At 40.6% G+C, this 72,089-nt stretch overlaps 1 protein-coding gene across 1 annotated transcript; it reads right to left on the reverse strand.

Annotated features, from left to right (window-relative positions):
* Positions 1 to 502: 502 nt before the first annotated feature.
* Positions 503 to 54,125, reverse strand: LOC139720095 (ubiquitin carboxyl-terminal hydrolase 24-like). Its single transcript, XM_071631464.1, has 51 exons — positions 53,730 to 54,125; positions 50,288 to 50,477; positions 48,950 to 49,161; positions 47,844 to 48,005; positions 46,989 to 47,060; positions 45,943 to 46,083; positions 45,322 to 45,480; positions 44,587 to 44,701; positions 44,042 to 44,145; positions 43,159 to 43,266; positions 42,636 to 42,731; positions 41,862 to 42,023; positions 40,323 to 40,406; positions 39,082 to 39,231; positions 38,283 to 38,414; positions 36,107 to 36,295; positions 35,439 to 35,579; positions 34,940 to 35,106; positions 34,066 to 34,246; positions 32,950 to 33,048; positions 32,163 to 32,285; positions 31,132 to 31,256; positions 30,252 to 30,336; positions 29,231 to 29,377; positions 28,446 to 28,642; positions 27,603 to 27,828; positions 26,794 to 26,962; positions 25,998 to 26,150; positions 24,939 to 25,173; positions 24,230 to 24,291; positions 23,350 to 23,541; positions 22,526 to 22,640; positions 19,734 to 19,878; positions 18,962 to 19,078; positions 17,342 to 17,652; positions 15,554 to 15,692; positions 14,779 to 14,898; positions 13,603 to 13,811; positions 11,521 to 11,663; positions 10,925 to 11,057; positions 10,272 to 10,500; positions 9,064 to 9,167; positions 8,263 to 8,376; positions 7,154 to 7,373; positions 6,155 to 6,247; positions 5,322 to 5,433; positions 4,638 to 4,762; positions 3,764 to 3,877; positions 3,012 to 3,150; positions 1,801 to 1,955; positions 503 to 862 (listed from the first exon to the last, which is right to left on the reverse strand). The coding sequence occupies exons 1-51, from the start codon at positions 54,000 to 54,002 to the stop codon at positions 503 to 505; spliced, it is 7,848 nt and encodes a 2,615-aa protein (XP_071487565.1). The 5' UTR covers positions 54,003 to 54,125.
* Between the last annotated feature and the right edge of the window lie 17,964 nt (positions 54,126 to 72,089).

Raw genomic sequence — 72,089 nt, forward strand, 5'->3', positions numbered from 1 at the left:
GTCTCTATCAACCTGCTGATCAGGCCAGGATGACAAGATAACTGGTTTCAGTTTCAAACAAGAAGAGACCAGTCTAGTCCGTTCCGTCTCTTTCTCTTTCAAATTCACCAGCAGCCCCGTACACGGCATTCTACATCCACATGTTTGAAAGCTTTCTCCTAACCGCCTCTCTGGTTTTTTTTCTTTAAGTATTTAAATCATTAATCTGTAGATGCAGAGGAGAACTTCCTCTACTGACTCTGAACAGATTCCAAACTTTCCCAACATTCTCAGCAAAAGATTGGCAAAGAGTCTGCTCACAGTCCCACCTTGAATCACACATTACAATAGTCAGTACCTGTTCATGACAAGATATGACAATACATCCACATCAGTGCCTTACTCTAATCATCATCATCATCATCATCATCTTTCATCGACTTCACAATTCAGACTGGGGATGGGGGTTGGGGTTGGACTTAGGTGGGAAAGGGGGGGGGGGAGGGAATGACATTGCACATTTTTATCCATCAACATCATCAACCCCAGTGATGGACTCTATCAACTTGTTCTTCTCGCCACCGTCCCCTCGCTTTTGACCATTGCCGTTGACCTCTGACCCCTCTGATGACCCGTTGACCTCCACCTGGGGGGTGATGGTGCCCTCGGTGTTCTCACCCTCCCCAGTATCCTCCCTGCCCTCCTCCTCCTCCTCTTCCTCCTCCTCCTCCCGCACGGCCTCCACGTCCTGGGTGGTGAGCTCGGTCAGCAGGGCAGTGGCCTCGGCCAACGTGTCCTGGGCGCTCATGGTGCGCTGGAAGCCCTTGCTGGTGGACGACTCGTTGGACATGGAGCTCTGCGGGTTCCAGTACGGCTCCGTCATCTGCAGAAGGACACATGAACCGTGTGCATCTCTTTCAGCACTCTCATTCAAATAAGGGAACATCTTGAAGCATCTCTCTTAAAATCTCCTTCTTTATCATACACATAAGTATGATACAGCATAATAGGGCAGCATTTCATTACAGTGTGCTGGACAGCTGAAAGGTAATGATTCATCTGGACCTCTGAAAAGTAAAAACACTATAAAACATGGATCCCACTAATGCATTTCTGCCTTAATCACTTATGCATTATCAAGTATTTGAAAAGAATGCAGAAAGAATAAGAAATGACTGATGCGATTCAAGTCAGATAAACATCATTACCAGTGTTGCCAGCAAAAAAACAAAACAAAACAAATACTAGAAATGTCACTATGGCGACTGGTTTGCCTCCGCCATAATGCATGGTTCTCGCAATAGGTCTATAGTACGTCTTGACAATGTGTGATGACAGTTTGACATAAATGGCAAAATATTAAAATGACATGTTTGTCACAAATGTGTTGAGTGTTCACTTTCCTTGAACTACAGAGTGTAGGTTTGCTTGGATGAATGGCTATATTGTCTAAGAGAGCAGGTATTTGGAAATTTGAGGATTTTCCCTTGATCTTTGACCCTTCCATGTTTCTGTACCGAATGATTACCAAGGTACGGAGAAAAAGCCGAATTTCAGCATTAAATAGTAAAATTTAAGCATTTTAACCTGATCATTGACCCCATGACCATTACATTCCCAAGAGAATCACTGTCAGGCAGTACATGCATGAATATGTACTGAACAATAAGTTTCATGATGATACCTTGAGCCACTTCCGAGATAATGGAGGAAGAAGTGAAAGGACGGAAGGACAGATGGACGGACAACCCCAAAACATTATGCCTCCGGCTACACTTCGTGGCAGAGGCATAAAAAAGAGAGATCTGGTTTGACCATTACCTTCTTCTTGAGCCAGTTGACCGCCCAGTGCCACTTCTGATAGACAGAGGTCAGGTACTCCTTGGCCACTTGGCACTTGTTGGACAAGTGGACCAGGAACTTGATGCATTGGTAGGACCGCCTGCTGTCAGTCGTCGTGCAGTTCCTGATGATGTCTGTCATTTTGTAAAGTTATGTAGGATTTCACATTATAGCAAAACATGGATGACAACCTTGTAAATGGTGTTGTAGTATTCTGAGGGCTGAAGAGACTTATTATTTGGTGGGAAAAAGTATTTTAATTCTTCCTGTGATAGACATGTGTAGTGATACAATTTGGGAGAGCAGAGTTTTCGATGAAACCTGCAGTGTTTTTGGCAATAAACAGCACAAAATACTGCAGAAAAGTAACAGCTGGCTTCTACGGCATAGTATTGCATATACAGATTGAATACTGTGCATTAGTTCAGCATTCAAAGAGAGAGGGAACATTGACTTGTCAAGGTCGAAATAGGATCAATTTTATATTTGTTATGATTATGCTACATATGTTTGTCAGCTGTAACCCTCATTTGCATTCTATTCTGGTGCAAAATGTCATCAACTGACGACAAAATTTCCGAGAGATTTAGCATTCCACTACAGAAATTTTGTGTCAAATGTCGTCAACGGATAACAAAATATCTGACAGATTCAGTAGTCCACTACAAAGTTATGATAGTGAACAACCAACTCCAGATAATAAGAAAAGACATCAGGTGATCATCGCATCATAAAGAAGTAATATACATCCCAAAGACAATACAGTATTAAAGCAGGTTCAAGACAAAGGAAGCCTTGTCCTGCGGAATAGGGGACTTCAAAAGTGTTGTATGAAAAGGAACCCATTGACAAATACTATGGTTCTTCAACAGATCTTCATTTGCTGTCTACCACAGTACATTTGCAAAATATGACTTGCACAGGCCTGCTAAATAGAACTGAACATCAGTGAATATGTGCATCGAAGCATATCAAGGTTCAAATCCAAAGCAAGGACTAGGAGGCTGGCTGAAAGAAGTCCATCCCCGCTCGAAGTCTTTTCTGTTTGCAAGAGAATGTTGGGTAAGCGTTTTCTGAAGTGTTACTGAGTCCCCCCGAATCCATTCCCATTGCCAACCTTCACATTATACAGTGTCCCAATGATACAGTCCCTTTAAGTTTAAGAATGTCAAGATAGGACCAAGACTCACTAAACAGGCCGTTGTTGTTCCTCCCTTCCATGGCCAGCTTGAGTCTGGCTAGTTGCAGCGGGTCGTCCAGAAGAAGCAGCTCCAGCAAGAGCACAAAGATATGCTTCAGTTCATTGGCTGGTGCTGATGAGATCTGGCCCTGTTCGTAGGCAAAAGAGAACCAATCACAGAGCTTGTTACATTTGTACCAGTACCAGCACTCATACGATCAAGAAAAATAAAGTATCACAAGTGATTGATTGATCAATTGATGTCATTTCTGCCTTTCTTTTTGAACATCAATGTCAAACAAAGTCAACTGAACAAAATTATTGAGTACAATATTGCTCGAATCTAACAGTTAGAATGATAATTGATTCACTAAAAAGTACAGTATTCCATGATGATACAAAATGAAGACTAGCAGGTGCCAATATCATGCATATGCAAACTTAAGAACTGCATGTAAATGTTGTTCAAAAGACAAATAAAGCAACTTTTAATATAACGGAAACACAGACCATCATCATAAGCATACGTTTGACAAGGCCAAGGGCCTCAAAAGTAGTTGTCGCACAGCACGAAAAATTAAAGGGATAATCGAATCACCACTCACTGAGTGTAGAAAAAAAAAATTCACTTCACAAATCAAACAATTTGAATGCTTTTGAATGTCACTTTTATGTAAGAGGTTTGGCAAATCCAGACGTTTACATCAGCACTTACTGTACATTTAACACGTACATCTACACAAAAACTGAGCTCAGACTTACATGAATGATCATCATGACGTTTAGTGTGAAGCGCTCATTGCAGAAGCTGCAGTGAAGCAGCATGTCAAGGATCGGCGTGGTGCTGGAATGCACCTCACGGAATGCAAGGACAGACTGGAGGGAGACAGAAAAAAGAAAAAGACAGGTGATCATCATGATAACAAATCATTATTCACGATCAATCTACCAAACTGCAAAGTCAGTCGTTACTTCGAATCCTACAATCCATCTGTTCTGCTAGTTCCATGATGCAGGGTACTCCATCGATCCTCTTCAGTGACATAGTTTTACCCATGTGGGAGCAACCACAGAGGCTTGGTGCTGTTCATCCATTTGTCAGAATGTCAAGTGGGCCAGTCCACTGACTCCCCTATGGTTTCATGTCACTTTACATCACCCTGAAATCTTGCGGGATTTACATCAATTCGATAAATGGCATCAACTTTAAGTGGTGCCTTCTTTCAGGTAATCACTAATTTAAAGAATCAAAGATTTCTTACAGTGTTCCGAATTTCTATGGCTGCAGCAGACTTTGATGGAATTGATATTCAAAGCCTCAAATATTCCATGAGAATGTGGTATCCAATGGAGGCCGAGTATTATCATATCTGTATATGACAATCTGTTTTTCTGTAACACAACTAAGTCAGACTGATGAAAATAATCTCTTGTAACAGATGCCATAGGCTAAACAAAAACAACAACAAAACACACACACAAAGGTTGACCCTTCAACTGAAACTAATTTCCAGTCAATTTCCCTCTCTGATGCCACTGAAGAATTGTAGGCAACTCCAGTAGGGCAGTGCCTCAACTCTAAACCACAATGGTGAGAATTGGCCACAGACATACTGTATCTGATAATCAGACCTACCTCCTTGATGTATTTGAGGCCAGCTTGGCCAAAGAGGGTTTGCTTCATGTCCTCAGGGACTGGCAAGTAGCGGTTCAGGTTCTCTAGGATGAGGATCGGCCGCCTCTTGGGCCTGTCTCCAAGATCTGTGTAGGAGAAGATGGGACATTATGTCATTCACTACATGCCAGAAATTTGCCTGCATCACAATCATCATCATCATCACCACTGTCACTCTCCTTAACTACCAATACCATCAGCATCATAAGCATCACCATCACCTATCGTCATCACCAATAAAACATCGTAACATTATCACCATTACCACTAACATCACTATCATCACCAACCCCATATGCAGCAACATCATTATCATCACCATCATCATCATCACTACCATCATCATTTTCATGACCATCATCATCACCACTATCATCACCACAATCATTTCCAACCATCATCGTCATTATCCATTACCATCATTACCATCATCATCATCACCATCACCATCATCTGACATCATCATCATCACTACATCATCATCACAGGCATCCTCATCACCATCATCATCATTATCAACATTATCAACATCATCATCACATCATCATCATCATCATCATCATCATCATCATCATCATCATCATCATCATCATCATCATCATCATCATCATCACCATCCACACCCATCATCATCATTATACCTACCCACTGTCCTGAAGGGTGAGACATCACAGTGGAGCACCATGGCAGCCAGCATGGTGTGCAGAAAGCCAAACTCTCTAGTCTGTAGCGATGTCCACCTCCTCGTCTGGATGTCCTGCAGGGGAAGACATCACCACAAATGGTTATCATGGGTATCATGGTCAATGACAGCAGATGCAGAATGTAACTGACCAAAGCCTGGTGTGACACCACAAGATGACCACTAAAGAGGCAATGGGTACTCATATGAACGGTTTGCTAAGGTCTTCTCTGCTTAGTTTACTCATGGAGTCCTTGGCAAGAAGCTTTTGTTGTAAGATATCATTCTAAACAGAATTCAAGGGGAATGGACAAATGGTGCTTTGAGATTACTTTGATTAGAATGACATGGAACAAGCTTGTCAATCCCAAAACAGCACTTTTCTTGATAGGACTTTCCAGACAGGCACAAGGAGACACTGACATCATCATTCCCACTTCCAGCAAACTTTACATTACAATGGCATTAGCATTACACAGCCACAGCTACATTACAATGTACAGGAGTATTCATCCCGTTTCTGTTCCTGATCTCACTGGCTTTCATAGCACTGCAACTTGGTGTTTAGCACTGCAGAATGCAGTGCTCTTGGCAGGGCTAGCCCACTTTCCAAAAAACCTAATGACAACAGAAGCAGTGCTCAGATTACCCCTGGAAAATCAGTGAGGCTAAAGAGGAGGCCTTAACCCCACTAACTGCTATGGCTAAGCAAAATCTTGGCCAGTGAAATAAAGGGCCTTATTAAGTTTTTATTCATTTATTTATTAATTTTTTTTGGGTAGTCTGTCCCTCTTACCATGTCGTTGAGCTCTGACGGTGGGCCAATTAGGAATGTGATGAGTCTCTGGAAGGCCTTTCTCTTGAACAGGTGCTCACAGGTATCAGAACCCTATGGAAACAAACATGAAGGAGAATCTATAGAAACACTGGACTCAACAATTAAAACAAAAGGGAATTAAAAACATATTTACATATACTTCCAGAGAACGAATAGACACACACAAAGATGGCAGTAGTATCTACAAGTTGTACCAAGTGTAGTTTTGCAAAAAGTGTCCCCCAGTCAGCCTCAGCTCATTAAAAGAACCTGACCAAATCTTGAATCAATACTCAACCTTTACAATGAATCCCACGAATTTGTGAATTGGGTAAAGCAGGTTCATTAAATCAAGTTTGCAAGTTTAAGTGAATAGGGAGAGCAGGATAAATGCAAAGGGGTAAACAGGTTTCAATGCAAAGAGGAGAGAAGGGTGAATGCACGGGAAGAACAGGTTTAAATGCATAGAGTGAGCAGGTTGGGGGCCAGGGGGAAATGGGTCTTAGTGCATAAGGAAAACAGGCCATCAAAAATGCATACACATATGGAGAACTAATTCAAATGTATAGGAGTAGGCTGACTGTAAATGGAGAACAGGTTTATTAAGTGCACAGGCACAGCAGGTTGAATGCAAAAGGGAGTCAGGTCTCAGAGCATTTGGAGAGCAGGTTGAATGCAAAGGGAAAGTGTTGAAGTGTATAGGGGGAGTAGGTTGAATGCAAAAAAAAAAAAAAAAAAAAAAAAAAAAACTGGATTTAGTACAAAGGAAGAGCACTTTTAATGCAAAGGGAAGATAGGCTCAAGTGCTTTCAGAGAGGAGGTCATATGCAAAGAGGAAAACACAGTAAAGAGCATTGGGAGAGCAGGTTGAATACAAAAGGAAAACGGGTTTTAATGCATAGGAAAAAGCAATGGCAAAGCAGATTCCAGTGCTCTGTGGGAAACAGGTAGCATGCAATGGCCAAGGCAGGTTCTCACCAGCTCCATGTACATGCTGAGCAGCCAGAAGTACTGCACGCAGCTCCGGCAGTGTTCCAGGACCTCCTTGTCCAGGAGGGACAACAGGTGCTCCAACAGGGCGTCCAGGTGGGCGTGGTTGGTGTTATGGGTGCGCTGCACGTGGCCATGCATGATGCTCTTCACCAGCATCGCCATGGAGACCCGCACTTCCTGGTTGGGGCACTCCAGAAGAAAGGCTCTGGGTGGGTGGGTGGATGGGGGAAGAGTAAATACTCATTCCTTGAACACAGACATGTCTATGTGAACATATGTTGTATGTAGCATGTTTTGTAGGCATTTTAGTGCTTATTGTGCCCTCTCTTGCCAATAGTCACACAGTTTTGATTTCAGGAGAAAATGAATGAACACACTAGGAATAGGAAACATGCACAAATGGCATGAGCTTACACAAGCAGAAAGCCCCTGCCATGTAGTCATACAAACACAACTACAGTGCGTTTTTACAACAGAGGAAATGCTTTTCTTCCCCACACTGTCTATCCATTAATCCATCCATGAATCTATGTATTCACTCATTTATTCATTCAATCATTCATTAATTTATTGAATGATTCATTCATCATTCTATGATTGATTCAGTCATTGATTAATTCATTGATATCATTCATCCATCCATCCATACATTCATTCATGCATTAATTAATTAATTAATTAATTAATTCAATAATTCATTTATTCGTTCGTTCGTCCGTCCGTCCGTCCGTCCGTCCATCCATCCATCCATCCATCCATTCATCCATCCATCCATCCATCCATCCATCCATCCATCCATTCATTCATTCATTCATTCATTCATTCATTCATTCATCCATCCCTCCATCCATCCATCCATCCATCCATCCATCCATTCATCCATCCATCCATCCATCATTCCATCTATCATTCCCTCCATCCATCCATCTATCCATCCATCCATCCATCCATCCATCCCTCCATCCATCCATCCATCCATCCATCCATCCCTCCATCCATCATTCCCTCCATCCATCCATCCATTCATTCATCCATCCATCCATCCATCCATCCATCCATCCACCCATCCATCCACATACCGATCCCACACTCACCTGAGGTAGTCCCTTCCCTGTGTTGTGGCCATGAACTCCAGGGCCCACTCACAGGCCTTTGCACTGTCCCTCACCAGCTGGTCTATCACGTCCCTCCAGTCCTCAAGATCGTACCTGTTGGCATGACAACAGTATGAGCATGGCTAACTGTCCTGGATGTGCCCTCTACTATACATATTAGTCCACTTCATTCTTATCGTTACAAAGGTTTTACATTATGTGACTTTCACAATGTAGCAAAGACACACCCAATCTCTCTTCCCTGAAAATTCAGGGATTGCCAGCTCCTTTGCAAAGCCAGATCAGAAAAATGTGTAACACAAAATGCATTAATGTGAAACAGCCAACAAAAACTTAAACAAGACATGAAATGATACTTAGGCCAAAAATATGGGACTTGTAGGCCAAGTTTGAATTCATTAACTCCATGAATTTTAAGCAAGTACACATAATATTTGATAGTAATGCCTCTGTTGAGCACATTGCAAACATCAGCTCACTGAACTATAATACACTTACTTAATGTCACTCTCAATGCCAAGCATAAACAATACCATAGATTGAACTGAATAACCAAACTGTCAGGGTTATTTTCTGAAAGGCAACAACAGTCACAAAATAAATGAAGGAATAATTCTATTTGCTCAACAGTAATAAGTCTGAAATCAGATGCATTAACAACCTGCTGCGAACTGTTATCATTAATTCTTACACAACAATTCTTACAGCTACTGCAAAGTCAAGAATGGGCACAGACAAGGGCATAAGACATGGTAGTTGTACGAGAGCCATGTGACATACCTGAGTTTCTTCTTGGTTCTGAAGAATGTGTTGAGAAGGAAGTGCATTGCCAGCTGAATGCTTTGAACAGACATATCTACATAGGCGTGGTGGTAAGTCATATGCTGAATAAGGAGATTCAAGAAAAAAGAAAATGATAGAAGTCAACAAGAGAGAATCACAGGTGGCTACTTGTAGGAAAGACTACCCATTCCCTAGTCTCATTTGACTGTGGTGCACATCCAAAACAGTATTGTCTATTCATGAATCATCAACTGCCCATAAAAATACAAAAAGGAAAATACAAACAAACAAACAAACAAACAAACAAACAAAGAAACAAACAAACAAACAAACAACAAAGAGATTAGAACTGTATGACAGATCTACTGCTGAATTTTCCCATCCTTCAGTTATGTTCTGTGACATTTTGCACATTAAGAAACATCCAACCACCACAAACTGATCAATATTCAGACATGTGTCTAATCTCCACAGTCTCCTAATCCTTTTGCTGTTGTTTTTGGTCGGGCAAAATGCATAACCAAGTTGTAGCTACACATGCAAGTCAGATGAGCAGTTTAACCGTGTAGTGCCAATTGGCACAAAGAACCAAACAGCATTATACACAGTGTCCAAAGTCCCTGGCACAGAAAGGGTTACAAATTTCTTGAAAGCTGTATAACTGGAGAAGCACCAATTCAATTTTCAATGCATGTCACTTAGGCCCGTATTCACGAAGGTGGTACAAATGAAACCATGGTTTAAACCATGGACAAAAACCATGGAGCGCCAAGTGTCGCATGGAATATATCTTTACGAAATCAGTCATTTCGTCGATGAAATGATTATTTTGTAACGAAATGACAACATCTTGTAACTAAATGAACATTTTGTCCACGAAATTATAATTTCGTGGACAAAATGTTCATTTAGTTACAAGATGTTGTCATTTCGTTACAAAATAATCATTTCATCGACGAAATGACTGATTTCGTAAAGATATATTCCATGCGACACTTGTCGACGAAATGACCAATTTCGTAACGAAATATTCCGTGCGACACTTGGCGCTCCATGGTTTTTGTCCATGGTTTCATTTGTACCACCTTCGTGAATTCGGGCCATAGAGTTTTGCTTTGGTGCTCTTTGTATTCCTCCTGTATTACCCAGGAAAAAGAAGTCTGTATATCTACACCACACATTCTGCTCGGTGTTCCAGAACTCACCAAATTGCACGAGGCAAGCTTTCTGACGAAGGTGAAGTACTCTTCGTTGTACACGGCCCGGTTGCGAAGGAACTGCAGGTTTTCGTCCTCGATGTGTCGCTGGATGGCAGCTGGCATGCTGTCCACGAAGAAGCCGCGCTTCTCCCCCTTGTGAACCAGGGCGGACAGCTCACTCATCCGGTCACCCGTCGTCGGCGACAGCTCTGGGGAGCTCAGCTGCTCCATGCTTCTGGAGTGCCAATTTGAGGAAGCAAATATTCACAACCTTCAGTTCCCTTCACTTCACATATGATTTTCTCAAAGGATATTTTACATAAAGGAAAGTGGACATTTTTTCTTTTCATTCTGAGTTTGCTCTGTTCCTGTGTGTATGTACCTCTTGCCATTATGAGCAAGCAAACAACTTTTGGGAATTCAATCCAGCTGGAATGAAATGTTGCTAATTCAACTGTTCTTTAAGCTCATCAAAATTTTCTTTTTAAAATCCAAAACAAGACAGAGATATGTCATGTAGTGCTGTGATAAAACCTTGAAGTTTAAACAGAACTTCACATCAGTCCAGATCTGTCATAAAGTCTGATTCGCTCATCAGTTTACGCCACTCTATAACTCATCCGCAACACACATTTTCCTCTCTCTGAGAAACCACTCACCCATGCATGTCGCCATGGAAACCCTTCTGGGATATCCTGATCATGGGGTTGGGCGTCCTCATCCCCTCCATCCTCTCATAGAACAGCATGTAGCCGCTCCACGTCCGTAACCGGCTCTCAGGCCCGTACGATCCTGATGCACACGAAACAACTTTATGATGACATGTGGCAGAGACTGCTGTTTTCTAACCTCACCACATGAAAATTCAAACCTCACAGACCCACGCACAGGCAAACTCTACCTGTCCATTATGATGCTGAGGTAATTCGTACTAAGCATTCAAAATAATTACTGTTTACAGCAGCAATTTCCATATTTAAGTACTATACCACACCATGTTGAAACTGTAATTTTGAGAGTCATTTCAAACAGCACATGCAATCCTTTAAACAATCCTTGAGTCCTAACCCTGTTCAGAATTTACATCTGCAATAAAATATTGTACTCAAACAAGAGCATGAAATACTCAATTCAGACTGGTTACGAGCCAAAGCCAATTTGATATTTACGCTGGATTTTAAGCACACTATACGCCACAGGGCCCTGAAAAGGATGAAGCAAAAAGAAAAGAGAGAGAGACTGAAAAGAGACTAACCTGAAGGCTCACATGACCTGACTCTAAAGGCTCCCCCAAAGCACTCTTCCTCCAACCTCGTGTCTGTCATGATGAACTCCTCTACCTGGGTGTCGTTGAAGCGGAACCACTTGCCCTTGCTGATGTTGGTGATGGATGTCCCACTGGAGGGATTGCAAGCAGTCAGACTAGACAGTAAGTTGTACCCATTAATTCCAATGCTAGCAACACAAACAAAGCTTATTCAAACGAGACACCGCTAGTACCAATTTCATTTAAATTTTCATTACATTAGAATTGATTAACAAAGAATATTTCCAAACTTCTGTTGTCAAGCTTTCTTTCCATGTAGTTGTGATCCTTGGAAAATCTGGGAACCATCGTAGGGGTTCTTCGTGACTCAATCTGGCTGCTGCATCAGCTGCATCAGCACAGCTTCTGGCTCAAAAAGGTCTCTTCTCTAATCTTGGTCTATTCTAAAACTACATATATTTGTTTGGCTGCATGGTCACAAATGGATTGTTTTCTCTTATGTCAAACCTTCTAACAAATTTCAATCTGACACACTGATCTACATGCTGTATTCTCTGCATTCTCAATTCTACAATACAGTTATCACCTGCCTTCTAAACCCCTCCCCCCCCCCCATCACCCTAACCGCTCCATGCACACCTGTAGTTTCATTGCCTGATTACTCCAAAAATTTACCTGACAGTTGCCTTAAAATGACGTATGACTACATGTCCTCGCTGTCATGATCTCATATTCTATCGATTCTGATATTTCTTTTCTTTTGGTTTCCAGGGTGCCATGTTCAGAATCCAATTCTGAAGCCTTGTTTTAACATAACTTTCTCCGACAACGTCCAGAGCACAAATTCCTGCCTCAGGCAAGAAAACTGCTGGAGAGAGCGAGGGGTACTGTTTCAGAACACACACACTAGGCCCATTTACACTTGCTTGGAAAAATCGCGACATTTGGGTGCAAGTTGCTAAGCAACTACACCCAAACGCCCTCGAAACATCGCCAGAAAAATCGCCAGCTGGAGTCGATTTTTTGAAACATCGCGAAGTTTGAGGCGAAGTTAGCGAGTGTAAACCCAAGCGGCAGAAATATCGCGATTTTTCATCACGTGACTTTCGGTATAGGATTGCACAGGGAGTTTACGCGCGCTCCCGATCCCTCTTTGGAACGTGTACGTGTAGAGAGTACTAGTACACGGTACAGTGTACTGAACGGCCGATCCTCGATCAGCTTGTGGTCTCTCACCTCCCTCTCCCTGATGAAACTAGTACGTGAAAACTACTACTAGTAGCAAACCTGAAGTTCTCCAACCACCTATCATCACCCCATGACGACTGAACAAAATAATGTTCTCCCAGAAATGCATCGATTGTGGGAGTGCCCATACTGCTCTCGATAAACGTTGTTTGTGGAATACAGGAGTACGTAACAAGTGTGAGTTCTCGCTGTCGCCTGATAAAATACCAGTCCTAACTTACAAGTCCTAACTTCTCACTTTCGTCATATCGGCGAAATTTCATGATCCTCCTGAATGCTGCTGTGGCATCAACTTTTCCATACTTAGATGAAGTTTTACACACCTACTACGTATGTGATCTAATATAGCAAGCTATATAGATTTACCGTAAGTAAACAGTCTCGAGAAACACAAATTTATGTATGCATTGTACTGATAAAAAGCCCTGGCTCAACGTTTCAACCAGCTAGCTGTGATCAAAATATACTGCACTGCAGTGAAAACGAACAGAATAGCGCGCGCTTCCACTCAGCTACCGTGTTGAAAAGAGGTAAATTACGCATGCGCACTACCGACCAAAAAATCGCGATGTTTCGTGAAGCTCAAACTTCGCATGCTTTTGCGCAAGTGTAAACGGTGGAACCAAAATATCGCGATTTTAAAAATTGCGATGTTAGTAGGTGTAAATGCCGCTACTGAAAACCTTTTGACAACATCTGGACAACATTTTGCAGGGACTGTTTTAACAGGCATGGTAAAAAAAAAAGATTGCCTGGACGTTGTCACAGTAACAATGGCCTGAAAAGCTCTTTTAAAACTGGGTTTATGTTGGTCCCCCTCACCTCCTGTCCTTGATGAAGGAGTAGTAATGGCCGGCGTTGGCCTGACCACTGTGGACCACCACACCCACCAGGTGGTAGAGATCGTCCGGCGAACTCTGGGAGGAGACGCTGCGCTGGTGGCCGTGGGGACCCCGGGGCTCCTCAGCCTCCTGCTCTAGCCTGGCCATGCTCTTGGCTGTGTAGGGCTCCATATCTAGAACCCAGGGGAACTAGGTGAAGGTACAAGGAAATAGTGGGCAAGGATTAGGGTAGGGTTCTAAACATACACGTTAAGGGCAACAATAACAGCATTTCAAGTACCTGGTACATGTATTCACCAGAAGACTCCTTTTCGGTATTTGTTCATAGCATTAGCAAGCATGGTACAGGGAGAAAATCTGATGAAAAGAGACAGGTAAAGCTGGGCTCTACACAAACATTTTTCTATGGTGGCCTGTGTGGGCCACTAAAATCTTTTAATATGAAGTTTTGGTAGCTCAAAAAAGAAATGTAGTGACCCAAAATTAAAGGCAACAGAACAATCCTGTTTTAGTTGCCTAATTGGGCTACAAAAAGATAACTTTTTCAGAAGAATGGTGGCCTAACATACCTTTTTAGTTACCCAGGGCTACTGGGCCACCTCTCTGACATGGAGCCATGGGTAAACTTTAATTACAGGACTTGTGAGACAATTTCACAAGCTGTTTACTGGATAGAACAGCAATATCTTAGCTTGGAGACAATAAAAATTGTTTGTTTGTTTGATTTATTTCTTATGGGACACTTTTCATTTCATGAATATCAGTTAAGTTGCACACTTTGCAAAAACATCACAAAATAGGAAGCATATTCAGTATTTAGATATACAAAAGCACAAGTGATGAAATATGATGCAAATAAGACAAATGAGATATACAAATGTACAGCTGTGCATGGGGGGGGAAAAAATGACACACACTGACAATGGAAATGTCCAAGAGAATAAAAAAATGCTTAAACAAAAATACATGAAGGACACAAACAATACAAATGTAGAGCATATAGAAAGAACAATACATTGGTGAGCCTCCTGTCTGTGCCAAAATTAGAAATGCTGTACAAAAGGAGATTACAGCGATTAAATACCAGGACTGGCAGGATGCAAGCCAGTCTCCCTGCACGAACTGTTAGTGACATAGACACAGAGCTCTCTCTCACCTTGAAATAGTCGTCAAACTTCAGGGCCCTGCCCGCCTCCCAGTCGTAGCCAAATCTCTTGAGTTGGATGACGAGGACCGGGGGCAGCGTCTTGATGCAGGTCCGCTTGATGGTGTTCCTCTGAAAATATATATCATAGGATGATACTCATAGTGAACAAGAAACTTACATTGTATCCTGTATCACTGTTTCATACATTCACAAGAATGCAATCAACCCTTAATACTCTCCCAATCACAGAAAAAATATGCCACGAGCAGACAACCCTTTCATCTCCCGTTAGGAGAGATGATGTGTGAGATGGAGTAATTAAATCACCAACGAGTGAAATACAAATTTCATCTCTTTTCAGCAAATGCAGAACACAAAGACACACAGGTCTTCGGACATTTGCAAATCATATCTCCAGTTATCTCCACTCATTACTGCTAATAGGAGTAATTAAAGAAAATGCACATTGGGTTTTGCTTCAATGCTAAAGCTACCACATATGGCACGCATATCAAACTCTCAAGTTCTGTTCATTACCAGTTTTCATATTGAGTTCAAAAATCATTTTGTCAATCAAAGTCAAGGTAATAAATTTTGGTGTCAAAATAGTCAGAAGAGAGTTGAAAGAGAAAAATACAGGTCCAAGACAATCATATCACAATATCTACATGAGATGACCACAAGAAAAGACCAGATCATCACACAAATTGCAAAGGTTCATGTTCTGTAGTGGTAACAACAATCTGGTGAAGCATCATTTGGATGGAATGGACAAGGTTCCTACCTTTTCATTGCACTCTTCACACAGGTAAGCATTCTCCCCTTCCAGCATCTCGCCCCTGACGAACTGCTCCAGGGAGTCGTTGAGGTTGTTGGACTTCACCGTCAGGTTGAGGGCAAAGAACTCCTCCTCCCTCTCTTTCCTATGGGAGGGTGAGATGGACAAAATGATGAGAATGCTGCGATACCTCGAAGGTTAAATTCATAATTTCATGTGCTAGGAAACAAATACTGTGGGGGCGGGATTAGGGCTTTGTTATAATCTTAAAGACAAAGATGGTCAACTCAACTGAAGGGTTCATCAATACCCCGCGTGATATACAGTTGAACCTCTCTTATCCGGCCTCTTTTTATCCGGATCTCTCTATTATACGGACGCAATCTCGCCGTGATCTTTTTTTTTTTATAATAATTACGGGAGGAAAGGGGGATTCCCAACTCCTTGAGAACTCCTACACAAACACACATGAATTACATATTACTTCCAACATGATTAACATACATTACATCAAATTTCCTTCCAAATTGCTTACCTTCAGACATTCTAACATCCCCAAACATCCCCAAATCATCGCAAGAACATGGACAGATTATGCGCTCGAGTCCTCTCATATCGCATTGCCACATATAGGTCCATACACAGTCGTCGATATGACTAGATAGACATGCATTGTTTCAAGTCATTGGCTGAGCAACGAATGATATTGAACACTCAAATATTGTTCACACACAGTACACACACAAAGAGAGAGAGGGAGACCATCTAACAATGGCGACCTACAGTCGACTTTGCCGAGCCGTGATGATCGAATTTTGAAGCGTAGTTTCGTCGACTCGTACTGTTTATTTTCAAGATCTACTTGATACATTTCTTTATAATTATTTAGGTAAATCATCCCAAGAATTTATAAAAGAAAATGATTTCATTCTTGCAGACACGAACCTCTATTTTGGGGTCTGTTACTGAGTGTAACAATGAAAAGGTTGCAGTATACACATTACTACATGTGGTACTATAATGGGCTACATCAGTACATGCATGTGTATGTATATGTACATGTATAAAGCATTGAGTCTCCCGTATCCGGCCAAATCCCTTATCCGGATGAGCCCCGGTCCCGACTTGTCCGGATACGAGAGGTTCAACTGTAGCACGTCTTATGGCTATCAAACAAATGACTAATGATAAAGCACACTTCTGAAGTTCAACTGTATTCATAAATGCATTCGTGTTTGGCAGAATATGAAGAGGAAAATCTACAGAGTGTGCTCCTCTTAAGAAATACAATCCTGATTTCTACAGTCAAGAAAAAAAAAATAATGAGACAAATTGTGAACCAACCCACTTCACATAACAATAAAAAGAGCAGTGTGATGGATAATTTCATGACAATCATGCCGATTCAAAATGCCATCCTATAGTCAAACATCACAACAGCTGAGTGGCATCGCTGAGATAATGTTTTGTCCATACCTTTCTCCAATTTCCTATCACTGCTGTCTACACAACGATTCATAGCGACTGTTGCTAGAAAGAAATAAACATCCACACACTTCTTTAAGAGCAAGATTTGCTACCAGCAGTACACCAGATCTGGGGCATAATTGTTCAGAGAGAGATTTGCTGTGACCGCAGCTCACAATAAAGCAGTCACCATAGCAACATCTAAAGCAGTGACAGTTGATTGATGCTGCCAGGCTGCTATTACTGTGAAAGCAAAGATGCACTTCTTTTTAAACTCTTTATTGAAACTAGGGGGTGGGGGTGGGAGGCCTGGTGAACTTCCATTACCTGTGTGGGCAATCCTGGCAGATCATCTGGTTGAGGTAGAGGCCCTGGAACTTGGGCTTCAGCACCTCCTTCTGACCGGTGGTCTTGAGGTGCTCGTCCAGCTGGTCGGTCAAGATGGTGAAGAAGTCGAAGGCGTCCTGCTGCTCGCGGACGTTGACCGGCTCGCCCCAGAACTTGAAGACCCGCCAGAAGCGCTCGGGCTCGTAGTACTGCAGCTTGCTCTCCAGCAGGTGGCCGAAGACGTTCTGCATCTGGAAGAAGACGTTGTCCTCCGCGTCCGCCTTCTCCGGCATGTGGCTGGCGAGGATGCCCTGCCGAACGGAGAGTTTTGGGATGCATTCATGGCGTCAATCTCAATGCTAACTTCCCTCAAGCCTGTCTTAGAGACCACTTGTCTATAGTGGTCACACACTCACTTCTCTTTTAGTGGATATCAGAGATGGATACTGTAAAACCAGAAACATTCACGGCATGAAACTTTCACTAATTGGAGCCGACGGCCATTTTTGCAGCATGAAATGTTCATGGACTGCCACAGGCATTCAATGCATTGTGTAGAAAAAAATAAACACTTTCATGCACATTTTAGGTCTACTCTTGCAAATCTTGGCGTCTCGACAAATAGGCAAAAGTTTCATGCACAAAACAACAAAAAAAAAATTCTGGTTTTACAGCATGTCTATGTTGCCATCAAATTCAGCAATCTTCTGCAGTTTCATACCTGGAAATTTGATTCTCTCTTTGTTTTTGTTTTGTATTATCATCAGAGGTGAAATGTTCTGTGCTTTCAACAAAACGCCTATCAAACCCCAATGGAAACATTCACATAATAATTTGCAATACTGGCCAGATTAGGTCAATCTCGATGGATGACTACACTTGAGTGCACAGCACTGATTTTTCCCTGAAAGTACATTCTCAACAAAGGATTTAGGGTTAATATTCCAAGACGAAAATGGCACATCAGATCACAAAACATGATATCTTTAGATTCAATACTATTAGTTATCCCCTGCTTGTTCACGAAATACGGGCAAATATCTATGGTCTGGTGCCATATTCCATGAAGCCGAAGGCCGAATGGAATATGGCACCAGACCGTAGATATTTCCCATATTTCGTAAGAACAAGCAGGGGTTAACGATTTTATCTTTTAGTGTAAGTGCTAACCTTCTTCTCGCTGATTTCCCCTCATGAATGATGTTGAAATCGCCGGCTGTCAGCCATGACCATGTTGACTTTGGCCTACGTCTCGCGAGCTGATTACTGCATGCGATGCGCGCATACAAATACGTACACGTACACGCCATAAGATACTGCAGTGAAGTAGCCAGATAGATATAAGTTGCTGTTGTTTATCAAGCGTCTAGTGGTCTCAGGTTATGTGCGCAATACCCTCGAGGACCGCGCGCTGTCCATTCGTTTTGTACAGGATTAGCACGCATTTTCCTATAAGCGTCTTTGGTACACGCGCAGCTGGCTGTGTAATACAGTATCATGACGTCATATCCACGTAATACGGGATATATTAAGTGGTTGATTGACCAATGAGATTACAGAATTCACGATCACTAAAAGATAAATAGTTATACTTCATTTCTCACATCCATGGATACATACCTCCCTGATGCCTGGAGTCATGTACAGCTGCTGAATGACAGAGTTCATGTAACAAGTAGCTCCTCCATTCTTTAGTCCCACATACTTGGTTGTACGTCCCTCAACCGGTGGTAAATGCTGTAAATGGCAAAAAAAATGTATTACATAAACAGCTTGTCAGAGGACTGAGTGTCTCTAACTCTAATCAAGCTGTGTTTTGTATCACTACATTACTAATCATAAAAAACAGAAAGTGAGTTACATTGTGTTCAAAGTGCATCTTGGGCATAAGCTTTACAGGTTTTCTTGAACATAAAAAAATACCCCTGCAAATTGCATCAATACACGTTGCTTGTGGTATAACAATATCCTTCTTTCTTGGTGGGCTCTTTGAGCTCAACTACCCTTCCATCCACCTAAGACCCCCAACATTCACTGACTAATACCGGCTGCTTGTTTTTCAATGCAGTGAATAGCCAAAAATGATATTCTAAACTAGATCCCATTAATTTCACTCATTCTGATACACATGTATGATCTGGATTATGGCTTACAGCAATCTTGAAATAATGTGTGCACCATTTGAGGGTATTCTGACAGAAAAATAAATAGTGAGGAAAACAATTGCATCAATTACAGTAATTCATGCTGTGACAGAGGAATCATATTTCGCATTTGACTCAATGAGCAAACAAATGCCACATTAGCCCAAACCCCGGCGATGCAATAGCCATTAGTCTACGCTATTCCTGCAAATCCGTCTTTTATGATCCTTCACAGAGGAGATGCTGACCTCCCACTCCTTGGCGATGGAAGGGTCTCCCTGATGGTGCATGCCGATCAGCTGGGTGGCGATTCTCTGCAGGTTGTAGGGGCAGCCCTCGGAGAGCACGACCAGCAGCTCAAAGGCAGCCATCCTAGATTCCTTGCCAGAGATCCTGCACTCGGAGAGAAGAGAAGACCTCTGTCAGTCACACTAAACTTTTTTTAAGCTGCCATTCAAGGAGGAAAAGGGGAGTGATGACTGCTTAAGGAGGTTTTTTTTTTTTTTTGGTCTTTTTGATTGATTTACTGAAAACATATAGACAAGCTAAAAGAGTTTGCACATAAGATCATCTTATAGCGAAGACATCCCACAGGGCAGCCAAAATTCACACATCAAAACCATGGACATTCCAAAGAGCAAATGCGGGATATACTTGTGTGTAACCGTGCATCTCAATATATAGTTCAAGATGATTCCCAATTCGAAGGGGCTTTTGTGTTCTATTGTCAAGATAAGAAGAGAATTTCAGTTTTCAGGAAGCCTCCTGCAGAATTAGGGGCACTTGGCGGCTCTGCATCACATAACACATGAGGAGAGGAAGGTTAATGACAAATCACTTGAGACTACAATATCAGTCAACCAATAATTCTGCAAATGCTTTTTTACAAAAAGGCAATGCCATCTATGCTTTGTGATACTAGCATGCTCACGTAAGTGTTTGCTGAAGAAATGTCAGTGGCCACATTTATAATGTTGAGAATACGGATTCCATTCGCAAGTCACCTCGGGTTCAGGTCATGTGAGTGCTCTAGATAGAGCAGTATTGTCCAAAAAGAAAAAAGTCTTGTCCAAAAAGAAAAAAGTCTTGTTGCAGAAACACTTCAAAATGCCCAAGGTTATGGTGAATACAATCTTTCAGTCTTTTCAGCATCATTTGGATGTAGATAATTTAACCAAGAACTTTTGAAAAGGTTATCACTGAGCATTAATGAGCGACAATATCAAATACAGGCAGGATTTGATGATGTACATGTACACACAGGGAATTGCACATTCAGGTGCACAAGAACAGAAATAGTATGCAATTCTTAGTGTTCACAAAATTATGTAATAGTAAAGGAATACCAGTGCAATATCATGTTTTGACATAAGTAATATATACAGGGACAGTGATTACAAGTTTATTTTTTAGTTACAGTATACAATACATTTAGTTACAGATAATAGTATAGTTATAGTTTGGTTGATTTCAGATATAGCATGGGAATGGAATTTACCACTGAATATATATTGCACATCACAAGAACACAATTGCTGACATGGTTTGTGAGGATATTGATTGGATACCATTCACTAAATAAAGAGGATAGATATCTTATCAATGTGAGACATGAAATCAGAAATATGCCAAGTACACCATTAAATGAAACAAAGAGGGAAATTATCATTGAGATGTCAGCTGATGCTCTTGTCAAAAGTCTAAGCAGGAGAAAATATCTGGAAATGCCACTTGTCTCCAGAAAGAGTCCATACAAAGGCAGATTTATAGCACCATGAGTCATTTTTGTTTTTCATTATGTATGTGTTATGCAGTCGATTGAAATGTGTGCTTCTGAATCTATCAAACTTCTGATGATTTTGCATTTCTCCTTATGGGGGAACATCAAAGGTTCAGCAAATTTGGGGTCACATAAACAATGTCCAAAACATGTCCATAATACACATTGACCATTTATCAAAAACACAACAAACATTCTTTTTTAAGGACTATCATAACAAAGACGGAAAAAAATAGTGCTCTCTCTAGGAAATGCATGCGCAATTCTCATCCTTGAATGAATCATTGGTGATTAATACGGAGACGACAAACTCAAAGTTTGCAATGAAAAATGTCAATCCGCACACACACTTTATGCAAATTGGACAAGTCAATCCGCACACACACACTATATGCAAATTGGACAATTCATCCTCTTCAAATCATTTTTGTTTTTGTCATTACTTTAAACCATTCTACCAGATCTTGCATACATAGGGCAGTGCATTTAGTTGTATCACACAGTGAGAAAAGAATCAGAGATTGAAAGAGAGAAAAAAAAGAAAGAAAAAAGTTAAGTCCCTGTACCTGAATGACCCAAATTTGCTTGATTATATGATACAATATGTTCAATATTGTAAGCATTTTTTTGGAGTACAATATGAGGTGAGCTGCTGAGTAAACATTAGAGGAAGATAATATATATCTCAAATATATTTCGCCGAATTTAACCTTTTTCTTTTCTTTAACTTCTGATTTGCAACATGTACTTACTTTTGATAATATGCCTTCTGCATACCACATTGACCAGGTACTGGGATACTGTGAAGATACATTAAAAACACAAAATGCTCTGCTACCTGTCTGAGCCAAACTTTAACCCATTGAGGACGAGTCCCGAGTATACTCGGGCAGGCGTCTATGGGAGATGCGTGTTGTAGCAAAATCAGTCCGTCCTCAACGGGTTAAGGGCACAATATGAATTTGAATTTACTGTCAAACACAGCAAGGTTGACCCAAAGTTCAAAGACTGAAAATGGATAATGAATACTGTAGCAGGATATGAAAAACAAAACAAAATGAACAAACATTATTTGCAAAGTATAAATGCTCATGCAGTCTAAAGAAAACTTTATATAAGTGGGACAGGTTTCATGGTGCATGTGTAATGATACATGATACAAACACAAAAATACACACAGACAAGCGCACACAGTAAGTGGAAAGATGCAGTGGAGTGATGGCTTACAGTACAAACTAACAAGATCCAAAGTGGACTCACTTTGAATTGTAGTCTCTCCTCAGGTCTGCCTTTTCATGGTTCTGTCCTTGGCTCATGACTAGTCGAGAGGCTGGGAAGAGGTACTCGTTCAAAAGACTGTTGAGGAGTCTATCACCTGTGGAAAATGTAGGAGGTGTATTATGAGCCTCGCATCACTATTCCAGACTCAACTTTAGTAGATCTATCAATTCATATATTGCTACAATGTATCTCAGATAATATTATGGTAATTCCCCAAAATATGCATTTCACTTTACCAAAATTAACCAGTGATTTGCCTCCATGGTATGTTACCTGCTCACACTGACATGAAAGTCAAAACCATATCAAAACAAATAAACAAATAAACAAACAAACAAAAAAGCCCAACATGCTCCTTACAAGACTAAAAAAAGCATAAGATCTATTCTACACCCTTTTCTCCCCTTTAGCCAACAAGATCCTTTGGATGATGTTCTGTACATCTAACACACAGCAAAGTGAAAGCTCCAATATTTCCACGTTTGATCACAGCAGTTATAAAGACAATAGACCATGTACGTTGCCCACTTCTGGTGTGAAAATGGTTTTAAAAAATTAAAAAATGATCAGAACAATTATGTCTCCATTGTTACAAAGGATGAGCAAACTTAATCTGCTTGCTCCACACTTTGTGACAGGACCACTTCAAATCTTCACACAAGAAAGGGACCTTCATTCAAAATGCAAAAACTTATTACATTGATTTGTGAAATTTGCAAAAAATTGTACCCTAACAAATATAACAGCTTTTACAGTATGTGTTATGAGCTATTATCGTTATCATCATCAGCACAAAAATTTACCAATTTTCCTCTTGTCCACGCCCTCACAGGTCAGTAGGGTGCGGATGAGGTGGAGGTGACCGGCAACCAGGTTGTTGTCGGTGGCACCCAGGTTGAGGTCCTCTGAGTCGCATGGCTCAAAGTTGTGCAGCCAGTCAATCTCGTCTCCCAGCATGGACATCGGGTTCACCTTCAGGGGCTTTTGCGAGCCCACTGGTGTGTGAAACACAGAAATCAGTCACATTTCATCAGTCCCTTATAACCTTTTAGCATTTCTGGGAATTCTGTGATATATAATATAACAAAATCCACCCCATCAATCATCATGAAGTATATGTGAGTTGAACATCTGCTATTTGCAAGACAAATTAGATGCATTTTACAAATATTCATGACCTTCTGCATGAAAAAGTGAGAGAAAGAAAGTTATTACTTGCTGGAAAAACACATTTCTCTTTGATATATAAAATGACAAAAAGCTGTTTTATATCGTAAACTGAGGTAAATTGAGTGTCCCATTCCCTGGAAGCACTTTGAATAACTCATAACCCATGCTAAAGTACATGCACAAATGGAAGTCTATTCGCAGTCGCACAAACTTTTTCATCAGACTGAATTTCTATAGAAGTACAATGTATATTTCAGTATATCAACTATACGGAGTTCACAATTGCCAATCCTCATTTTCCAAATACTGTGGTCATTGTACTATGGTTGTCTCTTTAACATTTCATTAAAACTTTTGGTGCGTATGACCAATGAATACAACTTAAATTACTGCACTACACACCACGTAAACCCAAATACTTGTTTAAAGGGGATGCCAACATGTCGAAACAAAACAACAACAACAACAACAAAACTAAACGACTCCACAAATCTACAGGCCTTCTAGTCTTACCTCTTAGACCCTCGAGAAGTCGACATCTCAGCTCAAAGTACTGTGAACACTGGTTCAGAATTCTAGTGCAAAGGAAAGAATATTTAAGCCCAGAAAGGTTTAGCATCTTGGATGGAATTTCATGGTCAGTTCTGCTACACAAACGAAAACACATACCAAATATCAATGGGACAGTGTACAATGAGGATATATGTACTCCATCTGCATTGTCTGGTACACTATGGAGGGGTGGTGTTTTCAAAACACTGAAACACATGAACACACAGTGTGTTATTCCAAAAAAATATGAAAAAAAAAAAATCTTTTAGGAACCCTGCCAACAGCTCGTTCACAACATCAAACACTGAATGTACTCTACCACCAAATGAGCAAATTCCAGGTAAGAAGAACAACATGGCTAACTTGAATGATATGTCATCAACTAATGAAAATAAAATCCAAGAAAATCAAAATAAATGCAAAGAAATCAAAAGATATGAAATAGTATGAAAGTAAAAAAAAATTAAAGGTCAATCAATTAATGGAACTGAATTGTGATCATGAACCTAGCAAAAGCCCCATCCTGTGTTTACTGTCATTTTACTGTCGGCAAATGATTTAAAGTCTCTCAGATCCCTTGTACTAATGCACAAGGAATGAGCAAGAGTCAGAGGGAAGGGAGGGGCGAGACGGGGAAGGAGGGGGGAAGAGAAGGGGGATGGGCCTTTACCTGTGGTTGGCCCCCCTGACAAGGGAACTGGAGGTCCAGAGGGGAACGCGGGCCTGCAGCAGGACTTGCAGGACAAAGTCCCGGGGGTGCAGCATGCGTACGCCCTCATTGCTCACACTGGTACAGGTGAGGGTGAACAGCTGGTCCAAGGCAGCACACCGGACCTCAGGATGGGGTGAGGCCAGCAGGATGTCAATGATGAAGTCGTCCACGCCGGGCAGGGTGTAGAAGGAAGCTGTATGCAGGAGGCAGGTTGGATGAGCAAGGATAACAGTAGACAGATAGATAGATGGATGGATGGATGGATAGATAGATGGATGCATGGATAGATAGATAGATAGATAGATAGATAGATAGATAGATAGACAGACAGACAGACAAACATATAGAATGAGAGAGACAGATAGATAGATATACAGATGGATTTAAAGGATTGCCTATTCACAGGTTTTGTGAATTTCTACAAGTCCTCATTGACTAACATATCAGGTGCCATATTGATGTTCCATTCCAACCAGACTGCACTTTCACAGACCTAACACTCTTATGAGTTTTGTGGCCCCATGGATATTTTGATGATTCTACTCTACATAAACTTTTCTCTTCTGTCAGAAGCTCAAATTACATCATTACTATTCTGAAGAGCAAGAGCTGGCAAGGTGTTGTGAAGTATGCAGATCACATAAATAACAAACAGCAAGTCACTCCAATTTATAATTTCTCAACGAATTTGTCAACGAATAAAACTGCTCTCTTTTGTTGCTCCCTCAGTAAAATGATGGATTAATTCTATTTGCTTTTCAAGGCCTCTCTTTTCTAACAGCATAATCATTTTGAACAAAGAGTTTCATATACGTGTTGATATTGCTTGAACTAACCCTAGTTTCATATAGATTATGCATTCACTCATTTTCTTTTTCTGATTTCAGATGTATGTTAACATATTTTTTATTACATTGATTTATTGTAATTGTTGTATCTGGATTTTTTACATTGTTTTCTTTGATATTGGAAATAAAATTGATGTGAATTTAAGTTCTTCCTAGACTGGTTCCTCACTGAGATTGTGGGTCCGGAGCTGGAGGCAGGCCACGAGGAGTTCCAGGGCCTCCCTGGCTATGGCTGCATCCTTGGCCGTCACCTCGGGGGCAGTGAGGCAGATCCCAGCGTGTAGTGACTCGCTGTCATGACTGGAGTTACTCGTGGTGCTCCCTGTAAGGAAAAAACAAACAGGAACAAAAAAGGGCAAGGCTCACTTTTAGTAATGGGAGTGTGGTGTAGGTTGGCACATGTAACTATCAAATATTTCACAAAATGTCTCCTAGCAAGGTTAACTGTGGCTGCCTCAAAATAAAACCTTGGACTATTTTGCTTAATATTCGCTGGATAGTTGGCCTTGAAATGGATGTGAACTTTACTGCTTGCATGAGGGAGAAGTTTGGCAGGGTTGCTTGAGGAAACACAACTGTCATATCCGACAAAATAGCACCAAAAATGTGTCTCAAGAAGCTATCCATTTTCATATTGTTATGGAAACAGAGAAGGTTAACATCTTGTCTGTGCAGATTGATGGTAGAGCTAGTTATTCAACAGGAAGGCACAGTAAAGTGTGGCATATTCATACACCACAACTCCCTCAGGCATGCTTACAAACAGACACAAACACAGACAGACAGAGCCACACAGACAGACAGATAGATGGATACAAACATGCACGCACAACCACACACACACACACAATGCATCTTTGTACAAAAGTATCCACACCCACACACACAAACATTAACCCATACATGCACACACATACTGACAGACAGACAGGTTAATGCATTACTGACACACACAGACACGTTACCTGCACTGCTATGCCTGCTCCGTCTGCCCAGGCCAGTGGCGAACCCACCGCCGGGTACCTCCTTGATGGGCTGGCTAGTGTTGGCAAGGCGTAGGTTACCAGCGGCGGCTGCCCAAGTCACTCTCATCAAACACGTCACCATGGAAGTGAAGTCGTTGGAGTTCATGGTCTGTAGTTGAAGTTTAAATACAGCAAACACATGTCAACTATATGTATTGCTGCGGGGAATCTTTTTGATTGCATATCACAATCCTTTTACGAATTGTTTTTTTGTTTTTGCTTTTGTCGTTTTATGTGTAGCACGAGTATTTACAGTCTGGACATGCAATTTTGAGCACTGAAAGAATGACGGACACTGTTGACTGGGAAGAAAGGAAAAATGAAACATGCCAACTGGGCATTCATGCTGTTCAGAACCAGACTTGAGAAAACACTGACTTCATCATTAGTTTGTAATCGGTTTTTGTTTCCTTCCCGCCACTGGTTAGCTGGAACATTTACATGTGGCTCTTAGAAATGGGTACATAGTCTTGCATCTTCTAGAAGTGTTCCTCTCTAATAGAGTTTGTATCCGAATGAAATTCATATTAAATATGCTTGGCATCAATATTGTAAATTATGGAACAGAATAGCAAGTTAATGTCTTTTTCTCAGCTATGATGACAATGTTGCTGATTGGTCATAATGAATTTCATTTGTACAAATAGAAAAAAAATAACAAATAACATGTTGAAATACTTTTGAGTTTGCTCCCAGTTTGTGGTCAGTGCATTCTAAAGGAAGAGTAGTCCTAGGGAGCCTTGACCCACCTGGATGACCGTTCTGGCCACCGACGTGCCCTCCCGGTTGGCCAGGTCCCCGCTGGCCTCCACGCTGGACATGCGCTCCACCAGGCTCATCTTGCGGGGTGAGCTGCCGTAGCTGGAGGAGAAGATGGCCGAGGAGTCGGTGGCCGAGGCCTCGAAGACGCTGCTGTCGTTCAGTGAGAGGTCACTTTCCTTCAGGTCGGTGGTGGTCTGACCGCACAGCAGGAACCTGCGAGGTGACAACAGTCATCGGAGGAAAGTAAAATTGAAGAAGGTAGAGGAGCTACATATAGTTGCCAATGGTTTGGAAAAAATTTTGAAAGCAGGGCATGTTGAGGGTGTGGTTTACTGTCAACTCTCTGTGTGCTTCAGGTGTGATTGGCACAGAAGGCAGTGTCATGCACACTGCCAAATATCCCTGGCATGGTTAAGGGCTAAAAGAGCCTGCCTACAGACTCCGATTTGAGAGACTTGGATACACACCAATACCATCTCACATCTCCCTCTCCTGGATTTTCCAAAACTGAAGAGACTTATAAATCAACCAGTGTTCTTAGATGTAACAGGGGGGGGGGGGGGGGGGGGGGGGGTGATGAGGGAATAGTATATAACAGAAGGTGACTTTTGTTATCAGGGATACACAACATAAACTAAGTCTCCTGGGTTGAAATGCTACTTTGGGAGAATTATTAGCACAACCTCCGCCAATAATAGCATTTTCAATTCCTTCTGATAAGTCATCATGTACGTTTCTCCACCACCCCTGCCACCCTCGCCAATCTCCATCTACATAAAGTGCCCTTTGAGTGTTAGTTGGCAAAAGTTGAGTGCAAAAGCGCCCTCTACCTGGCCAGCTGGAGACAGATGGAGTAGCACCCCCTGCGCGTCTCACCATCCACCTCCTGTGGGATGGAGTCCCTCTGCAGGACGTTGATGACTAGGCTCAGGCCGCCTGTGTTCAGGAAGCTCTCCCGAAAGTTCTGGGCACTGGTCTGGGTGCCAATGTCCTCCTGCATGGAGGGCATCAGCTTGCTACTAAGCACCTGGGCAGGAGAGATGGATAAGACACTATGAAGATAAGTGATAGTGAAGTTACATCACTGAGACATATCATCTAATCTTCATTTGTTCATTAATTCATTCACAATGATTTCGTTTTTATACCTTACACTCACTTTTGATGGTAGGGAAATCCACAACTTTTGAATTAAACATTAGATGAGAGTACTTCACATGACTGCACAACATATCCCGTTTCTAATCTGTACTGTCGATTATCACCTTACAGGAATCAGCACTGTATTGCGACACCATTTCATCCATTTTTATGGCAACTTCTTATCTTATTCACAGCGAAAGAGTCAACACTCATGTGAAATACAGCAATGACTTGTGATCACTTCGCTAGTTTTCCTGCCATCATTGGTAGAAATGATCAAGAAAATCTATGTCTATGAATAACATCTGATACTCAGATTCATTTCTTCCATTCGTATTTATACAGATGAGTGCAGTAGTTACCAAAGAGTGAAAATCGCTGTTTAATAACTACTTCTCTAAAAGCTGTGACAGGAAAAAAAGTAGTGGCATATCACGGAATCTCCAATCACAGAGAACTGCGCAATATTTACCTCAAGATTGTAGAGAACACGGAAGGCCGACATGCCATGCACATTGTTGGCACGAAACAGGCCCTCTAGGGTGGCCCTGGAGGAGTCCTTGGTGCTGGTCTCTGATCCAGACGGGTCTCCTGAAAGACTTGTAATGCTCTCAGAACCCTGATGTATCCAAATAGAAGTTATCAAAATAAAAAAAGCTTAGCTTGTATTTTAGCAATGTGTGTATGTGTTTGTACGATTTTGTAAATATCAAACAAAATTCAAATAAAGAATACAAACTAAAAAGTTTGTGCACACATGTGTGGGTGGGGGGGGGGGGGGGGTAGGTCATAGACGTATTAAAGAAAGGTCAGTTTACTAGTAGTCTATAACTTATTGCTAATGATCTATCCCAACTGTCATTTCATGCAAATAACTGCCTATTTACTTCTTATTCCTGCCAATCTACACTATCAGTGGACATTCCTTATATATACATTGTAGGTTTGAAATGGCATTTATCGCCAAAGACAAGTGAACTTTGACCCTGAGGTACTTCGCCCAAACTCACTCAGCATAATTATGTATGCCTTATGAAACATACCTGGGCCAAGCATCATCAGAAATCCACCTAAAGATTATTCACAAATTGTTTTAGCAAGATCTGAGGCAATAAAACAATCTTTGAATTCAAAATTGGCAATTTCAAACAAGGACAATTACATAATCTGTTTCAGAAATTTTAATGAAGAGAGGTTACATCTGAATATAAAACACCCTTCACGAGTCAATTACACTGGCATGAACTGACGTGAAGGACACTACTTAGCAATAGCAGCAGGGGTAGGTCCAAAATGAGAAAGCATTGCAGAATATGGCTACAAGGGCATATCTCTGGTAGAAAAACAATATTTTCACCTTTCCTGCAGCAGACATGCATAGTAATACAATAAAATCTGTAGTCTCTTTGGCGAAAAACAGTACAAAGCGCTGCAAAAAGTAACGACTGGCAGCTCTGTGTGCCGAGTGCTCAACAGCAACTCATGTCATGTACCTGTCTACAAATGGAGTCAAGGGCTTCTGGCACCGACGGGTCAGTTGGTATCATCATGAGAAGCTTGCGTACTCTCTCGGTAATCCTGCTCAGTAATGTGGAGAGAGAAAGAGAAGAGAGATATAGGAGACAGTGATATTATTTAGGTCATTTGAACAATGGTTTCAACATTTGCTCACTCAAATTTGTCTATGGTAAAGGATTATACAAACATATATTTTTTACCTACTCGTTTTCATCTCATGGTGAAACATAAGCCTCCGCACACTATATGACTCACGACTATACGACCTTAGCACCATAAGACCCAGTCGTACGACCTGCCAACGCACACTATATGACCTGACCTTACGAGTAGGCTTACAACTGTTCTGTCTTCAGTACATTTTACCAATGAGTATTACAGTGCATGCAGCGGGCACTGCGTGCGCTTGCATCTTACTGTATTGTGAATGGCTGAAAGCCCATGACCAGTCACAGAAATTCAACATGTCGGACCACATACAGTGTGCCGCGGGCTTTAAATTTTAATTTCCACATGTATCAATATATGAGGTAAATCTCTCATTTGTTTCACAGCACTCTGAAATAGTACGAGCAAAGTGATCCATTTCCTGTCATTAACAATCTTCTTCTTGTGTTATTCACAGAAGGCTATGTTTTGTTTTTGAAAGTGTTCAATGAGTTTCCGTGGGGAACATGACATCTGGGCTTGCAAGCAGTGGTAATAGACCCCAACCGAAGGTTGTGCCACTGTAGAGAGAGAAAATGTAAATGTACGTGTAGGTGTAGCACCCCCTCTGAAAACATCAGTGTCATATACCCAAGCTGTTTTCACATAGGTGAAATAAAACCTGCCTTAAATGAAAGTGATTCATACCTGGGCTCATCCAGCTCGGCCAGCTGATACAGCATCTCAAAGACCTGGCCTCCTGTTGCCATGACTACGCCGGGCAACGAGCGTTCCAGCTCCGATGCGTGGGAGTGGCCATAGGATCCCATGTTCTGTGGGGGACAAAACATAGCATCGCTTCATGAATTTATGATCAGTGGTGGATGTAAACTGTGAGGAGACAGAAAGAGGAGTCAATGTTTATATTCCTTTTTCTGCACTGGAGTTGGAAGAGAATTAAAAAAAAAAAAAAAAAAACTAAAGCAAAACAAAAACAAATAAAATACAAACAGTCAAACATACAACCGAATGATCATGCCTAGGCAACTGCACTGATGTGCTTTTGCCTTGGTTTACTATGCCTTTATTTCCCTTGGATGGAACACCTATCCCATCATGCATCAGAGTTTTTGTATGGTTGAACTTGTACAATGTACCTCTCACTACAGAAATGCCGTTCTTGAAACAAATCTTGAGTGCAAATTCTGTTCGCATAATTGAAGGATGCTGACATGGCACCTCCAAGGGTCCTGAGGAAAAGACTGATATGTTTCTGAAAGTAGAGCTGGTTGTGGCTTGCCTTTGTACACTAAGAAGAAGAGTGGATACTTCAAACACATTTTTCTATCAAATCCCTGTATCTGGGCTACTCCTTCGTGTGTATGCATATCATGTCTATCTGTCAACTAAGTTATGTTGTTGTTTTTTGTGGGGGTGAATGTTGTGGGAGGGGCTGGAATAATACATGCAACACAAGGGTTCTACAAAGTAGCAACCTACTTACATAAAAAATATACACTCCCACCAAAAAAAAAAAAAAAAAACAACCCACACAAACACAACATCCCACAAAAACACGACCCCCCCCCCCAAAAAAAAAAAAAAAAAAATGAAAGCAAGAGATTATCGAGCAGAAGTGAAGAAAAACTCATACCTAAAAGTGGGTATTCTTGAAGAAAACTCATACCCAACAACAACCCAGTTTAACATTTCTATTATTTCTTATAGACCAGACTTACGTCATCTATCCTGGCACTGCTGCCAACGGATGATATGACCGGTACGTGCAGCTTGACGCTGAGGTCCTGTTCCTCATCAAACTCGAGCTCGGACAGCAGCTTCTGGTCTTTGGTCGTCACCATCTGCATTGGAGGACACAATATGTGAGTGGATGGCTTACTAGAGGTCCAGTCTGTGCTTGCCTGGACTGGAACTTGAAGTCACTCAGATTCCTAACACATTATCAGTTCCTAGACTTCTCTTGAAGTTCAAGAGGATTTGTGCTACTGTGGAATCATCCTGACAATTTTTCATTTTTTTTTGTTGTACTGTAAAAGAGGAAATTTTCATGGTGTTGAAATTTTCACGCATTTTGTGCAACCAGAAACTAGCGCGAAAATAAAAGCACCCTAATATTTTTGCATGCCATATGTTCCAGCAGTTGATGTCTTGATTCCGCGGAATTAAAAACGCACACGAAACTCATCTTACCCAGCCGAGGGTGAGAAATTAGTCGTGCAAAAATATCCACTTTTACAGTACACAGCGACAAAAGCAAATTTAAAGCAGTTGGAGTTTAGAAATGTCCTAAGGAGAACCGATTCAAGTTTTACAAATGTATGTCAGCAGAGTTGACAGTGTACTGACATCTGAACTATATGAGGCTATGAACAGTCGGCACCAGTTCTCATGTATGTGCCACCAACAGTTTAGGAACCAATATCTATCCATCCATCCACCAGAATGAATCTTCCTAACACATTCAGCACACATGTTGAACACAGGGAGAGAGCATTCACAACGTACCAGTCTATCGTTGGCCATAATCTGGACATTGTCCAGTGTCGTCTTCAGCCGCTGGGCAATCTTGCTTCTCACACTCTGCAGTGTCTCATTACTGTGTCCCTATAGACAGAAGAAGAAGCGTGCACAGAACACATTGTGGACGATAAGATTCACACGCCATCACGTTCAGGTCTCTGGTTATCTACTTCATCTTCCCTTGGTCGTCCCAAAATCCATTTGATCCTGAGGGAAAGGAGCAGCTACATCAGCAGCTCCTCACTTGTATACTAAACACACTTCACAAATTCATTCAGTAATCTGTACTGTTGACAATTTTTAGAGAAAACTGTACCCACATCTAATGAAAGGATCATTCTAAATTGTATGAGACATAACATTATTTGAACTACTGAACTTTGTGAGCATCTTGATTTTCGCATGACAGGACATATCTTGTGCATTTCACGCCTTCATTATTACAAAACAAAGACATAACATGTACAACGCATCATGTCACACAGCATCTTGCAAAGGGCATAATTTAGGGGTTTGCTTGAAAAAAACAACCACCCCAAAACAACAAAATACAAATATGCTATAAATCTCACCAAGGAGGTGTAGAACGGATTTCTGCCCACCTTTTTTTTAACAATGCTTAGCACAGAACTTTTTCAGCATGAAATAGCATTCTAAATTGGTCATTTATCATTTGATTTGTGCTTAGACAAATCTAGGATGTTATTCTATATATGCACGCTCATCACTACTTTGTCAAGAAATTATAAAAAGAGTATTACATAAATCATACATAACACTGCTGTCGTGAACAATTGCACTGTACCTGATCATAGATCTTAGAAAATTGTTGTAAACTAACCTAAAGGTTTGTGCATGGAGGACAGACAATGTCCACTTTTAACAGTTTTATCACTATTTCTGTACTGATGCCCAAGACAACAGCTAGTGCTTCTAAAAATCAATCTTGTGGGTAGCATTAACATCATACAACATCAATCATTGTCAATATTTCCTGTCGAGAAAAGAAGGAAGTGTCGTATCTCTCACTAAACACAGAATATCTCAAACCCACAGGAATAATGTACTTTACGTTCCCCTAAGCCACAGACAGTTACTCACCACCACGACAAACTCGGTGCGGTGGGCGTCAGTGCAGGCGACGTGCATGGTGATGGTATGACCCTGGAAGGAGGCGCCATGGGGCAGGATGGTGCGCGGAGAGGTAAACTGATCCTCCACCGTCACCACGTAGGTCTCGGCCAGCTGCAGCAGGCGCTCAATCTCTAGCAGCTTGCCCGTCCTGGAGGCCAGAAATGGAGGTGGATTACATAATAGTAATAATAATAATGATGATAATTATACAATATGGACTGACCTTAAGGGGGTACAAACATTTATTGCCTGAACTAGAACTGTACTGCCCGAGTCGAAGACAAGGGCAATGCCATTCTAGTGAGGGCAATTAATGTTGTATAACTAGTAGAATGATTTCATGAGAGATTTACTTCACACCTGACAATTTGTAAGATTGAGCATTATGATGTCATAATCAGAGAATTGTCCTGAAAACACTACCAATTCTTGGTAGGATTCCTTGCTATTCTGTAACTCCTTCCAATCTACCAGACAGGTGCCCCTCTTGTGCCACACATGCCAACTTTAGGCTCTGTTCTCAACCTTGAGATTTATATGTACTTTTGCTTCTTTGTCGCAGTGTGGCAATGCAATCAACCAAATACGTACGTGGGGTGTAGAGTACAGAGCAAAGTACAGTGACAGTACAGATACAATGATTGTAAACTGGAGTTTATCACCAAGTAGTGCCACTGTACATTCTTATTTGGGAATGACTGGTCTGGGACAAAATGAATGTAGCTAAAATATGGAATATACACATGGAAAATAAAATAAAACACTGTTGAGTCACAACCCTGTTTCACTTAACTCAACATTTAACTGCTCATTATTTCAAGCTGTATGATCAAAGCAGTACCTGGATGGGGAAGGGACAATGGCTGCCTCTGGAACTGTGGCCGCGGTCAGTGTCTTGGTGGCCATGGCGACAGCCTCGGCCATAGCCGTTCCCTTGACCGCCATGTAGGCAAGGCCGAGCCGCTTGTAACACTCTGAGATGAAATGCTTGTGAAGATCCAAAACATCCTGTGGTACAATGTACAAAGATGATTAAATACCAAGTTTCACAAGCAACACAAGTCTTTCGCCAAATTTGGACTACACAGAGGCCGTCAATGATGGAAATGAAGACAATTACTGTATATGCCAATGTATCACTGAAATACCAGCTACAAATTCTATCTGTATCAGCAGAATACTCAGAGAGGAAGCATTTACCTTCACTTATACTTGAAAAAGCTTTACGAGCATCACATATAAACTTCATACCCCTTCTCTACTGACATGGATGAATGGGGAAATAAGTGAAAAAAGTGACCCCCAAAAAATTAACCCACAGACAAAGAAGTTATTCTCACCTTCTTGAGTCGCTGGGACAGGTTGGTGTATGACATGCACATAATCTGCCTGATGGCCAGCTCTGCTATGGACTCATTGGATGACTCTAAGACTATCCTCCACATGTAGTCCAGTCCAAACAGCTCTAGTTTCTCCACAATCTGTGTGATTTCATGCGAGCAAAGACAATGCTTGTCATCCGCAAAATTCACTAGGGCTTGACACTAACTTTTTACTCTGTTGGCCCGTTCAGGCCACTAAAATCTTCAAATGTGAAATTTTGGTGGCCCGTCAAAGAAATGGAGTGGCCTAAAATACGCAGATACATAACAAAACATTTTGAGTCTTAAATGCTCAATTAGGCCACCAAAATACAGCCTTTTGGGAATATGGTGGCCCAAAATCAATTTTTAGTGGCCCCGGGCCACTGGGCCACTGCTGATGAGCCCTGTTCACATTCATAAATTATGGCATTTCTGCATCCTAACATTTCACACTTAAAAGTTGAGGGACCTCATTAACTTGTTGTAACTTCATCCTGACTGTAAAGGATTCACAACTAGAAGTCAAGTTATCAATCAGTTCCAATCAAAACATGTCATATCCAGTCAGTCCATGTCTAATCAAATCAAATCAAATCAAATCAAATTAAAAAAATTACGTCACAAGGTCCCAAAGGTTTACTCACCAGTCCCCCACCAGCCTTGCGCAAGCAGTGGTTGTTGTTGTTGATGGACTCGAAGAAGGCGCGCAGGCAGTCGAAGCCCATGTGTGAGAGGTGGGAGGGGTCCAGCCGCAACAGCTTGTCCTTGAAGAGCTGCAGCTGGGTGTCGGCCTCAAGGTCTGTCAGCCCATGACGGAACCACTCAAAGCAGGTCTAGAGGGGTGGGATGGGATGACATACACACCAGGGCTAGATTCTACAGGTGCACAATTACACAGTGCACAATTGCACAGTCTACACCCATCATCACAACTATTACAGAGCAGAACCTTTTCCATGATTGATTTTTCGCATGGGGACAATTTCAATGTAATTTCATGTGCTTAAATGTAAATTCTGTAATTTCATGGATGTTAGCATTTTTGTACAAAATTCCCCCATCTCAGGTATGTTTGTATATAATAACTGTCGCAAATGGTTAATTCGAGTGTGAAATTCAGGACAATTTCCCCACTGTGAAATATTATGCATTTGTATCATCTCAACCCATGAATGATTCTCCTAGTCTCAGACATCAGAACGCTATCTCCAGTTATCATACAAGTGATAGACTCAATTTTAGATGGTGTTCATTCTAGTGATCATTGGAAAGCAAAGCAGAGTGGCCGCAATGTACATAAAACTGGAGGAAACTAATGACAACCTGTTCATGATTTCCTCATGACACTTGTCAGTATATCAATATCCTGTTAGCAGCATCAATAGAAATGCAAAACATGGACATCGATGCATTAGATAACAACATTTTCATCATTGACAGATATTAAGCAATTGAACGTATCATCAGAATCATCAAAACTGGTAATCATAAATAAACACATCATGCATGTGACTCTAATCAACCACTGTGTGTAGTATATACTACAGGAAATATTTCCTGACTTAGCTACAGATATGCATGCACAAAAATGTAGCTAAAACTATGAATACAAATATACTTAATATGAATGAAGTGGTGGTTTGACAAAAATATGCCACACTTGACTAGCTTTCCAGTGCTTCCTTTCATTCATCCATATTGTGCATGCACATTCTCATATGATCAATAACACAGTTGTGCATGGTAGCTGCTGTTGGATGAATGAAATTCCTACATTCATTTATTCAGTCAGGGATGCCAGTGGCAAATTGCTCTTGGGCCGGAAATTTGTTTTGTGAACGAAATTGATGTGCGCCTTCGCGCACATCACGAGCGTGAAGCGCGAAGTCCCTTCGGCCGAGGTCCAGGGCCTGCTCAAGGGCCCTGGAAGCTCTGGGGTTCTTAGATGCTCTCTGGTGCAATCTGAGCATTTCTGAGGGCTCTTCTTCCCTCAAATCTAATCCAGAGAAATGAATTTGTAGCAAAAATAAAGAAGTCCTAGTGCCGTAAACTCCGTAGTTTTGCTTGTTCAGCTGACTCAATCGACTCACCATACTCTCTCAGCGCTCTAGCTATAGCGAGAGTGCAGCATGATCCATGCACCGCACATATAGTACATCGCCTAGAAACACCACACGTTGTTCGATCGCGATCGCACGTGCTGGTATAACGCTTTCCAGACAATAATGTGGTCGTATTCTAGAAAAAAAAAGAGGAATTTGTAGCAAAAATAAAGAAGTGCTAGTGCTGTAAAATTCGTATCTCCGTAGTTTTGCTTCATTCAGCTGACTCAATCAACTCACCACACCGTCTCAGCGCTGTAGCTAGCTATAGCGAGAGCGCAGTATGATTCATGCACCGCGACCGCACATATACATGTAGTACATCGCATAGAAACACCACACACTGTTCGATCGCTATCATCGCACGTGTTGCATGTCCGCCAGCTAGCAGCAGCAACATCGCGCTAGTTTTGCAGGACAGTCGTTTTGTGATATTCTCATGCCCAAGTATATGCGAAACATACTACGGAAATCGTGAAAGTGAATGTCCCATAAGTTTAGATGATCGTATTTTTTCGTTTTTCTTTCTTTCTTTCTCGTGTTTTCCGGCTTTCCCACACAGACGGAAATAATATCACGAAGCCGGAAATTGGACACCAAAATATGAAAAAGCCAGAATTCCGGCTATTGCCGGAAAACTGGCATCCCTGTTCAGTAATCATCACAAAATTTTCATAGACTGGCTCATTTTCATGGTGTGGGCAAAGGATTGTCTCACCTCTCGGTCTGATTCACATGCCTCAGGGTTGGCGACGAGAGTATCCCAGAGTTCCTTTGCCCGATGCCAGTGGAGATACAGCGCCCCCTCTTGCAGGATGAATGCCAGGAATTTCAGATGAATCTCCACATGCTGGAAATGATAGAACACAGGTTGACCGTTGGCATGTAGTGTCGTCAGATGTTAGTAATGTATGTTTACATAACATATCTTCTAATGTTCCCCCGGTACACGAAATGCAGAGAACTAGTTAATTAAGTGTCTCTTTAAAGTCGAAAAGCAGAAAGTCACAGAAATGTGGTATACACTTCCTAGACAAAAAAAAAGGGGGGCCTATTGTCATTAGAAATGGCACTTATATTCAGAGATACTTATATTCAATTTCTGCTTTTTATGTAATGGCGAGATAACAAAAGAATAATTCAGTCTCAGGGCATAAAAGTCTATTTAGTAAAAGGACTCAACACAAATATGAGAAGGGTGAGGACAATTTTCAATCCACATTACTACACTGGGTGTTATATGAAAACTTAATCTTCAACACATGCTTGACCAATAATGGCTATTTCGATGCCAGATGGCATCTGCAGAATGATTTATTACTGACGACACAGACGAGATGAGTATGATGGATCAATTATAAATAACATCTTGACCCGTTGAGGACAAGCTGATTTTGCTATAATGTGCATTTCCCATAGACACCAACCCACATATACTCAGGACCAGACTTCAAACGGGTTAACACAGATGAGGTACAATATCACAAGGGGAAGAAGTGAAGAAGACACACGCTTACTTCGCCGTGTGAGTATTTTGTGTCAACTATGGTTGCACCCGACAGTCCCGCCTTCCCAGCTGCATTGATGGCCATCTTGTGGCACTTCATCAGGCTCTGTGTGGTCAGCTTGACAATATCGTATGTCTTGTTCAGCTCTTGTGGAAGGCTCTAAACAGGGGGAGAGAGAGAGAGCAGTTCACAGTATTGAATCAAAATACCATGCGTGTTATGCTCTGCGCTGTCATAGTGCTAAAAGTGCTTCCAAACATATCAATTGATTTGGAATGACAGCACTGCAGAAAACCTAAAAAACAAACAAACAAACAAACAAACAAAAACCTGTCTTCAAGGACTTGAATGCTTTTGAACTGATTTCTATTAGGGTAAAATGAGGGTTTGTACCATCACAGACACAAAAAATAATTGCAGAAAGATATCATAAAGTTAAGAGTATGTTCTCTTTTCAATCAGCCTATGGCAGTCACTTGATCAGGTAGTATCACTAAATTACCCAATTATGAAATAGACTGGCAAAGGCACAACTCAAGCTCAGTCTCCCCCCTCCTCCTTCAAAGAAAAGAAGAGGATGGCTAAAAAAAAAAAAATGTATCTATATATGTATCTGATCAAAAAGTTCAATACAATTATTGAATATTTACCCATAATATCTAAACAATGAAACATATCCTGGAGCTGGATGAATGAAAGAGAATGTTGCTTAGGCAAAAAAAAAAAAATTGTTGTATTGGCGTAACCTGCCCGACCCTAAAAAAAACCCCGACCCTGAACTTTTCAACAACAAAAAAGAGGAAATACATTGTTTTTACCGAGAGAGGGCGCGATACGGGTTTGCGAATTATAAAAAACAACAACAACAACAACAGCTGGTGTTGGAAAATGGCCGCGCAGTACAGCGTGTCGGCGACCGGCAAGTCCGGTTCGAAGATTATATTTAATATTATTCGGAGAATCGATTTGTCTGTGGCGCTGGATGATTTAGCCCAGGAATTTGTTCGTTCGTATTCTGACCAGTATGTCGTGATGGCTTTTAAACCGGTGATATAACAAACTTTGGATGCAACAGACCCTCTCTATCGAATGGGGTTTTGTTAAATACACTGTATGAGTTTTACACGTAAAATACAGGAAGCAAAAAAAAAAAAAAAAAAAAAAATCCGCCCGCCCGACCCTATTTGAAAATCTCATGTTACGCCAATGCAACATTTTTTTTTTTTTTTTTTTTGGGGGGGGGGCCTTACCTTATCACTCTTGTTGTAGCTCTGCTTGGTGATTCCCTTGGCTATCTGGTGGATCTGCCTCATGGCTGGTACCACAAACTGTCCCTGCATTCACAAAAGTCCACAATAAAGGCAAGATGTTAAAATCATAACAAAGAATCTGGCAACTATACCTTGATAATAACAAATCTAAATATCCAGGATGAAAACGATTTTGTGATTTGTTGAAAGACATTTAGCTGATACAGTCAAACCTGTCTATAGCGGCCACCCAAGGGAGACAGAAAAAGTGACCGTTATAGACAGGTGGCCACTATAGACAGGTCATCCAACTTTGTGTGCATTGCTTATATGTACATGTATCATTGTTGCATCCTTACATGTTCATGTATGTGCGTACGTATACACACGTGTGTTTCATGCATTTAACCATGCTGGTGTATATGAAATTGTTGCACAGTAGTATGTGTACTGTCGTGAAGAAAGCTTAACACTAGTGCATTATTATGACTGAAAGAGGGATGAATGGCGATCACTGAACGTTTCCCGCACGGCTACAAAGGAGAAAAACATGCTGAATTATCGGCTCGGCTACGGCTACATTGGGTTTTGGCCGCTATAGTCAGGTTAAAATCTACGGCGGGAAACAAAATTTGTGGCCGCTGGCCACGTTAGACAGGTGGCCGCTATACACAGGGTCTTTAACAGGGCTTTTCTCTCGGGGGGATTTTTCAGTGGCCGCTATAGACAGGTGGCCGCTAAGGCAGGTTTGACTGTATATAACTTGACAGACAAATCAAGATATCATAACTTAGCACTGCATGGCTGAAAAATACAGTCTGATTTCAGCTATTTCATGAAATAGGGTTCATTTCTATACAATAATCTACTTGACTTATCTCTTACTGTCATTACTACTAACATTATCTTCATCACATTGCAACCATTGACATCACTGCAATCATTTCAAGTTTCAAAATCATTCTAGATCTACCTTTTAAGAAACATGTTTGTGATAATGAAAATCATTAATTTTTGCAATCCATTTATCAATGTTCTCTACTTTCTTTTTATGGGGGGGGGGGGTGGGAGGATAGGAAGGGAAAACAAAATAAAGTCTTTCCGCACAGTTTATTTCATGTCAATGATAGGTCATTGGAAGCAAGAAAATCTTGAGTGCAGCTATGGCATGATACACCTTGTCTGCCATGTGTGGTGACAGTTGTTTTTCGCACTGCTGCTTAAAGAGGTATGTCTGAATCTGCCACCTTCAGAGATAACCAGTTTTCACAAGACTTGAAGAGTTTTATGGCAAAACGGGTTAACTCCATTCTAGTTGACTTGAGACATTTGTGACTAAAGCTGCTAAAAAAAGAAAAAGAAGAAAATATGGGATATTTTTAATCATACATTCAAGAATACTCACTGTTATTATACAAGTATCAATGGAAAGTTTTAAATGCTCTATCTGATGATGGACTTAAAAAAAAAAAAAAAATTAAATGGCGCTTCGCCTATTTTGCGATCAAACTCTTCGCTTACAAAAGCTCTGCCACATACCCTCTTGATGTCATCGACACACTTGGCGACGTATTTGTTCTTGATCTGCATGCCAACGGCCAACGAGTCGCTGAGGATGACCAGGTGCTCCTCCAGGGCGTGTTCCATGTGGTTCTTGGGGATGGCTGGTAGGTGGGCCAGGTCCCACAGCAGTTCCAGGACCTGGGACAATGAGAATGGGAACAAAACAGTTAGACAACAAAAACAAAGCACACACACACACACACACACACAAAATACACCAAAACAACAGATGAAACTACACTCAAGCCACATAATACTAGCAAACAATTGAAAATATAACAGGGGACTGCTTTCAAATCCTTGCAAGTTAGGAGTCAGTATTTGCAACAGGACAGCTAGATAACAAAAACAAAACATACAAATAAAAAATGCACTAAAACAAAACATGAAGCTACACTCAAGCAACATAAGACTAGAAAACAAATGAAAATATAACAGGGGATTGCTTTCAGGTCCTTGCAAGTGAGGAGTCAGTATTTGCAACAGGACAGGACAACAGAATAGCAGTAAACATAGTTTCCTGCCAAATTCAGCCTGAAGAAAAAGATGAGCATTTATGAGAAATCTTAGTTTTTATTCATTTTGTTTTGTTTTGCATGTGCATCTCCATCCTTTTTTTTTTTTTTTTTTTTTGGGGGGGGGGGGGGGGGGGGGAGGGGGTTGGCATTGGGGGAAGAGGTCGGGGAGGAGGAAAGGGCCGAGGATGCATGTTACTTACAACCAACTGTTAAAACGTCAGCATGTCCCTACCTTGCACGTTGTCTTGGAGCTGCGGGCATCCCTCCCTATCCGACCAATCAGACTCAGCAGCTTCTCTTGCACGCGCTCATTTTCGTTGTTCCACGCCTGCAAGTTTCCAACCGAATAGTGAGCATAAAAAGTAAGGAATCTTATCCATAGAAGGAGCATCTAAATTTTACTGATGCACGGAATAAAAGTAAATGAAATAGAACACACACACAAACAGACACTGACACATTTTCCAAGCAAACACCAGTATCATGTTTTCGTTTAAAAATGTGAGAAGTACCACTCATTCATTGTGAATAAAATCTAAGAGGAAGAATTTTCTTTAGTTTTGAAAGTACATTCTCTTAATATTTCACACTGAAAAAAAAAATGTTCCAGTTGGTAGCCCTGTTCAGGTTACAATGAATGTGCAGTCAAGCATACTGCAATTAGGAGGCAAACTAGACAAAGGTTTGCTGACAATTAGAGACCATCACACAAGATGACCATAAGGAGAGGCCGGAATTCCCGGTCCAAAACATACCTTCTGGATCAGATGGAAGAGGTGCTCCAGCTGCTCGCTGTTGAACTTGACCGCAGCGGCAGCCATGATGGAGTGTATGTTGTCCACTACGGTCAGTGGCTGGTCATTCTGTGGGGAAAGTTGAGAGGATGTGACACAATCAGGATGAAATCGCAAATATCTACCCAGGTTACCAATTAGTTCAGAACGGGCAAGTACGGGTATACTGTGCGATGAAATATCACTGAAATAATGACCAGTTGGAATACCTTTAATTTCAGAAGGATGCCTTGTTACCTCTACTTACTGTAGCTCGATCTTTACATTCTATAGCTTTACGAGCATTGTACATACGACTTTCTCTGTGGCAAATTTATTTGTCTCGGCTCTCACAACCACACTTAAACCATCAAAGGCAAGCCTTTGGCATAGCATGTAAGTTCTTGTGAATTCAATCCTTTTTCTATACGCATTTTCTTCTCATATTTGTTTCTTAAAAAGGAAAAATGATCCTTACTGAAACTTGTTTAACAACATGAGATTACCACGATTAGGTTGATCATCATTCAAAGAATTAGATTATGGTAATTGCTAAGCTACAAAGAGTGTAAATGTGTATTGTTACTTGCAACCTTTTCAAATGGCGGTATTAAAGCAAATTTTCAAATGTAGACAGTATTGCTATTCAATTCAATTCACTCATTGCTGCAATTGCTGTTATTGTAATGTCTAAGTAAATTCGTATAATTACTTGCATCATTTTTAATTGACGGTAAGCACATTTTCGAATGTAGACAATTTGCTATACACTTCAATCTTTGTTGCAATTGTTGTTGTTGTTGCTGCTGCTGCTGCTGTGATGTATCTTGTGAGACATCTTGTGTCCAGTTTTTATTCCTTTTACCTGCATTCTCCAGATCTTGGTGAGTTCCTCTATTGAGATTTTTGAGCCCAGAAACTCCACGATACCCTTCAGTTTGTCTGCATACTGGGACTGGTCGATGTTGCCTGAAGGGTAGAACGGTCAGGACACATGAATTTTCAGGTAAAAACTTTTAGATCGAGGGCAACAAGTGCAAACAAGATCACTCTTTCGCCGGGACATGCTTTTTATTCAACTAAAGTCAATCATGAGGGGACTGAGGAACAACAAATTGACCCAGGCCACATTCAACTTCTGCATGTACAGAGAAATACACATACAAGTAAGGCTATCAATGTAACTCAGGACTTATCATTTATGTTGACTTAGCCGATTATTTGACATATGTGCTGTCGACTTGCGCAGAGTTGACTGTACCTGTTTCCTGCATCATAGCAGCAGAGGACAGCAAATGCATGCACAGAGTAATTTGCAATCACAGTCTTGTGGTCTGCGCGGTAAAATGCTCACATTACAACAGAGATGGAATTCACTGCACCGAAAAAGACATGGTCATGGAAACTCACCTTCCATGGCGATGGAGAGGACCTTGTTGTCGACCAACCACGACAGGATGACGTCTTCCTCAATGGCGTTGCGATTCTTGCTGGAGATCCCTGTGTCTTCGATCATCTTGGTGATCTGGTGAGGAGAGTTCATTGTTCTGTTTAGAATCACAGACTGCGGCTAGAAATGACATTTAGCCAGGTTGGAACCAGGGAACATTGACTCATATATAACAGCACAGACACTTTAACACAGTCAGTCCCAAAAGGGAAAGGAAATCTGGCCTTGTGCTATCATATCTTACTAAAGACATGGACATCAAACATGGATCATTCCACCAATTCTAGGATCATTCCATCCATATCATGCATCAAGAGAGTGCATTTCATTGCCAGCTGACTGGACTCATCAAACGTCTACCTCTAGCACCTTTTGAATACATCATTTGCATTTACATGAGGGGACTGGCATGGGGTATGTAAAAGGAAACTACACATGGGGATTGGTTTTTGAATGTCATATGAAGGACACTACAGCCAAAACTTAGTTTGTGAATGTCCCATGGAGGGCGCGTCAGCAAGAAGCTGATCAAATGCTTTCATGAAATTTATAGTGTCTGCCTGCTGGCTTATGTGTTTCCTTCCACTCAGAGACCAGAGGATAGTGCGTGATTTATGTGTTGAGGTTGCATGAGTCTTCTTGTGACTAAATTCTTTGAGAAACACCTCCCCCCACCTCCCGGACTGGCTGCTCACCTCTTTCAGACTGTTCATTTTGGCGTTGAAGTGGGGTGAGTTCAGCATTCGCAAGGCCACGCTCAGCCGCAGGTCGTCCACTCTCTTCACGTCGTCCACCCAGAAGTGCAGGCAAAGGAGCTTCATGGTGGTCAACAGCTCAGAGATGTTGCCAGTTTTCTGCAGCACCGAAATAAAAAACCCAGAAAGCAAAGCATGAAACTGTTCATCTCCCAGGCTGTGGCATCTTTCACCACTCACATGTCTGAGGCTTGTCCCTGTCATGTTCAATCTTGGATCAGTCAAAACTACTACTCCACTATCAAATGTCACAAAACAGAAAATACATAATTTGCCGAAAAGGCGTAATTTTAGTGGCCACAGATTTGAAATCAAATATTAAAGTCCTGTTTCTCAAATGATCCTCAAATTGGCAACTCAGAAGCATCTACTGGACAATAACTTCTTTTTTCTTGCAATTACATATAGGTTTTATTTTCCACAGGAGCCTCTCAATCTTAACTAAAGGAAAGCCTTGCTTTAAAGACTGACTCAATGATTCATCAACCAGTGAATGGCTGTATCTTCAATAGTGTCTCAGGAGGGTATGAAACTAAAGAAAAGAAAGAAGGCTGAACCAACCTTTCTCTTGAGCTCGTGTTCCTTGAGGTCCTGGACGTACTTGAGGACTTGCTTCTCCACCTGCCCCATGAACGGGGCAAACTTCAGCGGGTTCAGGTACTCAGCACACCGACCCAGGGGCTGCATCAAGGTTGACAGAGTCTGTGGCAAACAGACATGACATGCACACCATGGTGAGTCATACAATGCACTATCTCTCAGAGAAAATGTAACAAAACTGTAAAAGTGGAAATTTTTGCGGTGTGGAAATTTTCAAGCATTTCGAGCAACCAGAAGCGAGTGTGAAAATAAAGGTATGCCAATATTTTTGCACGCCATATGTTGCAGTAATTAATGTCCCGATTCCTCGGAATTAAAAAACATGCAAGTTTCATCTGACCGGGCCGAGCACGAAAAATTACTCACACAAAGCTATCCACTTTTACAGAATGAGAGCAAGAAACTTGAAATTGCCATATTATGAATGTTCATCAATAAAGAGCATCAATTTGATGGAGCGATTGTCCATTTTGCTGAAACACAACCCTTGTTATTCCCATCAAAAAATATGGATGTTGCTTTTGATGAAAATTACGCAGTCTCTCCTTGAAAACATAAAGAGAAACACTTTTACTTCTCCAGAGTGACATTTTTTTTTCTGTTGACTGCTTTCATTTCAACCCATATGACAGTGACAGGGTTTTGGGAGATATCTTTGCATTTCCTAAATAATGAATGACACTAACAGTGCAAAACACGGTATTGTTGATTGAAGAGGGGAAAAAAAGAAGAAGAAAAGAAACAAAACAAGTTCTGTCAAACAGGGAACTCTGAAAATGTTATTATTTCTACTTTCATAACATTATCCAGCAATGTTTTCAATGTAGAGAAGTCCTCTCTACTCTTCTCCATTCAATATTTTTGCCTTACTTTTTATTCTTTTTGCATTCACTATATGAATTGGTTTGAAAAACATTCAAAAAATGTCACATCAAATTATAAGATTTCTGTTGCATCGGCTTGAAAGTCAAACCTGTTATAGTCCTATCTAACTCAAATATACTTACAGACGGGTCTAGGTCATCAATGGACTCCAGAACTCTCTTTTGGATCTGGTCCATTCCGCCATGCTCGGCAAACTAAATGTAAGACACAGGGGAAAGGTATGTTTATGAAAATCACAAATGAGTTCAAGTCACACTTATCATGCCTTAAGTACATGACATATAACCTTCCTGCACAAAGACTGAAACATGACAAGCACAGACAAAGAGACATATAGAATGACAGTGACAGACACACACACACATTCGGAATTTACAAGTACTTTGAATCTTTTGTGTGAAACAGATCATGACATATTTTCACTCAGAAGACAAATATTGATTGCTACAAAGGTCAGAATGATAACTACAAACTGTGAGTGATTCTAATATACACTCACGACCCAATGCAATGCACAAGTCATGGCATTGCTGTGGAAATATCACAAGTCCATATTTCAGTCTTTCTGAAATAATGGAGCATTTAATATTTGTTTCATAGAGCCCAAGAGAAGGCCTTTTAACAAAAGAAAATAACACCTAAAACACATAATTACCAAACTATACATATATATCAACTAACAAGTTTGCAAATTCATCAAAACTCATCGATGGTATACTCAATTGCAACAATAATGAATAATAATAATGATAATCATGATCATCACCATTATCATCACCATGATCATCCTCATCCTCATCCTCATCCTCATCTTCATCTTCATCTTCATCTTCATCATCATCATTATCATCACCATCGTCACCATCATCACCATCATCATCATCACCATCATCATCATCATCACCATCATCACCACCATCACCACCATCACCATCATCATCATAATATTACTCATAATGACCAAATGATTCACTCACAAGGTTGATGAGGTTGACCAGCCAGCCACACGGGTCCTTGTACGTGTCAAAGGGAGGGCTGATGGCAAAAGTGCTGTTGACCCCAAACACCTCCTCCCAGTGGATGTGATCCCATTTCTTGGCCCTGTTCTTGTAGTGGAACTCAGACTCTGGATTGAATGCCTGGGACAAAGAAAATGAACAAATAACAAAAATATATGGAGAACGAAGCAGAAGGTAAATAACACGAGGAAAATAACATCAAACAAAGAAAAACAAAGTAAAACAACAAAGTATAGAGAAGACGGATATAGAATTTGTCATTAGTTTGAATACAGGTGAGACATTGATTTGTTGTTGCTCATGAGCCATGTTCACTGTTGATCCCTGCTTCCAAATTTCATCGATTAAAATTTCAGCCACTCAAGAGAGTTGTGAAAGGTCAAATTGATGCAGAGGCATACATGTAGGTATTGTAGGGGAAGACTTTTTTCCAGTTCGGTACTGTGATCTGCTACTTGCTTTGCTATTTGTTGATTAGCTATTTGCAGTATTTTTCACTTAACCTGGTGAGGACTGTTTGATTTTGCTACAACATGCATTTCCCATAGACACCTGCTCGAGTATACTCGGGACTCATCCTCGACGGGTTAATGCAACATGATTTCTCATTTGAAACTGTGTGATGACTGAAATTGCTCACAGACAATAGTGAAGTCCTACATTATCGCTTAATCTTAAACCTAGTGAAATGATGGTGTAAGGACTTACTGTTGGAGAGTGGACATTTTTAACTCCCTTCCTCTTGAAAACACAAAACTTACACAAAACAAAGAGAGACACAAAACAGAAACAAAAGTAAATACTGAAACAAGTATGCTGAGAGCTTGCTATGTGGGAAGTGCTACATCCCACCCCTCATCATTTTCAAGTAAGAACCCTATACAGTTTAGTATCATCTAATTTGAATACTGAAAATGATGTTTTCTTTCAGGTGATTCTGTCCGACGAAGCGTACCAGTGCACCTCAATGCAGTACGAACGTTACAGATTTCTTTCTTCTGGTTCATAAAAGCAAAGAAACCAAGGTGCGGATTGAGTTTGTCAAAGCTTCTAGTACTACATACCATGCTGAGGACATCGAGCAGGTCGTTGGGCACCGGCTTGTACCTGAGCCGGATGGCGACAAGCTCCATGAGAAGTTGCAGCATGTTGTAGATGCCCTCGTGGATCTCGGCGCCCCAGCGATGGACAGCCTTTGACATCATCAGCTTGCGGAATGCCTCCGGCATGCAGCGCGTCACAAAGCGCATGCAGTTCTCGTCCGCCTCCATTTGTCCTGCATTCAAGGACAGATACATGTTCAGTTAGCCAATCAAGTACTAGTACCAGAAACTGCACTTCTGTGTTTGATGGTACTACAGCTTATTATTATGATTTCTTTCCTTTTATTTAAAACTATTCAATGCTAACATTTCAAAAGGTAGAATAAAAGCTTCTCTTTCATTTCAACTCATTTTGGTCTTTTTGCCTTTTTCGCATGCAAAATCTTTATCAGCTTTTAAATTGCAAAATTCAAGGCTAAACATTAAATTGGTGATAGAAGATTGCAGTCATCTCTCTGATATTGTTGGCTTTTTGTAACTTTCATGAGCTTTTGAGAAGATGGGATAAATTCAATCAGTTTTTTTCTAGTCTCCCTCCAATATAGGACATGCAGTATTACTCAAAGTTGTCCATCAAAGAAGGACAAGATATTTCTGCAGGGAAATCAATACACGATTTAATTGGTTTTACACTAAAATTCTTACCAAGGGTCTTAGTGTCTACTAAGACAATAGTAATAACAAGAATATATCTAGGAATCTTTTATCTATGGTTACACGATCTAAGAATACACCTTTGTTTATATCAGTTTTCACACACACACATACACTCACATTTCTCTGGGAAGATTATAAATACGTATTGCTCACACACACAGATGTGCCTTGGCATTTGGTTTGATACTAAAGATAGAAACCTATCAGTCACTCCCTCGCTTATGAGGTTTCTATAAAGCAATATCGAAACAAAAACTGAGTGAAACAAACAAAAGTAAAAGCTTTCTTTTCTTCATCAAGCTAATGCCACAAAACAAGAGACATGTTGAAAAGTCCATAATCCATGTTACAGGCAAACACAGCATCCAACTTCACATGAAGATTAACAATCAGAAGCAACTTTGATGTTCTGTCCTCCCTTCATCATAATGAGTTGACATATACAGTGCACTCCCGTTATAACAAACACGGTTATAACGAAATTCCAGTTACAACAAAGCTAAAATTCACACCGCAACATTATCCACTCTATGTAATTTTATTGTTTATTTGTTCGGTTATAACGAAATTTCAATTTAACGAAAGAAAACTGCCAGTCCCGAGGACTTCATTGTAACGGGAGTCCACTGTATTCATTCATACCATCGTTGGCGAATCGAATGGATGCAAGCAGGCATTTCCCGAGGGACTCTTCCCTCTTGTATGGAATGGACCACTGGTCGGTGAAGACCCGCCCCTCTAGCTCATAGAGGTTCCCTGTGGGAAACTCTTTGGACACCTCCATGCTCTCCTCATCCCGAGGATCAACACTACTGGAGCTTGGATCTTCATCCTGCAAAAAGGGGGCCAAACACATAGACACCAAACTGTCATGCTAAATGTGAACATGTCCTTTACAGTATAAGATGAAATCCGAGTCCAGTAGATCTCTGTGACTGCAAAATCTACCCTGTCCTACTTCAACATTTAAAACTCCATTTATAATAGCTAAAATTTCAAAATCCCACCAAGATATAGGATCACCCACAAATAGAATATCTGCTAGGTCAATGATTACTTCTAATGCACAAACATGTTTAACACAATGAGTATACATAGAGTATAAACAGTACATAGGATGTATTTGATGTGCAGAAGAAATGAGTCATCTCAGTACTAGTACAGTATACATGTAGATCATGTATATTCCTTGCATAATTGCTTGTCCAATTTCATAAAATATGATGCTCATACACACACATAGTATGTACAGTGTACCTGTTCACATCACTGACTGACAGTAATCATTTGTTTTTGTTTGGATATCACATGTTTTGGCCATTGTATTGTTATCATCCTTTTCTTCCCTTCTTTTCTTATTTGATAGTAACACGATAAAGATCGATGATGATGATGACTGGCCTAATTCTGATTTCGACCTCCGCTTGAGATGTATAACCTGCACAACTAGCACACTGTTCCCTGGAGTTAGAAAATTATGTACATGTACATACCCAACAACATTATCCTTATTAGGAAAGTCATAGAACTTTAAGAATGCATACAAAATACGTATGAACCTTCAACATAAATTTTACAAGACTGTAGCCAGTTTTACAGCATCGCGACCACCACCACAGAAGCATTTTTTTTTTTTTTTTTTTTTTTTGGGGGGGGGGGGGGTCCTAAGTTTTTGCGACTCGTGTGTGCAATGCATACCAAAACTTGGATTTGAATTACAGTCATGCCCTGCTGATATAAATCACATTTTCATATGCATTGCCACCCATTAGTTGCTCACTTTTGAACATTGTTTACCTTATGAGTAAACTGTAAAACACGGTATATTCGCAGCATGACATTTTCGCAAATTGGAGCCGATGGCCTTTTCCGCAGCATCAAATTTTTTTGCGAATTGCCACTGGCATTCAATGCACAAAATGATCCTACAGTCGCTGACGAGTGAACCGAGAAAATCGAGTTTGAAGTCAGATCATCAAAATCCGTCAAAACATTCAGATTTCTGTTTTTGACATAATTTTGTAGTCTAATGTATCTTCTATCATCTGCCGAAATTTCGAAGCTAAATGGTCAAAGGAAAGGCAAGAAAATAGCATTTTTCTGGGCCATGATTTTCCGACTTTCAACGGAACAGAAGCGTGTCCGAACGAGGGAGTGATCTCATTGGTCAGTGCGTGGCATCCTGGTTACTGATTGGTCGTGCATAGACCACTGGCGCTAAGCTTGAATAAACATCACGGAGGTAGCTAGGAGCATACCTTCAAGTGCCAAACGGTGAAAACTGTCTTGCTTCCCCCTGATCATGATAGTGGCGGAATGAAAACTTTGAAGGCGGTTTTCTCGAAACGCTGATTTCTTAAACCATTCGACATGCGCTAATAAAATCATCCATATCTCCGCAACCGAATACTTTTATGAGTCATGTTATATATGACATTAGAGTGGAAGAGTAAGGGAATAATGTCATGTTATTTTCAGAAAATTGTCCTCCCCTGACTTTCAGATCCTTTTGTTGCAGCGGGTCACATACGCCTGTATAGTGTAGACAAGACCTTTCATGTGCATTTTAATTTTGTGAATCTTGGCTCTCGTGAAATTCGCAAAATTAAAATGCATGCAAACTTTCCTCGTTTTACAGTAATATGGTATAACACAATTGTGCACTAATGGTATGGTTTGCCATATTTACATGAAAACATTATAAAAGGAAAGAACATATTCAATAATATTCTTTACATTGGAAAACATTTCATATCAACTTTACCTGGTACCACATGATATTTGATCAACCCATTAATAATTTGTAAGTGTCATATAAGGGCAGATGAAAAGTTAATGTAAACAGAGAAAACTCCCTATCTATTTTCACTTACACAAATATCTGCCCCCTAAACAAGTATTCCCCCACTCACATAAAATGATCTTGCTCATTTTCAAAGAATGTAGGAAATGCCGCACTGCTACAATACATGTATGTACTGTACTTAGTGTACAATGTTTCGGGTCTCATAACATCAAAGTGACAGTCAAAAGTCAAAAATTTACATAGTATGTCTTTAAAAACCCTACGGATGTATATTCAAAAAGAAGAAGTACACAAGTACGTCACGTAATCCACGATTTGTCAAAAAAAAAAAAAAAGAAGCTTGCTCCCCACCTCTAGCTGCTTCAAGAAATGGTGTGATTGGGTTGGATTTACATCACTTTGGCAAAAATATTCATACATGTCTAACATCTAACTTGCGTGTATTTCCTATGCACTCCTGGGTTGGTGAACTAACGATACTAGGCACTGAATTAGTTCGCAGCCCATAGCGCGCCACGTATTATTAGTACGTGTGTTATACACACACTTCAATGTAGGATGCATTGTGCATCATCGCATTTGAAAAACTTTGTTAATCTGCCACCTGAAATCCATTCGAAATCAAAAACATTCTCGCATTAAAAATGGTTTTGTCACCTGTTACATATGGTAAAATACATTTGGATTACAATGAGGTCTATTTGTGTTGTTAAGGACGAAAATGGTGAATTAGGAATGTCTTTTGAGAACGAAGAAAATCCGTCGCCCCAGGTGATCTCTGATTGCGGCGCGTGTTACATGCAATGTGAATGTCTGGAGACTTTAGGTAGTGGCAACTACGTTAGTGTCTACAATCTCTTTGAAGACTGCTCAAAAATCTTCAAAATTGGTCTTGACTAAATTTAGACCTAGACCTAGACCTATAACTAAGTAAATTTATTAGCAATGCAAGGGACACCTCTTTCAGTTATCCTCTGAATTCACTCAACATTCTACAATATTCTTTAAGAACAAAAAAAAAAAAAAAATGAAGCTTTGAGAATTACAAAACAGTAAATTTTTCTCATGCATTTGTCACTGAACAGTGAAGAGAAGAAGGATGAAGCTGAGCCTGAAGCAGTCTACCGTCTAACTTGTTAGCATTTTATTTTAGCAAGTAATTTAACAAGTTAGAAAACAAAACCAAATTTCTGAATTTTCTAGCTAACGTTAGAGGTATAAATCCACAAGAACACAATGTAGTAAATTATTTACTTAGCAGTCTAGTACTAGTAATACCTCAATTGGCTCAACAGCTTCATCGTAAGAAGGTGGTGGTGGATCAGGTGCTTGTCGATGCTGAGAACCAACAGTCCGCCGCTGACTTCCCGGTGCGTCTTTCATTTCTACCTCGTCAACAGTGTCGTAACTCAGCCCCGGCTGTTCTTGCGTTAGAATAGCGACGGCTTCGTTAACATCATTCTGCCCGAGACGGAGAGCCTTTTTAATGTGCGTCATGTCCGAAAAGCCCATATTTATGAGCATTTGGACATTTTCCTCACTCGGCTCCATGGCAAAGTTTGACGGCCGCAACGTCTCCTTTATGAAGACGACTGACGATAAACAGATTTTCCGTAAGATGGTCTACAACTGAATAAGTGACAGTGGTTACATCAACTCACTGTAGGTCGCCATTTTCAGTGGGTTGGGTTCGCGAGAGATCCGACAGGAGCAAGTTACGGTGCGGGTTGTGCTCTCGTGTGTAGAAAGACATAGCGCGCAGGGTGAGCGCGCGAATACACCGCGCGGAGAGAGCCCGCGGGTCAACAGGTCAAAGTGCGGTTAATTATTTTGGGGAGGTGGGAGAGTACTAGTAACTTAGTGTGCTGATATACATATTGTAAAAAGTTTGTTTTTCTTTTTGTTTTTGTTTCTCTTTTTGACTCGTTTTTAATCTCGTTTTAATCTTTCACATGCGAGGGGTATCAAAGTTAAATATTCCATCGACTACGTGTGCAGTTAATATCTTGGATTAGTTCCAATATCGACCACTTAGTGTGTCATTTCTTCACTTCCCTCTCACTTGCTACATGGGTTTTATATTTAATGACATTATTTTGAGAGAGGGTCGAACCCTTGATAGTCATGCCCCTTCATATGGTTTTCTCTTTTGGTCGATTATATTTTCTTCCCCATTTGTGTGTGTGTGTGTTTTTTTTTTTTTTCGGGCTTATTGAAGTTGAAGTTGAAGTTGAAATGAATTGTTTGTTTCTATCTCCCTTTGTTTTTAGCTATCGGGTGTGTGTGCGTTTTTTGTTTTATTTTGTTTTGTTGTTTGTTGGTTGGTTTGTTTGTTTTTGTTTTGTTTTGTTTTGTTTTGTTTTGTTTTGTTTTGTTTTGTTTTGTTTTGTTTTGTTTTGTTTTGTTTTGTTTTGTTTTTTTTTGGGGGGGGGGGATGCCCCAGCCCGTCTCCCGGTTACGCTTGCTGTTTCGTCTGCTATTAAGCATGATACGGAACTTTTACGAAAATAAAAAAGAAAAGTGTTCGAGTACATCAGCTCGCATATTGTTTGTTTTGTTTGTTCGTTATGTTTTTATGCAAATCATGCAAATTATGCGAATTATTGTTGTTTTAAGGGAAGCCCTGAGATCTGAGAGGTACTAAATTAGGGATATTACACACAAGTACATGCAGGATCTCATTGTGGGATTTCTTATAGGATAGAAACTACAGATTAATTCAAGGGACATAACACAGTAATGGGGAAAGAGAACTTGTGATTATAATTTTCATACATGTATTTCCATTTTTCTCAAATTCATTGACATTGATACAAGAAAAAGAGAATGCAAAATGTTTACAACCATATCTTTTGATTGCATCAAATAAAGAATCCTTGAACTGAACACAAATGTTATATAAAGCCCGCCGCACACTATATGACTCACGACCTTACGACTGACAGACTTTGGATCTGAATTAAACAAGCGGTGTTTATTTTGAGGATATGAAGATTTATTTCGGATCCAAACGAGTCTATCAGTCGTATGGTCGTGAGTCGTATAGTGTGCGGCGGGCGTAAGGTGTCTCAACGAAGTAATATAAACGGGTGCACATCACGAGACCGACATCCACGAGTCATACAGCCTACGAGTTTTACAGCCCACGAGTCATACAGCCCATGAGTTCGACGCTAAGCAAACAAGGTCCACGAGACCGACACATTAAACCCCGTAATGTGATATCTGACGAACTCGTGGGCTGTTTTTACCTAGTGTCGGTCTCATGGGCTTTATTTGCCTATACATAGTGTCGAACTAGTGGGCTGCAGGACTCATGGGTGTCGGTCTTGTGGGATGACCCCATATAGAAACATGATGTGGCCTACATAAAAGCTAGCGTGTAAAACTGGACACCCCGTTATATTAGTCGATTTCCTCGTGACAGCATGTATAATGGTGCAGTGGTGCCCCGGAGTGCTTTTAGCTGCGTACGGTATATAAGCACACCCCGCTTTGGCAAGAATTGGAAACACGAAGGGAAATTTAGGGACATTCACAAGGATAGTTTTGTTTAGGCCCTATCAACATCCTATAGGAAACTGAATTGTGATGATTTCAACATTACTAATGGAGGTCGCACTGATTTCCCGTTTTGTGTTCTGTATAGGGGTCTATACTTTTCTTTTGCCACATCCGATTTGTTTCGTCTGGTCTTGGTCTGTTAGGTGAGCTGCTGCCGTTTCACTTTTGGTTGCATTTTCGCCACGTGCAGTCATATACTTTAGGTGTGATGAGGACTTAAAGGTCCCGTTTACCTTTGGGAGCAGTGATTTAAAAAAATGTTCAAGATACCACTTATGATGCATATGTGTAGGTCAGTTGTACAATTGTATCACAAAACATCCTATACCATTGTTTTCCTTATTAAACCATAACTGTTGATAGACGGTTTAGTCTGGAAACATTATAACTATTGTTCACATTTTGTACTTGAACAATACTTAACATTGATTTCAATTTTTACATTGGTTGTTTCTATCCTTAACTCACATTTTCGAACTATTTTGAAGCACTAATGCTGTTTTTTTTTTCATATGCAAATGGTAGATTATGCCTTTAATCATTACGAAACATTAAACTAAAATTGAACTGAACTGAAGAAGCTCGAAACATTATATGACTCAATAGGGCAATTGAGAGACGATTATTACCAAAATATTTCTATACACAGTGGCGGATCCAGAGGGGGCGCAACCGGCGCACGCCCCCTTTATTTTTCGTTAAAAACGAAAGAAAAAAAGAAAAAGAAAAAAATGAAATGAAACCCGGAAGTGGCACCAGAAATATTAGTTGCGCCCCCCCCCCCCCCCTTTACAGAATTCCTGGATCCGCCCCTGTTGCAAGACTGAACATCGGTACTATACGATCATTCTCTTCAAGGGTTAATCGTATAAGGGATAATACTGAGAGTAGAAAGGCTTTAAAACTGCACCCAACCGCACTGATAAATAAATTAAATCATTACGTTAAAAGAATACAAATTAGTAGGAAGGAAGTATACCTATACGGTATCTTGCTATCAGGACAACGGCAGACGAATGCGTTTCTTGACTTGTTTTTTTTTTTCACCATTATAGCAGTTAGAATATTGAGACTAAAATGTGCAGATTTTACAGAAACCCATCAGGAAGTTAGTAATGACTGATCAGTAGAAAGTATAAACGATTATTACAGAGTGACAGCGAAAGCAATGATAGTAAACATGCATATTGGGCAGCATGAATCACATGCAATAAAAGCACTTAGACACTTTTATTTCGTCTGCATAATATACGGCAAACATTGAGATTTAAAGGCATGATAAAGTCGTCGACGTATTGTTGCTTTTTTTAAAGGACATTTTCTGAAGGCATGTGATAACGCAATGGATACATTACGGACAACATAATTGTTTTATAATGCTAATACCGTTATTAGATGAATCAGACGACTCCCCAACGAAGTCCTCGGGACGGGTAGTTTTCTTTCGTTATATCGAAATTTCGCTATAACCAAAAGGAACTGTGCACCATAGACGTTATACCGTGATACTAATGTTGGGACCTGAATACTTCACTCGGCAATAACATTTCGTTATTATCGTGTTTGTTGGATATCGGGAGCGTCCTGCACAGGTTTGCAGAGCATTTATAAAAATATGACTTATGTAGGGCCTTCACACATCCTTGATCCTTTTCCCGCCCGTATATGAAGCAGTGCTATTGTTTTTCTTTGCCTTCTTTTTCACAGGAAACATTTTGTTTCAAGTGAAAGATGTTTCTTGTAGTATACTATCAGCGTGATATCCAGTTTTACATACAGGCATTTCCAATGTCACGTCACGTTTTCACGTATCAGATAACATTTTTTTTTTTCATTATCTACATGTATTATACACAATAGCGATATGTTGTACTTTGCAATATTTACCGCTTTCATTTAGTGAAATTAATGGATAATCATCACTGTTTTCTGTGCACGAACAGTTAACTCATTATAACTAAATAATCATTATTTTCATGAAAATTAAGCGTCCATTACTATTTACATTTATTCTCTTTAAATTCTATCAATACTAGTTCCTTCGACAACGTAAGTCCGCACAATTAATATGAGACACCATTTTAGAGAAAGATGATTTGAATATTTGTTTTGACAACTCAATAACACAAGTTTCATTTTCAATTCAACGTTCGATTGAATTGAAAATGAACTTGTGTTATTGAGTTGTTAAAACGAATATTTGTTTTTGCCAAAATGAAACAAGTTTCACTTTGGCATGACTCTATAGTATACAGATCAGACGTTGTTTTTAAACTTATAATCATGCTATTTCCCCTGACATAGGCCTACGTACACAATGAGGATTCAAAGAACACAGTTCTTTCCTTGATTCGTGTTGACGGAATATGGCTTCATTTTTATTGCAACCAAACTAAAACTCAATCAGTGATGCTTCTTAGTGTGAATAGTAAAGTATACAAACACCTGTCATTCTTCACGATTTAAGACATTGCATGCACAAATACTGTTACCTCTATCCATCTATCCGCACACATATTGGGAAAGGAAAATCGAAAAGTCCAGAAAAAAAAAATCGCAACAAATCCTACGACTTTCAGAAAGATTTCTGAAGCTTTTTCCCGTTGAAGAGCGGGGGGTCCGCGGTCTCCCCCCCTTTTTTTTTCTAATCTGCCCTTTCCTTCATGACGAAAAAGTACATGTAGTGCTTGCCATGCGTAGAAACAAATTTTGGATTCTTGAACATGTTCAATCATATGCCGGTTTATTCTTCAAGACAAGGTGCTTTGTTTACTATAGAAAGCGTGCTTGACACTTCTTCAGGCCTTAACTGTCGCAAAACTGTCCCATTTGCTACCATCGGTACGCCACATTGACATAGTTCTTACAAGGATTGTATATAACTTTTTTAACTCAATCTTCTCCATTATAGCGCTCCCTGACCACTGCTGATGTTGAGTTCGTCGAGTTCCTCAGACACATAGAGCTAAGTTAGGTTTACTGTCATTATCAGCGTTCCATCTGCTCCCACTCCCTAGCAGTCCACCTCCTCAATAGTAGGAGGGATCCTGTCACCAAGGAGAGCCTTGAACTTGTACTCCTTAAGTCCTCTTTTATCCAGGTGGTCCATGAGGAAGTCAGCCCAGTCTTTGTTCCGTCTCGGGAGCTCAAACCTCTCAGCAGCCATCCGCCTCTTCATCGATTCCACGAAGCGTCTCTGCTTCTCCTCCACCTCTTCGAGCTGATCCGTCACTTTGTAGAAGTTGAAGAAGCTCTGGTTCATGCTGTCAAAGTACCTGGAGCATTCTTCCCTTAGACCCGTAGACTTTTGGTCGATGACAACGACCTTGTCAGATCCTGGCTGTCGGGAGAAGGGGCCACGTGAGATTCGATACCACTTCTTGAGGGCCCTCTTTAGCTGGCGAGTGGCGCACTTTGATACTTGGAGTGCCGAGTTGAGATTTCTCATGACTTCGGAGTTTGGGCAACTGTCCAGCAGACTTTCGTTGTCCAGGAAGTCATCGCCTTCTTCGCTTGTTTTGCAGAAGAACTCGAGCTCCTCCTCTAAGTTGCCCTCATCTTCGTAGGAGATTTTAATCACAGGCTTTCGAACTTCCTTTCGAATCTCGACGTCACTTTGAGCCGATAATTTCCCGTCAGACGTGGATGTATTTGAGTCATTGTCCTCCTCCTGTTCTACGTCGGCTGCGTCAATATTCCAAGAGCAACCGCCTCTGGAATAGATCATGTCCTCCTTAGTGTCTTTTGGGCTGCTACCAACCTGCTCCTCATTACAGAAAGTGCCCATGTTCCAGGAGCAACCTCCTCTAGCGAAGACCATGTCATCTGAAATGTCTGTTTGTGCAGATTCACTTTGATCCTCACAGCAGATGGATGATGCTGAGGTGCCATTAATAGATGATCTCGAAATCTCCGTATTTGGGTCCTTTATGAAGACGACTGACGATAAACAGATTTTCCGTAAGATGGTCTACAACTGAATAAGTGACAGTGGTTACATCAACTCACTGTAGGTCGCCATTTTCAGTGGGTTGGGTTCGCGAGAGATCCGACAGGAGCAAGTTACGGTGCGGGTTGTGCTCTCGTGTGTAGAAAGACATAGCGCGCAGGGTGAGCGCGCGAATACACCGCGCGGAGAGAGCCCGCGGGTCAACAGGTCAAAGTGCGGTTAATTATTTTGGGGAGGTGGGAGAGTACTAGTAACTTAGTGTGCTGATATACATATTGTAAAAAGTTTGTTTTTCTTTTTGTTTTTGTTTCTCTTTTTGACTCGTTTTTAATCTCGTTTTAATCTTTCACATGCGAGGGGTATCAAAGTTAAATATTCCATCGACTACGTGTGCAGTTAATATCTTGGATTAGTTCCAATATCGACCACTTAGTGTGTCATTTCTTCACTTCCCTCTCACTTGCTACATGGGTTTTATATTTAATGACATTATTTTGAGAGAGGGTCGAACCCTTGATAGTCATGCCCCTTCATATGGTTTTCTCTTTTGGTCGATTATATTTTCTTCCCCATTTGTGTGTGTGTGTGTTTTTTTTTTTTTTCGGGCTTATTGAAGTTGAAGTTGAAGTTGAAATGAATTGTTTGTTTCTATCTCCCTTTGTTTTTAGCTATCGGGTGTGTGTGCGTTTTTTGTTTTATTTTGTTTTGTTGTTTGTTGGTTGGTTTGTTTGTTTTTGTTTTGTTTTGTTTTGTTTTGTTTTGTTTTGTTTTGTTTTGTTTTGTTTTGTTTTGTTTTGTTTTGTTTTGTTTTGTTTTTTTTGGGGGGGGGGGGATGCCCCAGCCCGTCTCCCGGTTACGCTTGCTGTTTCGTCTGCTATTAAGCATGATACGGAACTTTTACGAAAATAAAAAAGAAAAGTGTTCGAGTACATCAGCTCGCATATTGTTTGTTTTGTTTGTTCGTTATGTTTTTATGCAAATCATGCAAATTATGCGAATTATTGTTGTTTTAAGGGAAGCCCTGAGATCTGAGAGGTACTAAATTAGGGATATTACACACAAGTACATGCAGGATCTCATTGTGGGATTTCTTATAGGATAGAAACTACAGATTAATTCAAGGGACATAACACAGTAATGGGGAAAGAGAACTTGTGATTATAATTTTCATACATGTATTTCCATTTTTCTCAAATTCATTGACATTGATACAAGAAAAAGAGAATGCAAAATGTTTACAACCATATCTTTTGATTGCATCAAATAAAGAATCCTTGAACTGAACACAAATGTTATATAAAGCCCGCCGCACACTATATGACTCACGACCTTACGACTGACAGACTTTGGATCTGAATTAAACAAGCGGTGTTTATTTTGAGGATATGAAGATTTATTTCGGATCCAAACGAGTCCTATCAGTCGTATGGTCGTGAGTCGTATAGTGTGCGGCGGGCGTAAGGTGTCTCAACGAAGTAATATAAACGGGTGCACATCACGAGACCGACATCCACGAGTCATACAGCCTACGAGTTTTACAGCCCACGAGTCATACAGCCCATGAGTTCGACGCTAAGCAAACAAGGTCCACGAGGACCGACACATTAAACCCCGTAATGTGATATCTGACGAACTCGTGGGCTGTTTTTACCTAGTGTCGGTCTCATGGGCTTTATTTGCCTATACATAGTGTCGAACTAGTGGGCTGCAGGACTCATGGTGTCGGTCTTGTGGGATGACCCCATATAGAAACATGATGTGGCCTACATAAAAGCTAGCGTGTAAGAACTGGACACACCCCGTTATATTAGTCGATTTCCTCGTGACAGCATGTATAATGGTGCAGTGGTGCCACCGAGTGCTTTTAGCTGCGTACGGTATATACGCACACCCCCGCTTTGGCAAGAATTGGAAACACGAAGGAAATTTAGGACATTCACAAGGATAGTTTTGTTTAGGCCCTATCAACATCCTATAGGAAACTGAATTGTGATGATTTCAACATTACTAATGGAGGTCGCACTGATTCCTCCCGTTTTGTGTTCTGTATAAGGGGTCTATACTTTTCTTTTGCCACATCCGATTTGTTTCGTCCTGGTCTTGGTCTGTTAGGTGAGCTGCTGCCGTTTCACTTTTGGTTGCATTTTCGCCACGTGCAGTCATATACTTTAGGTGTGATGAGGACTTAAAGGTCCCGTTTACCTTTGGGAGCAGTGATTAAAAAAATGTTCAAGATACCACTTATGATGCATAAGTGTAGGTCAGTTGTACAATTGTATCTCAAAACATCCTATACCATTGTTTTCCTTATTAAACCATAACTGTTGATAGACGGTTTAGTCTGGAAACATTATAACTATTGTTCACATTTTGTACTTGAACAATACTTAACATTGATTTCAATTTTTACATTGTTGTTCTATCCTTAACTCACATTTTCGAACTATTTTGAAGCACTAATGCTGTTTTTTTTTTCATATGCAAATGGTAGATTATGCCTTTAATCATTACGAAACATTAAACTAAAATTGAACTGAACTGAAGAAGCTCGAAACATTATATGACTCAATAGGGCAATTGAGAGACGATTATTACCAAAATATTTTCTATACACAGTGGCGGATCCAGAGGGGGCGCAACCGGCGCACGCCCCCTTTATTTTTCGTTAAAAACGAAAGAAAAAAAGAAAAAGAAAAAAATGAAATGAAACCCGGAAGTGGCACCAGAAATATTAGTTGCGCCCCCCCCCCCCCCCTTTACAGAATTCCTGGATCCGCCCCTGTTGCAAGACTGAACATCGGTACTATACGATCATTCTCTTCAAGGGTTAATCGTATAAGGGATAATACTGAGAGTAGAAAGGCTTAAAACTGCACCCAACCGCACTGATAAATAAATTAAATCATTACGTTAAAAGAATACAAATTAGTAGGAAGGAAGTATACCTATACGGTATCTTGCTATCAGGACAACGGCAGACGAATGCGTTTCTTGACTTGTTTTTTTTTTTCACCATTATAGCAGTTAGAATATTGAGACTAAAATGTGCAGATTTTACAGAAACCCATCAGGAAGTTAGTAATGACTGATCAGTAGACAGTATAAACGATTATTACAGAGTGACAGCGAAAGCAATGATAGTATAACATGCATATTGGGCCAGCATGAATCACATGCAATAAAAGCACTTAGACACTTTTATTTCGTCTGCATAATATACGGCAAACATTGAGATTTAAAGGCATGATAAAGTCGTCGACGTATTGTTGCTTTTTTTAAAGGACATTTTCTGAAGGCATGTGATAACGCAATGGATACATTACGGACAACATAATTGTTTTATAATGCTAATACCGTTATTAGATGAATCAGACGACTCCCCCAACGAAGTCCTCGGGACGGGTAGTTTTCTTTCGTTATATCGAAATTTCGCTATAACCCAAAAGGAACTGTGCACCATAGACGTTATACCGTGATACTAATGTTGGGACCTGAATACTTCACTCGGCAATAACATTTCGTTATTATCGTGTTTGTTGGATATCGGGAGCGTCCTGCACAGGTTTGCAGAGCATTTATAAAAATATGACTTATGTAGGGCCTTCACACATCCTTGATCCTTTTCCCGCCCGTATATGAAGCAGTGCTATTGTTTTTCTTTGCCTTCTTTTTCACAGGAAACATTTTGTTTCAAGTGAAAGATGTTTCTTGTAGTATACTATCAGCGTGATATCAGTTTTACATACAGGCATTTCAATGTCACGTCACGTTTTCACGTATCAGATAACATTTTTTTTTTTCATTATCTACATGTATTATACACAATAGCGATATGTTGTACTTTGCAATATTTACCGCTTTTCATTTAGTGAAATTAAGGATAATCATCACTGTTTTCTGTGCACGAACAGTTAACTCATTATAACTAAATAATCATTATTTTCATGAAAATTAAGCGTCCATTACTATTTACATTTATTCTCTTTAAATTCTATCAATACTAGTTCCTTCGACAACGTAAGTCCGCACAATTAATATGAGACACCATTTTAGAGAAAGATGATTTGAATATTTGTTTTGACAACTCAATAACACAAGTTTCATTTTCAATTCAACGTTCGATTGAATTGAAAATGAACTTGTGTTATTGAGTTGTTAAAACGAACTATTTGTTTTTGCCAAAATGAAACAAGTTTCACTTTGGCATGACTCTATAGTATACAGATCAGACGTTGTTTTTAAACTTATAATCATGCTATTTCCCCTGACATAGGCCTACGTACACAATGAGGATTCAAAGAACACAGTTCTTTCCTTGATTCGTGTTGACGGAATATGGCTTCATTTTTATTGCAACCAAACTAAAACTCAATCAGTGATGCTTCTTAGTGTGAATAGTAAAGTATACAAACACCTGTCATTCTTCACGATTTAAGACATTGCATGCACAAATACTGTTACCTCTATCCATCTATCCGCAACACATATTGGGAAAGGAAAATCGAAAAGTCCAGAAAAAAAAAATCGCAACAAATCCTACGACTTTCAGAAAGATTTCTGAAGCTTTTTCCCGTTGAAGAGCGGGGGGTCCGCGGTCTCCCCCCCTTTTTTTTTTCTAATCTGCCCTTCTCCTTCATGACGAAAAAGTACATGTAGTGCTTGCCATGCGTAGAAACAAATTTTGGATTCTTGAACATGTTCAATCATATGCCGGTTTATTCTTCAAGACAAGGTGCTTTGTTTACTATAGAAAGCGTGCTTGACACTTCTTCAGGCCTTAACTGTCGCAAAACTGTCCCATTTGCTACCATCGGTACGCCACATTGACATAGTTCTTACAAGGATTGTATATAACCTTTGTTTAACTCAATCTTCTCCATTATAGCGCTCCCTGACCACTGCTGATGTTGAGTTCGTCGAGTTCCTCAGACACATAGAGCTAAGTTAGGTTTACTGTCATTATCAGCGTTCCATCTGCTCCCACTCCCTAGCAGTCCACCTCCTCAATAGTAGGAGGGATCCTGTCACCAAGGAGAGCCTTGAACTTGTACTCCTTAAGTCCTCTTTTATCCAGGTGGTCCATGAGGAAGTCAGCCCAGTCTTTGTTCCGTCTCGGGAGCTCAAACCTCTCAGCAGCCATCCGCCTCTTCATCGATTCCACGAAGCGTCTCTGCTTCTCCTCCACCTCTTCGAGCTGATCCGTCACTTTGTAGAAGTTGAAGAAGCTCTGGTTCATGCTGTCAAAGTACCTGGAGCATTCTTCCCTTAGACCCGTAGACTTTTGGTCGATGACAACGACCTTGTCAGATCCTGGCTGTCGGGAGAAGGGGCCACGTGAGATTCGATACCACTTCTTGAGGGCCCTCTTTAGCTGGCGAGTGGCGCACTTTGATACTTGGAGTGCCGAGTTGAGATTTCTCATGACTTCGGAGTTTGGGCAACTGTCCAGCAGACTTTCGTTGTCCAGGAAGTCATCGCCTTCTTCGCTTGTTTTGCAGAAGAACTCGAGCTCCTCCTCTAAGTTGCCCTCATCTTCGTAGGAGATTTTAATCACAGGCTTTCGAACTTCCTTTCGAATCTCGACGTCACTTTGAGCCGATAATTTCCCGTCAGACGTGGATGTATTTGAGTCATTGTCCTCCTCCTGTTCTACGTCGGCTGCGTCAATATTCCAAGAGCAACCGCCTCTGGAATAGATCATGTCCTCCTTAGTGTCTTTTGGGCTGCTACCAACCTGCTCCTCATTACAGAAAGTGCCCATGTTCCAGGAGCAACCTCCTCTAGCGAAGACCATGTCATCTGAAATGTCTGTTTGTGCAGATTCACTTTGATCCTCACAGCAGATGGATGATGCTGAGGTGCCATTAATAGATGATCTCGAAATCTCCGTATTTGGGTCTTTATCGACCTCATCATCACTACGATGGATAACGAGGATATCAGCTTTGCGACTGGAAGCTTCATTTGCATCAGCACCAAGCCTAACTTTATCGGCGGGACAGTGGTTCTTCGAGTCCAAGCCTGACTCAGTAGAACTATGCCTTGTCTCCAGAAGAGATAGTTGGGAGTTCAGTGGCTGGCTCTTACTATCTCTGATGTCGTCATCGGGGACTTCACCGGGGAGAGTGAAGCTGAAGTTGGCCAGACTGGTGTCGGAACACCCATGTGTGCACCTCCCATTCAACTGACTTGCTCTGATGGGTCCCGACCGGGATAATGTTAGCCTGTCCGATTCTTGTCTCACTGTTTTTGCTTCCACAGATTTTGATCCCCTCACAGTTCGCGAGCGAGGTGCAGTCTCCTCCACTCCGGCACAGGGAGATATCTTATTTTGTGGACGAATCCACAGTCGCCTGAAGAGCGGGCGCCGAGAACCTGGCGATGATGTAGTGGCTCTTCGAAATGTCTTCTTCAGACCATACGTGAAGGCAGAAACCCTGCAGGCTTTGGGCATCCGCCATGGGCAGCACAATCCCCTTATTGTCGTCATAGCAACCATCGGATGCAAAAGTCGTACTTAGTTGACCAGCAGACATTGCGTCCTGTAGCAATTATACGTAAAACGGCATTACTTTACTTTTATTGTTTTCAGTTTTTATAGTTGTGGGGGTGAAATGTGTATTACATGGCCGGCGGAACGGGGGGGGGGGGGGGGAGGGGGCGAGCCCCCCCCCCCCCCCCCCCACACACACACACACTTTTTGTGCACCATACAAAGGAATACATAAGGTGTGATCACTTTGGGCCCCCCACTTTTTTTTTTACCCCGGAAGTACGTAAATGGCACTAAAAAGAAATAGATATATAGATCTTGAAGTGTGAGCGCGGTAAGATTATGTTTGTGCGCTGAAGACCCCCCCCCCCTTTTTTTTTGTCAGCTGAAAAAACCCGGAAGTGGAAGGAGAAAGATGAGCTGAAGACCTTTTTTTTTTTTGGCCTATTAGCTCATGAAACCCGGAAGTGGCCCCCCCCCCCCCCCCCCCACACACACACACACGTTTGAAAACGCTCCGCCGGCCCTGTATTATTTGTGTGTATGTTTGGACATATCATATCTTGATATCCATGTATTGGACCCAATGTGGAAGAACATAATCATTTTAATAATGAATCTGAAATGGGCAATTCATCCATTTTCTAATCTTTCTTTTATTTATGTATGATTTATGTATTGTTCTGTGCATATTTTAATGTGAAATGGGGAATAAACAAACAAACTTAAAACGTTATACCTGCAATTAGTTACTCAGAACAGAAACACGATAAAAAACATTACGGAACAGAAATGTGAATTCACAGTCATTGATGTGATGGTGCACGTATTTCATTGGAGGACCTATGCAGTGAAAATAACGCATGTTGACTTGTGTTGATTCATAATACCCTCTGTCACTGCAGCAGTATGCAGTGAAGAGATATAAGAGTTCTCATTCCATTTCATCGCTATTTTTTGTGTATATATTTCTCAGAAGTATTCTGAATGCAACTTGTGTACTGTGATACAACTCATGGTGACATTAATTTTTTTGTACATAGCTGGTATCCTCCCAGTTACTTACACATGTATCTTACATACACCTGTATACCTGCAGCTTGGCGTTTAATATGAAGCTTGCAGCACTGCCCCCACAGCCCCTATTGTTAATTTCTATGCCTGTCCAGCCTCTATTATGTATAGGAGTTGGACGCTTGGGCCCTATCTTAGTCATAAACTTAACCTCCCAAGCACACAACAAAGGCCCCTTTTTTAAATTGTGTAGTCCCCTATTGTTTGAACCCAACTTCTGCTGGTAGCCTTGGCATGGGAACCAAGTTAGCTTTTGCAACATCTTGGGCTTAGAAAGCCAGCAAGAAAGCCAAACTAGTCAGTATCATGTTCGATCATCGTTGAGAAAGCATCTCATATCTAGAACCTCGTATCTCGTATCTCGTTTCTCGTATCTCGTATCTCATAACTTCGAAGTTCGTTCCCTCGTTCCGAAACCAGTTTCAACAGTTCAAAGCCTCCAATTGGTAAGAACAGTTCTTTATTTCAGTATAAGGTGATTTGTATTTAGTAATTTCGATAACCAAAACCATTTCAGTATTTCTGGACTTAATTCTTGGAAGCTCTCTTGCTCAGAGTTATAATTGAAATCAGTTTTTACAAGTATAAGATTAATGTACACTGTAGGCTGAATAGCTATGCTTAATTTCTCATCAACTCTGAGTTCATTACAAAAGTTAAGATTTTCATGTTATTGCTAGTTACTTTCTGTAATGCTGTTTCCCTTTATTTCTCTGATTTTAGTAACTCAAATGATAGTCTAAAGGTCATATTCATTGTTGGAATAGTATGTTCGCATGTGTGTATTTACAATGTATTATAGATTAACAGTCTAGTAAAACAGATAGAGCTGTACTTGTTTTATCATTTTATGAATTGTAATGCTCAGTAATATTTAAGGCTTAAGAAATAATCTACATTTCTGTATTCGGATATGTACATGTGGGTTTGATTTGGTTTTATATCTGTTATGTTCAGTGAATGCACATCTGTTGACCTTAGTATAAGGAGAGTTATTTGTAAGCACTTTTCTTTAATATCACACGCACTTAGTCGCTATTATGAATTTGTTTTCCTTGTAATATTGTTCGTTGATTAGCATACTAAATGTTCGCTTTATTTGTTCTATTCTTCTTGCAGTATTTTATCTACTCTACTTCTACATGGGAGATTTGGATTCCAATAAATTCGTTTTCGCAAATTCATATCTCTCTGTTCGGAATAAATTCTGTTGGAGTGCTATCGTTCTTCGAACTCGACCGAAACTCCTCACTTAGCAACTCGTGTTAAGTGAGGCAGCCACACCCTCAATATCACTTGTGGTGAAACGAACATCTAGATACGTTCTATATAGCTGAATAATGTTCTATTTTTTTCTTCATATTACTTGGATAAGACCACAAATAACCTCCCAAACCAAGATTCTGCCTGTGACCTCATCTCTCAACCATTACTTAAGTACTAACATGATTAGCAAAAGACATCGGAATGCACCTTTTCCTAAACGGAGCAACTTCCATGTTTCCATAACATGACAACCAGAAGGCATTGCAGAGAAACGAGAGCATGTAGCTTTCTCATACTTTCTTCTAACGTCAGAAAAATGGCTCACTAAAGAAACGGAAATCTTACCGTTTGCAAAACGTCAAAGGGATATGTCGGCATGCGCAAGTCGCGACTAATATTTCGAGAAAATATTCGAAATATCACAGAAGATAGACGAAGAAACTCCGATTGCCTCAAGTGCAAATTCGAAAGTGGCAGAGAAATACTTAGCTAGTAAACAAACCGTTGCATGCATGGCATATCATGCTGGTGACGACATAATCATGCGCAGAACTACGCGCTTCATAAAAAAAAAAGAAGGCCTTGGCTTGTTGGGCTCTACGGCACTGGCTCTGATCAGGAACGCATGCGCAAGGGAGAGAAATGGTACACTACTAGTATTATGCGCGCACAACGCCTAAATAGACTCTTGTCATTTGACTGGTTGTTTGATATTGATCGTTTGTCCCATTTTACTATTACGTCATCATTCGTGCAACTGTGGCTCCGTTTACGTTTACAGGTGCAATCGTGGATCCATGCGATTTGCCCCATTGCATAGATGCACGCCGAGATCCCGGCACACTACAATTGTACGTTCGTATAAAACGCTTCCGTCTGCGGTGTGCATGCGAGGATCTCGCACATTCTCTCTAGTTTCTAAATTCATAAAACATCAAATGACAAGGATTTCTACATGGCCCGGTGGCCGGCGCCACGTTTTCAAAAGTGGAGGGGGGGGGGGGGGGGGGCACTTCAGACTTCTGGTGCCACTACCGGGTTTCATCAGCTAACATGCAAAAAAAGAAAAAGAAGAAGAAAAAAAAAGGCCTTCAGCGCAACTTCTGTAGTTCTGTCAGGGTGCCACTTCCGGGTTTCTTCAGCTGACAAGCAAAAAAAAACAAACAAACAAACAAACAAAAAACAAACAAAAAAAAAACAAACAAAAAAAAACTTACCGGCTCACACTTCATCGGGAAAAAAGTGTGTGTGTGTGTGTGTGGGGGGGGGGCAAAGTGGTGATACCTTATGTATTCCTTTGTATGAACGATGCGCAGCCGAGTTGAATGGATCATTTCATCTTTCACCTCATGAAAATAATCATCTTCTGTCCATTGTACTCGTAAAAAAATCATTGTTTGTATACTATAACTTGCAAATGCCAATGCGACACGAGCATTCTGATAACGTGGAGGTGTCAACCAGATTAGTGAATTCAATATAAAAGAAGTCCTGAATTTAGTTAGTTTGGGGCCGTGTATGTGTGTCTTTTTCATTGGAATATGGTTGCCTATTCACAAATTTGAATGACCGATGAGATTCCGTCGCCAGATTGAGATGAACTTGAATGCTCATTGCTGAAATGCGTGCTCCTCTCCTAAATTTGATTGCTCCAATAACGAATTTGAATGCTCCGATAGTGGATTCAAATGACCGGATTTTGAATTTAACTGCTGATTCATACAGTGCTGCGAGCGCGGATTGCGTGAAATTGAATGCTCGAAATAGGAACTTGAATGACAAAAGTATGAAACTGACCGGGAAAACCTATAATAATAATAATAATGATAATAATAATAATAATAATAATAATAATAATAATAATAATAACAATAATAATAATAATGATAATAATAATAACAATAATAATAATAATAATAATGATAATAATAATAATAATAAGAAGAAGAAGAAGAAGAAGAAGAAGGAAGAGGAGGAGGAGGAGGAGAAGAAGGTCTTCTTTACCAAGGGTAGCCTTTGCAATATTGCCACTGCTCTACCGGAGGGTCCTGCAATTATTATTACGCTAGCGTTGCCAAGTACCCATTCATTGCCATTTATACACCTGGGTCGAGAGGGACATGGTGGGTAAAAACATCTTGTCCAAGGACACAAGCACTGGGCGGGAATCGAACTCGGGTCCTCCGATTGGGAGTTGGGAGTCGTATCCACTATACCACATGCAGTGCCCCCATGCAATGTAGCAGATAGGCTCTGAACAAATCATTAGCTAAAATCTTGCCTTGTGGTGCACCCTTGATCAATTCATTCATTCATTCATTCATATTTTTTTTACGTCTCCATCAAAACATGTAAATACATTTTTTTTTCTTTTTGCATAAGACATAAATAGTTAGTGCACATATTATTTCGTCAGTACTGTATAAACGTCAATATTTTCTTGTGATTTTTTTTTTCGCCCTGAGCGGCTCAAAAACATATTCGCGTGTTGTTGGATTCGCGCTGCGTATATTGTCAAACCATTCAGAATTTCGATGTGCAGCGAAAATTGTGAAGATATTTTCCCAGGTTTCAGATTTCGCACTAGCCAGAAGCAGCGCGAAATACGTAAGATTAATGTACCTCGAAAATTTATGCGTTTACAGTATAATGAGTGAAATTTATGAATCATGCTATACCACTGATAAGGCAAAAAAGCAAAAAAGCAAACAACAACAACAACAACAACAACAACAACAACTAACCATTCTAACATTTTGAAAATGCTAGAGATGGGGAGGAATACTAATAAAGCAATGGTATTAGGGTGCATTCTACCAAAACATATTAAAGCAATTATATATATCATTGATCTCTCTCTTTTTTTGAATACATATATGAAATGTATAATTGATCGATGATTGACAAGGAAGTATATCCAAAATGTCTTACTAGGTCCAGGTATATAGTCTGCAGGACCTACAAGTATACCGGACAACGTCTGGAACACAAGGCACAAGGAATTGCAGCAGGTTACTTTACTTGAGAGCAATAAGAACGTTTCAACTATATACACATGACAATACTATACCAAAATCCCTCACAACCAATCCAATTCCTTATTCAAACTCCACGCTGCATGTAGCATAGATACGTATTACTGTAAAATATGATATATTCGCGGCACGAAATTTTCGCGAATTGGAGCCGACGGCCTTTTTCGTGGCATGAAATTTTCGCGAAATGCCACTGGCGTTCAATGCATATATTATAGACAAGAAATTTCGCGTGCATCCTAATTTCGCGAATCTTG

The sequence above is a fragment of the Diadema antillarum genome, unplaced genomic scaffold, assembly GCF_040938485.1.
Source record: "Diadema antillarum isolate AM-2024a unplaced genomic scaffold, OU_Dant_1.0 scf00000121, whole genome shotgun sequence".
Taxonomy (NCBI): domain Eukaryota; kingdom Metazoa; phylum Echinodermata; class Echinoidea; order Diadematoida; family Diadematidae; genus Diadema; species Diadema antillarum.

Coding starts and splice junctions, on each gene's coding strand:
- LOC139720095 (XM_071631464.1), bottom strand. CDS start 54,002: ATGGAGCCGAGTGAGGAAAATGTCCAAATGCTCATAAATATGGGCTTT. Junction 29,378..30,251: donor TTGACTCCATTTGTAGACAG/GTACATGACATG, acceptor TGGATACATCAG/GGTTCTGAGAGCATTACAAG. Junction 26,963..27,602: donor TGGCCAGAACGGTCATCCAG/GTGGGTCAAGGC, acceptor CTTCAACTACAG/ACCATGAACTCCAACGACTT.